The following is a 72,089-nucleotide window of genomic DNA, read 5'->3' on the forward strand; positions in this document are numbered from 1 at the left end:
TTTGGTGGAATAGCTCATCTTTATTGTATAATCTATAATATTAATTTATTAACCGTTTGAGTATTCAGATTTCGAATTTCTTAAGCTCATCGAGAATAACCTGCTATAGTTTATGTGTCTTTGATTATCAGATAATCCCTTATTTAGAGTTCAGTTCCCAAATAATTGACATATAATAAATTCATCCACTTCACCATTTCATTTGTGAAGATTACGATCATCATTGAACATCAACAAAAGTGTAACCTAGTCATTTTTGCAATGTCATACACAAGATGCCCCATGTCGTGCTCCTATGCATACCTGAATACCAAGCCTCTTGTTCATTTCTTAATGAGAGGAGAAGGCTATTTTGGTCCCTGCAAGAGAAGGGTATAGCGTTCGAGCGTATCTTCTGGATAAGGTCCAGGGTCCTTGTTTTATCAGTTTTTAATCTTATACTTTGTCAAAGATATAACTCTAAATTTAAAGAGTTTTTAATTCAATTGATATTCAAAGAATTGCAATTTTGATTCAATGCTCACCATTTGTAAAGAACCATAAGTTCATTTAAATATATTTTCAAAAAAAAAGTTGAGAAAGGAAAAAAAATTCAAACAAGATGCTGCAAATGGAATAAAACCTCATAATGGATGAAATGATTTCTTCCTAATTAGGATGCCCTATTACTCATCAGACATGTGGGTGCTCGACTAGATCTTTAGGGTTGTTATAATCTAATGTCCCACTTACTCATAAAAAATCCATGACCCTAAATGATTAAATTTTATAACTTGTTATTTTTTGCCCTATAATTCTTCGTGGCATGCCCTAAACTTCATATCTATCTCTCAAATCTTCTCTAGGCATGAATGGGGTGGCCTTAATTTACCTTCAATATTTTTATCACAAGATTCTCCACGAGTTACTACCAGTAACTGTGATTGATGCACGTTAAGATGCAATGTATGACGTATATATGTGAATGTAAAGATGCAAAAATACATATACAAATGTGAAAATACAGAAATGGGAATGCAAAATGTGCGATGAAAATGTATGTATGCAAGAGGTGTCATTTCAGAGTGACCATCTTAAAACAAATTTCATTGAACACAAGGGTTTCGGTATGTCAAACAAACTTTACATATAAGCTTTAACTCCTAACTTCTCTATCTCTCTCAAAAGCCAAGTTAACCTCCACTCATATTCGGGTGTTGCATTGTCAATATGTTTCAATTCTCTTGCAAAGCCAACTAAATCAATCGACTTGTGAGCTGTATTGCTTGCTTGGATCATATCTTCTTTCATGTCGTCATTTTTTTATTCCATCTTATGTGCCAATTCTCGGAGATGTAAACAAAGTTGTTCATTTCCTTGTAAGAAAATATTTGTTGTTTTGAAATTCTTGGGCAATATTCCAAAATCATCTAGTCTCATCAATGTCTTATTCTGGCTCTAGTGGCTTCTAGCTCAGCTTCAATCTCATGCTTCTGATGTTGATATGAAGCTTCCATGTTACTGTGGACATATTCGACATTTGATTTTCGTCTGGACATCTTCCTAAATCAATAACAGTTGTATTACCTCTTTTTTCTGTAATATGTAAATCATAAGAGAACTTCTTGGCTCGACCTTCATGTGTCTTGCAATTCTTTTTCCAGTGTTCAACATTATTTTCTGTTTAGTGACCCCTGTTGTGCACTCTTCTAGGGTATTTCCTATACCATCATTTTTAAAGGCTTGACTGATCCTTTGAAAACCATTACGCATGGCTTTCATCTCACTATTCAGTTTATCATTTTCATTCCTCAAATGATGAACTTCAGCCTCATACTTTAGCAAATTTTCTTCCTCATGGATGCCCCCACTGATATCCTTACCTTTGAACACTTTTGGTTCCAACCTAACAGGACAATCAATTACCAAACTAGGTCGACCTTTCATCTTGAACTCCAAGATTCCATGATCCAAAAGATGTTGGACTCGATGCTTGAATGCAGTGCAATTCTCAATGGGATGTCCTTGAGTTCCGACGTGATATTGACAACAAACATTGACATCATACCAATTTGGATACGGAGGTTGCAATGGTTTCACATGATGCGGGGCCACCTCTCGAGCTTTTAAAAGCTTATCATACAACTTCTTATATGATAGAGGGATATGATCAAAATGAGAGCCACCTCTCGGCTTGGATTGAACTAGAGTCTCCAGGTTTATTTCTTCTAGCGTTGTAAGTATACTCTCAAATGCCCTTGAATTTTGATTCCATGACTTATTTTCCTTTTTATGAACTTCTATAGTTGTCATAATTTCCTTGGGGTCTCAAGACAACTTGTTGATATGAATGGTGATTGTGTATGACTTCTCATATTGGCTAGGATTTGCTTGTTCTAAAGTAGTCCTTCGTGTACTTGACACATGATTGTTTCATCGAGATATTCTGTCCTTTGTAGAAGTCTCTTTCCATTGGCCAAAGATGCTATTCTATCAATCATCTTGGACATTTTCTCTCTTATCTCTCTTATCTCCTTTTGCTCTTCGTTAGACACACGATCATTGGGTGTATAACTCTCCACTATTCTCAAAGTTTCCTCAAGATGTCATTCCCTAGCTGTGTTATAGTTTACTTAATCATGAAACCTTTTGTCCATCATGAAAACCTTTTACTATGATGACCACTGACAAATCAACAACTTGATTATGTCATGATCATGCGATGCAAGCAAAAAGAAAAGCAACATAAAAACAAGTTAGTATAAATAAGATAACAAAATGACAAGAATTATTATAGAAGCTAATAAAATAAATAAATTAATAAGCTAATGCAAAACGAGAATGCAAATACAAATACAGAAGGTGTTAATTCCCAAAAGCGACCACCATAAAACAACCTTCATTTAGACAACAAGATTTCATTACACCAGGTAGTCAAAATAAAATTATGATTCTTCACTCTTTATTTTCTTGAGCCGTACTCATCATGAAATCAAGCATTGCACCCAAAGTTTTTGGGGGTACTTTATCACATTTGACAACACCTGATGATCTTAAATTATTTTTGATTATATCGTGAGATCTCCATTTTGTGAAGTTTTCTTCATGCCTTTGTGAAAGGTCTTCTTGTCCTTATTATGAATGTGTTTCCTAAGAAAGAATCTTGGCTTTAGTTCTTCCAAATGAAGTCTTCAACCAGCTTTAAATTCCTTCATTCACCAGATGTCTTTCTTTATGGATCGTTTGAACATCTTCAAATTTCCTGGTTTTGACTACATGGCTAATAATATGAACAATCTCCTTACCTAGTCAATCACTTGCGATCAACACCTTGTTTGGTTACGATATGAAAATACAAATGTAAACATCAAACAGATAAAAATAACAAAAGCAATTGTTAGTACCACTTAAAAAACAGAAAAATATTCACGAAAAAAATATCCTACCCAACATGGTATCTACCCTTACATGCTTTTATAACAGTTCTACCGAGACATGTTTTCTACCCCCATGCTTTGTCTTATGTTTTAGCTCATGTTATGCAAATACAATTATGCAGTGTGTGAGGAAAAGTGAAAAAAAAAAGAAAACAAACCATAACAAAAATACCAAAATCTTGAACATTCATTACTCTGAAAACACAACACAATCAAGTCAGTACAACTATTTAGTGGTTAATCAAATTATAAACATAAAACAAATCAAAACATCCAAGGGATCAAAAACTAAATTAGAACGAACTTGTAATTTTCATTTGCAAAGACAATTAATTAGTCGACTAATGGCCTGACTCTCTAAAAAAATGTCCCCAATGGAGTCACCAAGTTTTCGAAACGGTTTTCTGAAAGGGGAAAATGGGTCTTGCTTTGAAATAATTTTTTGATTATAGGTTAATGATAAAATATGGTTCGAGTAGTCATCACCAATCATTGATTAGGGTGTGATTGGGCACTTAAAAACGTAATTTCCATTTAAATAAAATATTAACTTTAATTAAAACAACAAACTTGCTGTCTATGTTACCAAAATTCTTCGGGAGTCGATTACGTGTGGGGAAGGATTAGCACCCCACAACGCCCTAAATCGGTACCTAGTTGATTGCAATGAAATTTATGAGTTCAAGTCTACTTTAATTTAAGATCCCATACAAATAATATTCTTTGAATTTTTCTTCCCAGTTATTTAGAAATCAAAACCAATTCCTTCATTTTTTTTATTTATGGTTTTGTTCGAAAACCAGAAAAGGTTATTTTGTTACCCCTCGAAAACTAAAAAACACTTTCTATTAATATTCGATTCTAGCAAAAAAAGATTTATTAATACTCGAAAATAAAAAAGAAAGAACAATAACCTTGAGATTGTTTATTGCTTCTGGACGAGTGGAGAACTGAGAGAGTTTTACATGATTTTCGTTCGGGTTTTATACCTGTTTATAGAGAAAAATGAAATGATAACTTTTGTTTTCTTGCTTTATTGTCTCTAAGCTTGCGTGGAGTGCTGGGGGAGTTGAGCAATGGTGTGTCGTGGGTGATTCTGCTGGAATTGGGGCAGAGAATGATGGCCACTAGTTGGGGGGATTGGGAGGCTATCCTAGGGTTAGGGTTAGATCCTGGTCGGGTCTAGTTTTAGGCCTTGGCACGGGTTTATATATGGGTTTTGGGTTTGGTCTTAGTTGGGTTTTATTTTGTGGTTGGTTTGGTTTGGGCTTGAGGCCGAGTTGTAAATGGGGGTAGAAAATGGTGATTACACCATGCATTTGTGTATTTACACAAGTTAGTTCCTACGTGAACTTGCAAAACAATTTGTAAAAAGCTCATGTATATATATTCAAATTAATCGCACTTATTTTCTATTTTTTTTATTATCAAACAGAATTGACGTTTTAAAATCAGTAACCAATGTTACTTTAACGACAATTTCTATTTAAATATTTTTTGAATTTTTGGAAGAACATAGTAGTATTTAATTGTTTCCTATCGAGAAAAATCGATCTCTCATACCTTCAAGCATCGATCTTACTCCAGTCGAAATAAAGAAATATTAAAATTTCATTCTAAAGTTCACTATAAATTCAAAATAACAACACCCAAAATAATTTTAAGAGAGAAAACTATAATATCTAATTATTTCTAATCGAGAATAATGACCTTTCATGCCTTAAAACAGTCAATTATTACCCCAATTAAAATGAAGATATATTACTATTTCATCTTAAAATCTAATATCGATTCGAGTAAAAATGCTAATATCTAATGATTTTCAATTGAGAATAAATTACCTCTCATACCTTGAAGCAATCATTTATGCTCCAATTGAAATGAAGCATATCACTATTTTTCTTAAAAGTCAATATTGATTCGATAGAAAATGGTAATATCGAATTATTTCCAATCGGGAATAAATGACCTCTCATGCCTTGAAGCAGCCATTTATTACTCCAACCGAAATAAAAAATTACTATTTTCAATATCGCTTCGAGTGTTATTATTTGAAAACCCATTGGAAAAATAAACCAAATTAAAAACATATATCGAGCAAGTATAATTAAGTATTTATTTTACCAATATTTAATGAGAATAAGGATGTTTGATTATTTAAATATCTCAAGATGAGACGTTAAAATTCGATCTAGCAGTCTTTCTCGATGAATTTAATTAAAACATAATCTTTTCTCAATCCCCGAATTTTAAAATGGATTTGATTTAATTCGTGTCAATGAGTGGGATAAACTTTCAATTTAAAATTATCGAAAGTAACTTTTATACATTAATACAGTCACTTTACGACAATATTCAAATGAACGAATATTACCCCTTTGACAATTTATTTTGATTCGAGCCGAGAGATTCTTATGAGCGTATCATGCAAATTTAATTAAGGACTAAAATGAACTAACATGCAAGCAACATGCTAAAATTAAAAAATAAAATGAAAGTAGGACTAAATACAAACAATCAACATCATGTCAAAATTAAAATAAAATAAAGTATAAAGTGACTAAAATGAGCATTTTTAATATTGAGTGCCAAAATTACATAGAACAAAATAAATAAAACATGGGGACTAAATTAAAATAAACTAAAATTGTATGACCAAATTAAAATAAATAAAAAGATAGATTCTGGTTCAAAATACAAACATGCAGAAACTACAGGGGGTCTCCTAAATATTCTGTTTTTTTTCAAGCCTAAAATACATCCTAAACAAACGGGAATTACTAAATCAGTCGTAAGCATTTAAAAAAAATTAAAAAGTCATTACACATGACCAAAATACAAAAACACACACATAAATATGAGGGACTAAATAGAAAATATCCTAAAAATATATAACATGCATAAATGTTATAGTTTACTTAATCATGAAACCTTTTGTCCATCATGAAAACCTTTTACTATGATGACCATTGACAAATCAACAACTTGATTATGTCATGATCATGCGATGTAAGCAAAAAGAAAAGCAACATAAAAACAAGTTAGTACAAATAAGATAATAAAATGACAAGAATTATTATAGAAGCTAATAAATAAATAAATTAATAAGCTAATGCAAAACGAGAATGAAAATATAAATACACAAGGTGTTAATACCCAAAAGCGACCCACCATTGAACAACCTTCATTTAGACAACAAGATTCATTACACCAGGTAGTCAAAATAAATTATGATTCTTCACTTCTTTACTTCTTGTCCTTGTTATGATTGTGTTTCCTAAGAAAGAATCTTGGCTTTAGTGATTCAAAGGAAGTCTTCAACCAGCTTCTAATTCCTTCATTCACCAGATGTCTTTATTCATGGATCGTTTGAACATCTTCGAATTTTTTGGTTTTGACTACATGGCTAATAATATGAACAATCTCCTTACCTAGTCACTTGCGATCAACACCTTGGTTGGTTACGATGTAAAAATAAAAATGTAAACATAAAACAAATAAAAATAACAAAAGCAATTGTTAGTACCACTTAAAAAAACAGAAAAATATTCGCGAAAAAATATACTACCGAACATGGTATCTACCTTTACATGCTTTTATAACAATTCTACCGAGATATGTTTTCTACCCCATGCTTTGTCTTATGTTTTAGCTCATGTTATGCAAATGCAGTTGTGCAGTGTGTGAGGAAAAGCGAAAACAAAGCAAACAACCATAACAAAATATCAAAATCTTGAACATTCATTTACTCTGAAAAAACCATCAAGTCAGTACAACTATTTAGTGGTTCAAATTATAAACATAAAACAAATCAAAACATTCAAGGGATCAAAACCTAAATTAGAACGAACTTGTAATTTCCATTTGCAAAGACAATTGATTAGTCGACTAATGGACTGACTCTCTAAAAAATGTCCCTAATGGAGTCGTCAAGCATCCGAAATGGTTTTTTGAAAGGGGAAAAAAGGGATCTTGCTTTGAAATAATTTTTTGATTAGGTTAATGATAAAATGTGGTTCAGGAGTCACCACCAATCATGATTAGGGTGTGATTGGGCACCAAAAACGTATTTGCTATTTAAATAAATATTAATTTCAATTAAAACAACAAACTTGCAGTTTACGTTACCAAAATTCTTCGGAAGTCGGTTACGTGTGGGGAAGGATTAGCACCCCCACAACGCCCTAAATCGGTACCTAGTTGATTAATAAATTGTCTTTGCAATGAAATTATGAGTTCTAGTCTATTTTAATTTAAGATCCCATACAAATAATATTCTTTGAATTTTTGGACGAACATAATAGTATTTACTTATTTCCTATCGAGAAGAATCTATCTCTCACTAATATCGATTCAAGTGAAAACGATAATATGTAATAATTTCCATTCGAGAATAAATGACCTCTCATACCTTAAAGCAATCATTTATTGCTCCAATTGAAATGAAGAGATATCACTATTTTGTCTTAAAATATTGCTCCAATTGAAATGAAGAGATATCACTATTTTGTCTTAAAAATCAATATTGATTCGAGAGAGAACGGTACTATCGAATTATTTCCAATCGAAATAAATGACCTCATGCCTTGAAGCATTCATTTTTACTTCAACCGAAATAAAAAGATATTATTCTCAATATCGATACGAGTGTTATTATTTTTAAAACAAATTGGAAAACACATGCAAAAATCAAACAAAATAAAAACATATCAAGCAAGTATGATTAATTATTATTTTACCAATATTTAATGAGAATAAGGATGTTTGATTATTTAAATATCTCGAGATGAGACCTTAGATCCAATCTAGCATTCTTTCTCGATGAATTTAATTAACAGAACATGATCTTTTTTCCAATCCCCGAATTTCAAAATGAATTGATTTAATTAGTGTAACTGAGTGGGATAAACTTTCATTTAAAATTATCAAAAGTAACTTTCTTATTCCTTAGACAGTCACTTTATGAATATTAAAATGAACGAATATTACCTTAGTCAATTTATTTGATTCGAGTCAAGAGATGCTTATGAGGGTATCATGCAAAATTAATTAAGGACTAAATGAACTGACATGCAAGCAACATGCAAAAAAATTAAAATAAAATAAAATGAAAGTATGACTACTGAGTGCCAAAATTGCCAAAATTACAAGAATAAAAATAAATAAAACACGGGGACTAAATTATAATAAACTAAAATGTATGGCCAAATTAAAATAAAAAAAATAGATTCTAGTTCGAAATATAACATGTAGAAACTACAGGGGCTCATAAATATTCCTCTTTTCCTAGCCTAAAACATACATTTTTAAATAAAAAGGGGAAATTACTAAATCAATCCATAAGCATTTAAAAAAATTAAAAAGGCACTACACATGACCAAAATACAAAAACATGCATAAATATGAGGGACTAAACTGAAAATAATCCTAAAAAATATATAACATTCATAAAAGTGTGTAAATTACAAAAACAATCCTTACATGTGACTAACATGCAAAAACACGATAAAGTTATGCAAATGCAGCAATTAAACCAAAAATATATAACATGCATAAGAAACGTGTAAATTATAAAATCAGTCCAATACAGGTTACCAATTTACAAAAAAACATAACTTAGAGGGACCTAAGTGTAATTTCCCCTAAAGTTTACTATAAATACAACTTTTTTCTTTTTTAATATTCTTCATTTTTGTTTTTTTTAGTTTTAGAGAAAGAAGCTCTCGCTTGGAGATATGCCTTGACCGCCTTGTCTCAGATATGGGGTATGTTCTTCGTGAAGGGGGTTCTATCGTCGTGAAAATGGTCGAGATCTTTTGGCTTTCACGGGCCCCGATCTGCGCCGTCTGTCGTTGGATCGGACCGATTTCAAGGTATGTTGGTCTCCTCACTCTTGCGCTCCTCCTCACCGTTCGGATAATGGGGAAAGCTAGGTTTTCCAAAAACAAGTTCGTTCCTTGTCCTTATCTTACAACAATGCTATCGAAGGTTCTACATAGAGCAACATAAGATATATTAGAAAAAGCAAACGTAACTTTCATTGGTAATAATAATTTGAATTTAGCTTGAGTGTGATGGGGGGATTAATTATCTTAATCTTGGATAGCTTGTCTGTTTTGTTTAATTGTCGTTTTAATAGGTGTTTGTCTGCTTATTCAGTTGTTAAGTTGTTAGTGTTGTTCCCAGTTATGTTGTACTCTTTTTCTTCAAACAAATTTAGGAAGGTTTTAATGACGTACAAAACTTAGGTTTTGGGCTTGTACTCTTATAATCTTAATAAAATCAAATTTGCCAATTAAACAATTGAATTTGAATGTGCTAATACCTAACGCCTTCAATCTAGCCGGGGAAAGGTTGTTTATAAGTACTTGAGATCATGCTGGGGCGTATAATAACAAGAGGAATATCTGCTTTGAATTTTCCTAAAAGCATCTCTCCCATTGCCTATGTAAATACATATGTATTTGGACACCCATTTGATTTGGCCCTTTATCAAAATAAATTATTTTTAAAATATCTATCTTAGTTATGAATCAAGGTGGTAAATATATAGGATGAAACCTTGTGGAGTCAAGTTCCTTCATTGCTCTTGTTATTGTTTCATTCGGGCTACATTGATGTCGTAATTGATCTAATATCTTCCGCACACATAAGTTGGGGACAAAAAACATGTGTTAGATTTTATTTATTAAGCATAAAAATGCTTAACCCTGAATTATGAATCTCGTTAAAAACCTCCTTAGTCTTGTTGGAGGAAAAGAGTACAATACAATCAGGTTATATAGCTACAAATTAAACATTAATAAATTCATATTTGATAGTTACTTGTTCATACGCGAAAAAATATTGAAGTATTCTAGAATGTTGATTGTAATTGTGTAGTTGTGCATGTAGTGAAAGGTTGTTAAGGCAGTTAGTTGGATAGTAGTTGGTTAGTCGGTTACACTAGTATAGAAACTAGTTATTATGAAGTTTTATATAAACCATGTATTCGATCAATGTAAAGCATGAATGAATTTTCTTCAGTCTTTAATGCTTTCTGCATATCTTAAGATGGTATCATTCACCTTTTGATCCTGGAGTCTGCAGTTTCCATGGGTGATTGTGGTAACTTTGCTTTTGAGCTTGGTGAATCTGTTCGCAGTGGCAAGATCTTCACGCATAAAAAGATCAACATCTTGCTTGATGAGGCAAATTTCTTGTTGTGGAAACAACAAGTGTTGCTTACGGTTCGCAGTCATAGGTTGGAAAGACTACTCAATGGAGATCTGTTACCACCACCAGCACAAATTGCTGATGAATCTAGTACACTTGTTGTTAATGACAACTATGAAAGTTTTGTTGCTCAGAGCCTCTTCTTCTTTTCTTTACTTTACTCTTGCATTTCGAAACCGAAAAAATAAAACAAAAAAATAATACCTTGAAGTTGGTTTTTTATTCCTTTCAAAAAACTAAGGGAGGAACCCCTTTTATATTCGGGTTTATATAACCCATATTACAGTTTTTTTCAAAATAAAATAATGATGATGTTACTGCCATGTGGATTTTCTTTTTGCAGGGGTTGGTGTGTCAGGGGACTGGCGTGTAAGGGGGTTGGCGCGTGGTTGGTGGCGACAACGATGGTTGGGGACTGGTGAAAATGAAGGTGGCCTGGGATTGGGCAGCTGGCGGCTGTAGAATGGGGTTAGGGTTTGGAAACCCAAACCTGTTGGGCTCATATACACACGGGCTTCACTCTTGTTGGGCCTACTGATCCCCTGCAATGGTTTGGGTCGACCTTGGATTGTAACATTTGGGACTGTTTTGTATTGAACCGATTGTAATGGGCTACATAATAATAATAATAATAATAATAATAATAATAATAACTTCGGGATGAAAACGGGTGTCGACACAAGAATATTTGTATGTCGTTAGAAGAAGGCTTGTCCCTGAGTTAGGCAAAAGGGGCAATCGACCAGGGGCCCCACTTGCTCAGGGACTAAAATTATAAATTTATATATAATTAAAAAGGATAAATTATTTATTTAGTCATTCACTTATGATTTTATTTCCATTTTGGCATCAAATTATTATTTTTCTTTAAAATCATAATTAACGTTACGTTTTGTTTATTTTTTGTTATTCATCATTAAAAAAATTAACAGCATTTTAAATTATTTTTTAATTTTCACTTAAGTATTCTTTAATATTTTTTAATACTTGTTATTAGGTGTCTAATTTCTATATTCGCCCCAGGCCATTAAAATCTCAGAAACAGGCATGGATAGAAGTTTCCAACTTGTTCCACGATTGACCTCGCAAGAAGGAAAAAAACATTAATCGAAATAAGAATATATGTTTATTTATAATCAATTTCACTTTGATTAAAACAAAGAAATTAATGCGTATATCCATCTCGGATAAAAAAACCGGATCTATTCGTCTATGATATAATATTCGTCTATGATATAAGATTTATCTTAAGATTGTTAGATGTATAACAATTTGAGACGAAAAGAAAATAAAAATAAAAAAATTTATAGATCCATAATTTGCTTCCATGGTGATTCATACAAGTCGCGGTAAAAAAAATTCACTTCCTCAGCAAGATCTTGTCGTAAAATTCGTGTACATGAATCAAGAATAAAACAAACACAAATAATAACATGGAAAATATTTGATTAAATAATCTTAATAGAAAACCATAAATATATGAACAGTAACAAGTTGAGGCATGACTTATGCAGTTTCCTTAAGATAGATTTTTGGCTACTCCATGGTGCTAGAAATCTTTGGTCGTCTGTCTCCCATGATACAATAATGAGCTGATCACCGCACAGTAGCACAACTGCCGAGATCACAAACTATTCATTGTCTTAGCCTATCAATACAAACTAGAGAAAAGAATTCCTTTGAATTGGTTTTTGAGTTGTTTTTTTAATTGTGTTTAACCTAGTATGTTAACATGATATTTATAGGGAGTTCACATTGTGAACAATTGGACATTTTTGACGTAATGAATCATTAATGAGAATTAAACAATTAAGCAATTTCCAAAATTGTTGTTTTGATTAAATGAATCTTTTAATGTTTATCCTTTTAATTCCAAAACAAATTTTGAAAAGATACTCTATTTTGAGGAAAATATCTCACATTTGGGTTAAAATATCTGCAAGCCCACAAAGAGCTAGAGCGGTTCAGACATTCATGTTACTCACATCGTGCACGTCTGCACATTTATGAACCAACAATTGATTCCACATTTTCCTTAAAAACATTTGGATCAAATTCTTATTTAAAACTCCAAAATTATCAAATTTTTTCCAACAATATGTATGTCCCAAATCTCAATGGTTGAAGTTACGAGTTGTTAACCAGTGGAGCTCCCAAATCTCAATGGTAGAAGTTACGAGTTGTTAACCAGTGGAGGTCGATTAGGCGTGGTGCTGCAAGAAGACGGCACTGGCTGCCGCAAGGTATATATAACTTAGTAGGAACAATCGCACAACAATTAATCATATCCAACATGTTTATGAAATTAGGAGACAATAATCTCATAGATGTCTTTTATTTGAGGCTTTTAAATCTTATGTAGCGTTTTTGTGACGGAAATATGTTGTAACTTGATTGTAGTGTGACGTTGTAGGAGGAAATCATTATTATTTTCCTAGGTTTATTATTTAGATAAAGGTTTCACCTTTGTAACTTATAACTGACAATTCCACCAATACAAAGGTGTTTGCCAATAGCGTTTGCAAGGTAAATATTACTGTAATAAAATCATCAATTTTTCTTGAAGCAATGTAAAATTGTTTCTTATTTAATTTTATATTTTAAATAGAGAATTAATAATTAATGTTTACTGTTGGAACAAATGAGTTTTATCGACAGTCGAAGATTTACACCTTTTGATTTGGATTGAGAGTGACAGTTAGTGGTTGCATGGCAATCGATCAGCGATATGGTAATAAAGAGAACGAGAATAGAGATTTTGAATGGATGGATAGAAAGAGCACCTTTCTTAGGGTGCATAGAAGTTTAAACATTGATCATATATGTGTGATAATAGGATCATGATTATTGTTTGTAAGTTGACAAAGTGAATAAATACAACTGTTAATAAATATATTTGAATATTTTAAGATGCTTTGATTTGTAGATTGTCTTGCCGAGAGGTGATAATTGACCAAAGAGTAAAAATAACTTAGGAGGTACAACATTTGTTACCCTTGGTTTAGGAAATGTCATATATTGACAACTTATATGTCGAAACATTTTCTTTATTTATGGTTAAGCTTTGGCAGTTACTTCGGAGGCATCTTTGTACTCATGCACATTTTTCTCTTAAGGGTTCTTGCCCCTTTGAGAGGTCGACATAAGCGGAGGTTTCTCCAAACTTGTGTATTTTATATGTGAAGAATTTGGATCGATGATTGTGTGGTGGAAGACCTCGATGCCTTTTTACCTTTTTTCAAGTCCATATCAGGTATTTTTAAATTTCACAATCTTGTCTCGAAGGTATCTTTGAACTCATGTGTAGTTCCTAGTAATGGGCCTTCAACGCCTTTCGAAATTACTTTTGTGTTCTCAATTGAAGGGGCAAAGTAATAATTATATATTCTTTGCGAGGATGCTTGATGCTTCTAGGATAGTTCAATAAATTTGGGCATAGTTTTCTCTAAGCCTACATGTATTCCTAGTAGATGATTCTCAATGCTCTTGGTATATCTCAATTAATTTGACGAAGTTGTCTCCTGGCCCGCATGTGTTTCATGTAGAGGATTCTCAATGCTTTTGTGGTATCTTAATTTGGTAAAACTGAAGCGGACAAAGCTAGTTCGAGGCTCGTATGTATTCCCTATAAAGGATTCTCAACACTTTTTTTCGGAATCATTTACGTATTCTTTAGAGGTCAAGGGTAATTTTTTTTGGCCTTAGCGAAGACATCTCTATTCCATTTGGCTGGTGCGGTTACATGATTATTTTGGTTTAAAGTATCTTCATATTCTTGACCATGGAGGAGGCAACTTAACACCCTCAGAAAAGTCTAGAAGAGGGAGGCATCTTCGCCTTAGTAGAAGTAGTGGGGAGTTCCTGATTACCCTAGCAAGGGTAAAGGCATATCTATACTTATAATAGCAACAGAGGAATTTATGTCGCTTAGCGGAGGCATCCCGATACTCTTTAAAGGATCCATTGATCTATTATAACTAGAGTGTGAGATAACTCCCCTAATATAATATCACGAGTGTCATAACCTTTTTAAAACGAAAAATCAAATTTAAAACAATTATAACAGCTTGGCGACTCTGCTAGAGACCATTTAGAGAGTCAGGCTTATTCGATTATATGTAGTCCAAGTGGTTGAAATTTTACAAATTTGAAACTTTACTTGAAATATGATCCTTCTAAATTTAATTTTCATAATCATGCATTATTTTTACTCTTGTAAATAGTTGCACTAATGTTTGCTTTCATTATTTTCAAACTTGTTAAAATTTGCAAAAATGAGTCTTTATTTTTATTTTTGTCAAAAGGTTTGTGAGTTCCTCCTCACACACAACACATGCATTTGCATATCATAAGCTTTATACCTGAGCCATGTTCCGCTAAATGGGAGTGAATCACTAGTGCCTTTCGTGAGCAACCCCCTGCACAGACTAGTGAATCACTCCCAGAGTACATGCCCTTACGATCTTTTGCGAGCATACCTTCCTTGTTAGACATAAGGAATGTACTCCCTCGAATTGAACTCCATCAACTTAAGTCTATAATGGATGAGGATTGAGGATTTGGGCATCCCAAGGGGGCACCAACAACAAGAACAATTTGAGTACCTTTTCACCATAGAGCCACAACCATGCATATAGGGAACCCTAGATTGGTCACCCTAGGTGGAGCCATGTCGACACAGAGGAGGAACGACTCTGAACCTTTACCTTTTCTTTAAATTCATAGAATAAATTTCTTTTCAAAGCATACGAACTAGATACCATGCCGCTAAGAGTTGTTTCCTAAAATAAATCATGTCGGGTAGGATTACTATTTTAATAAAAGCATGTTTGGGTAGATACCATGATGGGGTATGTGTAATATTCATCTTTGAATAGTACTTTTATCTTTATCGATGATCTCACTGGTACTAACTCATTTTTTCTCTCATTTTTTGTGTCATTTTTGCATTGCATCATCATCATAGCTTAACATGAAGTAGTCGCATACACAGTCTATTAGAACTAAATCATATTAAATTTGAAAATAACCAGGATCTAATCATACCAAAACATCAAGAATAATAAATACTAGAGTTGCGAAAGCGTACCTAAATTAATTGATAGGCTGAAAATCCTTGAATCTTTCTTTGGTTGTGATCTTCCAAGAAGATAGAGTTCCATTAAGTATAATCTCTCTGATGAGGATAAGAGTAAATACGAGAATGTCATTTTCTTGGGGACCATGGCCCCTTTATATAATTGATTTAAGAATCAGTTATTGTCAATACTTATAACTCTGCCCTCATCGATTTATAAATACAACTTTAATATTATCTACACTTTTATTTCCATGACACTTCTAATATCTTATGAATTTATAACATAATTAGTCACTTAATTTATGTCATATTTTATGATAACAATAAACATTAAAAATATATGTGCCCATAATTATGGATTTTAATCCAACAATCTCCTACTCGGACAACATATGTTTCCTGATAAATGTATTACCTTATGAGCTAATAACTTTTTATCATACAATAAGTATTCTATAACAATCTCGTCCATCAACTATATTCATATAGGATTAAAGCGGCCTTTTCCATATCAATCATGACTAGACCCATCAATGGTCACGTATACAAACACAATCAAATGACATAGATCAATCATGGAGTGTAGCATGGAAATTACATGCAATGTGAACCACACATGTCTATTTCCAAATGGTCCTTCTTAATGAGTTCAAATTTTACCGAAACCAGAGTGGATGAAACAAGATACACTTTATTTCTGCAGAAAATAACCTTAAAATAAATATCCTTAAAGCGAATTAACTGAAATTGTGTTTAAAATAAACAAGAATTAAATAAAAATTCCTACTAAAATCGAATATCCTTAAATAATATTACACCCACATTAGTAGTGTGCTCATGAAAGACCTTGGGTGGCAGTTCCTTAGTAAGCATCCAATTATGAATTTGTACCAATATGCTCTATAAACACACAATCACTCTAAATTTTCTTTAACAACTGGAAACATAATATCTATTTGCCTACATTTAAGATGTTTCTGTTATATATAGAATAAAGGACTGCAACTTAGTTGTCACAAAATAACTCAAGTGGTCTTTCTTATCAATTAATAATTAGCAGTTCATGTGAGAAATTTTTTCATCCATATTTCAATAAATTGGAATCCATAAACCTAATGATCTCTTACTTACTAGACATCCGATATGTGAGCATGTAACATTTTGTTCTTAAATGTATTGTATAAATCAATTTGGTTGCTATCCAATGAGTTATACCCAAATTGCTTAAATATCTGCTTTATATCTTAAAATCACACGCTATGTATGAATACGTATAAACTTGAGTATACATTAAATTCTTTATTTATTTTGAAGAATAAGGAACCTTCATTACATTTTCTTAGTTTCAAAATCAGTCTTAAGGCACAGATCAAGACTAAACTTGTTTCCTTTAGCAAAACTTGACTCGACTAAAAAAATCAATTTTTTCAATTTTGAGTTATTTGAGTTACCTCAAATTATAAATCCAGTTTTTGAGTTCGAGTCGAGTGGAAATTTTGAATTTTCGAGTTTCCCAAAATATCAAAAAATTGACAAAGTATTTTGATAGTTTTATGATTTAGTCCCTGATTTCATTATTTCTTCAATTTCTCCTCCATTTTAAGTCCATTTTTACCAAATTTGAACCACATGCTCCTAAACCATAGTAGAATACATGTGTACTTTCAATTCCTCTTTTTGATAAAAAATTTTATATTTTTCAATTTTGTCTTTCAATTTTTCATAATTTCCTTATTTCTTCAATCGTCATTTATTTTAAGTGTGGTTTTCACCAAATTTGAGCCACATGATCCTAAACCATAGTAGAATACATATTTACTTTCAATTCCTCTTTTTGATATAAAGTTTTTATTTTTCAATTTAGTCCTTCTATTTTTCATAATCTCTTTACACCTTCAATTTGTGATTTATTTTAAGTCTTTTATTTATCAAATTTGAACCACATGCTCATATACCACAAGAGAATACCTATGTAAGTTCAATTGTTAATTTTTTACTAAAGATGTACTCTTATTTTATTTAGCCCCTTAGCATTTTACTCAATTTGGTCTTTTAACTACAATTGTTTGCAAATTCTTTCTTCTCATCAATTCCTTGACTCATTTATACTCTCATTAATATTTTACCCTAAAAATGTTATTTTTTAAATATAATATTACGAATATATTTCATAATTTTAGATTTTATTTGATATATTAAATAAAATTATAATATTAAAGAATGATATATATATATATATATTATGGTTAGATAAAGTCAAAAAATTGGAACAACTCATTGCTATAATACTATAAATAATTATAATAAAATTAGTGTAGAAACTTGAATAACTCAACTTGAATTTATTAAACTCGACTCAACTCGAAAAAATTCAAGTTAAGTTCGAGTTGTAAAATACGACTCGTCAACTCGAATAACTCAAAATTATTTTATTCAACTCTACTCGATCGAATGCTCAACCCTAATTTGGTTTACTCCATTAAACTTATAGTATATACAATTGTCAACCAAATTCATCTCAAAACCAAAAAGATAATCACTTGCTGAAATTTGTTATACAATTAACGGGAATCATACTTAAACTCATAAATTGATTTCCTTAATTTTATATCATTCGATATAATTTTCTAATTGCACTGTATAAACTATCTCATCAATGTTACCCTTAAGAAACATAATTTTGAAATCCAACTTATGTAACTTAAGATCAAATATAAGCAACAAGTATCATGATTATCCTGAAAGAGTCTTTCATTGGAACCAAAGAGAAAGACTCTATAAATTTAATGTCTTCTTCATGAGTATATCTTTTATATACAAGACATGCATTATACCTGTCAACATCACCTTTTGTATTTATTTTAGTTTTAAATACCAATACATTCAACGCTCGCTTGACTCGAGCTCATCTTATCCACGACCCGGCCTTGCACTACATCCATTGTTTCCTCACCAACAATTAATCCGGCCGAAATGACTCGTCTTCCTCCTTGAGTTGATTTGAACTTTTATTTTTATGGTGCACGTCAGCCATCGAGCGGGTGAACTTAGGATTTTGGTTTACTCGAGACTTTGAGATTGTTATTCGGTCCAATCACCCACTTATACTTGGCTCTTATATTACTCATTTAGCCTCTCACATCGCTAATTTTGATGTTACCAGATTTACATATGTTTTTTATAGATGCTTTGGATGAGCGATGCTTGGACTCGATGGGCATACTTGATGCAACCCCGAGCGCACCATACTTTGCTCAACCTAGTCTCCTCACTCCTCGCAGCGAACAAGTTTTTGTTTGTCGTAATGTGCCGCAACTGCCAGCTACAGAACCTCGCCTGGACATGCAATCACAAATGGATGAAGTCCACAACCGTATCCACACCATTGAGATGAACATTACTGAAATTCTTTCATATCTTAGTCCAGCGTTTTCCATCGCGGCCGTGGTCGATAGTAAATCTGAGGAGTACTCTATTCCTTATCTTGTACTTTAATTTTACGTTTTGAGGCAAAACTTTTTAAGTGAGAGGGGGTAGAGTCTATGTTGAATTTCCCTTTGTTTATCTATATGTTTTGATGTTAGTATGTGTTGATTGGATTTACGAAAAATTTCGTTGAATTCCTTTGTCTTTTTGAATATTTTTGGTATGACATGATTGTTTGGAAACACATAATTGTTTAGGTTAGGATGTTATTAATAGCGAATAGTATGAATTGTGATCAATTTTGTACTTTTTTGATATTCCATGATTTTGTTGGTTAAAATGTGCTTAGCTAAATGCGTGAAAATAGTTTGGTGAGATTTGAGCCTTTATGAGCATATCATTTTGCTCTCATTTTGTTTGATTGAGTTGTTGAATTTGACATTGGTATTCTAGAACCTGCATTTTAAATACTGTCAAGATTACACATGAACATGATGCTTAAAAATGATTTGGGCACTTTAGGATTAACCATTCCGTTTTCCCCATTAAAATTGCCTACCCATGCAAATTCTCCTAGTCAACCACTCTTGAGCCTAGTCCCACTTCTTTGTTTTTACCATATTTATAAACCCTAGCCTTTTTATTTTATCCCTCTTTTCTACCCTTTTCAGGGAAAGTGAGCAGTTAATCTGATGTATGCTCCATAAAAAAAAGAGAGAACAAATAATAACAGCAGTTCGAAAAGAAAAGAAAAGTTGTACAAAGAAAAAAAGAAAAGACATGCGAAAAACAAAACAACAACATAAATGTGAAAAAGAAAAAAATCAAATTCATTTCGAAAGGTAAGTTGTTGTTTGATGGTTTGTATTTTTATCTTGTTGTGCTTAATGTTTTGATGGAGTTGAATTTGTTATTTGTTAGTTCCTTGCCTTGAATTCTAGCCATATTATTTAGCCTTTTTCCCACCTTTACCTAAGCCCCATTACAACCAATAAAAGACCTTTTGATTTAAGCATCTTCTTCTTATTAGTAGTGGATATTTGATTTACTTGCAGGCCTATGGTAATATTGTGTTGGTTCTGACATTGAGCTTTTCTATACCCCAAACATGTTTAGTGAATTGAGTGAATCTCTGTAAGGTGTTGAGTTATGGGAATTGAGATTAATGAATGAATGGATGTTACAATTGAATTTAACTTGTTCCAATTGGTGATATTCAACTGATTGATGTCTTAACTTGAATAATTCTTGTGGTCTCTATCTTGCTTCCTTGAATGTGAAACTTGACAAAGAATAGTAAATGGAATTTTTGATTGGTTTAATTATATCATACTTGAGGACAAGCATGAGAAAAGTAAGGGGGAATTTGATGAGTGTTATGAATCGGTTACATTTATTCGTTATTTCTTCGATCTTATGGATTTATTCCTGCTTATTTGGTTTTGTTAAGCTTATTTTCGTGTAGGGTCCCACTTTAAAGAATTAGTAGTAAAATAGATGTATTCTGTATTTTTTTATTATTTGGTCACGGCAGGAGACATGGGCACGACTCTGGGCATGACACGGTCTGACGTGGCAGTTTCTAGAAGGTCCAATCAGTGGCAGTTTTCTAGAAGATCTAGTCAGCGCCTTCTGGAAGATGGACGGCAGAGTTGCATTAGGAGACTTATTTTAAAGTTTGAATTTAGAAAACATTTATCTTCAGGATTATTTTTATTTTAATTTCTTTGTTTATCTCTAGGTTTTTAGAGGCTATAAATACCCTCTTGGGGTAAGCCTAAATTTACAACTCATATTACAATCTTCTTCTCCTTTCTAGTTTTATAAAAGTTCTCTTCTTTATTTTATTTTTCAAGTTTTCAGTTTTTACTTTATTTTTAAGCTTTCTTTTTAAATATGCTAAGTATAACTTTTGTCATGCTTAGCTAATTTTCTCATAAGCTGAGAGTTGAAGTGATGACTCAATTCCAATGGGAGAATTAAAAAAGGCCCTTAATAACTTCAGAATATCTCTCTCAATCTCTGTGCTTATTTTTTCAAAATCAAAATATTTTTCAAAGTCAAAGATTGACTTTGGTCGAGATGTTGTTGCGATTAAATGTATGGGAGGCATGATCGGCTAATTGAAAGTGTTGGGACCGTCGGCGTAACCCACGGCGCAGCAGAAACAAAACTCGATGGTCTCACCAGCGATCCAAGTATGTAAAACCGAAATCGGAGGAATGGATGCGAATACTTACAGCGGGTTCCTTGAAAACAAGGACGGCAACGGCTGATGGTGGTGTCGAACGGTTCAAATCGTAAGCCTCCACGAATCACGTCTCAGCCTCTCCTCAGTTCACCCGATTGAGAGAAATATTTGTTTTCCCCAAAACTGTTTTGAGAAAAAATGGCTGAAGATTACGTGTGTTGTCAAAACGGTTTCTAGACCTAACACATCCTTTTTATATATATTATCCTAACATTTTAGGGTTTTTAAAGTTGTTTCAAATTAATAAATAAAATATTATTTAATTAATTCAACTTAAACATACATTAAAGACTTATAATCAGAATTACAATCTTTAATGTTTATTTAAAAAAACTTATTTAATTATCCCGAATTATATATATCAATTAAAAGAGTTGTAATCTAAATTACATTCTTTTAATGCTTACTTAATATATTTGGGATAATTAAATTCATATGTATATATCACATATACATATCTTAACTTTAGATATATTTTAGTAACGTACAACAAATTGTACATCTTTGCTCATTTCAATCCTAGGGTGTGACCCGATAGGTTCTTGTAACGTTAGCAGTAATTATTAGAACAATTCTAAAATTACATACAATGAGTGACATCTAGTAATATATCATTGTCACCTAAGTTACAAGAAAATATGATTCGACATATCATCTTGGTGATTAACTCTTTTATGTATTACATACTTATGTCCTTTATATCTAGAATAGTCACAAGTCTTGGAATAGTCACACTTGTATAGCCCATCTATTGTTTCTTGATATCTAGAGTAGACTTTAATTAACGAATAGTTTGTGATATCTCATATCAACTTATTCGAGTATGGACATGCGTTTCTAGTCTCACTCAATCAAGTGGTATGTGATATATTTTCTATTATGTAGGAAGGACAAATTCTATCTTAATCATACACACTCACTACATATATTGGGATATATTCAATAATAGTCTTTATAGAGCAACCAGTTATGGAGCTTGTTTAACTGCATCATAACATACAACAATATATGTTGGGATAGTATTGATCTCAAGTCTGAGGATCATACATATAGTTATCACCATGAGCAATGTTATAATTGTCACATAATAATCCAAGACATATGCTCATGGTGGGTCAATCCAATACATTGTTCTCTAACAATGTAATCATGTATCAATTCTGACATCTCTATGTTAATGACAACTCGTTGTCATCAATCAATAACATATTATTCTTAAGTGTATTATTATTGTTCATGCCCATAATAATACTTGACTCAGAATCTTTTAATAATAACAATTATGTCATTATATGGACTTTATTATCTTTTAGTGTATGTTAAACACAGACATATAACTGAAAATAATATTGGCAATGCCTTTATTCAATAAAATCGGTAAATAAATGTATTATTACAATCATCATATGATTGGTCTTTGGGTATACTCTAACAATCTTCCACTAGCACTAAGACCAATCACTCACATATCTAATACCGAGTGACTCAGTGTGAAGATCATGCCTCTGTTGTGTAATAGGTTTCATCAAGGGATCAATAATGTTGTCATTCGTGTGTACGTTGCATATTTCTACCTCTCCTCAATCTATGATCTCTCGAATGATATGAAAGCGCCTAAGAATATATTTAGATCGTTAATGAGATATGGGTTCCTTTGCTTGTGCAATAGCTCCATTATTGTCACAACGGAGTTCTACAGTATCAGATATGCTGGGAACAACCCTTAATTCCAATATGAACTTCTTGATCCAAACAACCTCTTTTGTTGCTTCATTGGTTGCAATGTATTCAACCTCTGTTGTAGAATCAGTTATTGTGTCTTGCTTCGAACTTTTTCAGCTTGCATAACCTTCATTAAGACAAAACACAAAACCTGATTGCGATCATGAGTCATCCTTATCAGTTTGGAAGCTGGCATCAGTATAACCTTTTACCCTAAGCTCTTCTTCCCCTCCATAGACAATAACTTTATCCATAGTTCTTCTTAAGTACTTAAGGATATTTTTAACTGCAAACCAGTGATTTTCACCAGGGTTTGCTTGATACCGACTCGTCATGCTTAAAGCATATGATACATCTAGTCGAGTACATATAATGGAATACATGATAGAACCAATAGCCAAGCATATGGAATTTTATTCTTCCATTCTCTCTCTTGTGGAGTTTGAAGGACACATTTCCTTTGAAAGAGAAATGCCAGGTCTCATAGGCAAAAATCCTTTCTTGGATTCTTCCATACTGAACCTTTTTAGCACTTTGTCTATATATGTACTTTGACTCATACCTAGAAGTCATCATGATCTATTTCTATAGATCTTAACTCCTAAGATATACGATGCCTCACCCAAATCTTTCATAGAAAAACAACTACCTAACCAAGTCTTAACAGACTGTAAAGTAGGTATATAATTTCTTATGATGAGTATGTCGTCTACATACAAGATTAGGAAAAAAAACAATGCTCCCACTAGACTTCTTATAAATACAAGGCTCATCTTCATTTCTGATAAAACCAAACTCTTTGATTGCATTATTGAAACGAAGATTCCAGCTTCGAGAAGCTTGCTTTAGTCCATAAATAGACCTATGTAGCTTACAAACCTTTCCAGCATTTCCTGGAATGGCAAAACCTTCTGGTTGTGTCATATACACATCCTCTTCAAGTTTTCCATTAAGGAAAGCAGTTTTGACGTCCATTTTCCAGATTTCATAATCATGGAATGCAACTATTACGAGCAAGATCCTGATGGACTTAAACATAGCTACAGGGGAGAATGTTTCGTCATAGTCTACACCATGAACTTGTCGAAAACCTTTAGTGACTAATCGCCCCTTGTATATTTGTACATTACCATCCATTTCTTGAAAACCCATTTACGCCATATAGGTTTAACCCCTTCAGGTTTGTTCAACCAAAGTCTATACTTAGTTTACTGACATGGAATCCATCTCAGATCTCATGGTTTCAAGTCATTTCTCAGAGTATGGGCTAGACACTGCCTCTTGATAAGTCATGGGCTCATCTTGATCTATAAGAAGAACATCTCCATGTGCAGTAACAAGAAATCCAAATCTCTCAGGTGCACGGTGTTCTCTTGTGGATCTGCGCAGTGGTTTTGTTTCTAAATCTGTTGAATGCTCTTCAACAACTTGTGAAACATGCTCAACTTTAGGTTCATTGATCTGTTGTTCTTGAACTTCTCCAAGTTCAATATTTCTACCTTTCTCTTTCTTTGAGAGAAATTCTCTTTCGAGAAAAACTTATGTTCGAGCAACAAACACTTTGTTCTCATTAGGGTTGAAGAAATAATGTCATTTAGTTTTTTTAGGATATCCAACAAATATACACTTATGAGATTTAGGTTTGAGCTTTGTAGACATCTGATGTTTTATATATGCTTCACAACCCCAAATCTTCATAAAAGACATAACAAGACGCTTCCCAGTCCATATATCGTATGGTGTCTTTTGAACCTATTTAGATGGAACACGATTTAGTGTGAAAGTGGTTGTTTTAAGTGCATGTCCCCAAAAAGAAGTCGAAAGATAACTATGACTCATCATCGATTGAACCATGTCTAACAGTGTTCGATTCCTTCTTTCAGAAACTCTATTCCATTGTGGTGTACCAGGTAGTGTAAGCTGTAAGACAATCCCACATTCTTTTAGGAGTTTATCAAACTCTATGCTTAAGTATTCTCCACCTCCATCTAATCGAAGTGCCTTAATACTCTTGCCTAGTTGATTTTGTACTTCATTTTTAAATTCCTTAAACTTTTCAAGGGCTTCAGATTTATGGCGCATAAGATAAATATACCCATACCGACTGAAGTCATCGGTGAAAGTAATGAAGTAATGGAATCCACCTCTGGCTTGTATATTCATCGGTCCATATACATCACTATGTATTAACCCCAATAAATCACTTGCTCGCTCACCTTTACTTTTAGAAGGAGCTTTAGTCATTTTTCCCAACAAGCAAGATTCACATACATCATATTGTTTGAAAATAAATAAATCCAAGAATCCATCTTTATAGAGTTTTAATATGCGTTTCTCACTTATATGGCCTAAACGACAATGCCAAAGATAAGTTTGATTCGAGTCATTTGTTTTTTTATCTCTTAGTATTTATGTTATAAATGGTGTTTTCTTGATCCAAAATATAAAGACCATTAACCAATTGTGCCGAACCATAAAAAACATTATCGAGATAAAAAGAACAACAATTATTCTTAATAATAATCTTAAAACCAATCTTGTCCAAACAATAAATAGAAATAATGTTCTTAGTCAAATTAGGCACAAAATAACAATTCTCTAAATTTAAATCAAGTCCACTAGGCAAAGATAAAACATATTTCCCTATAGCTAATGCAGCAACTCTTGCTCCATTTCCCACTCGTATGTCTACGTCTCCTTTAGCCAGATTCCTTCTCTTTTATAGTCCCTGTATGGAAGTACAAATATGAGAGCCACAACCGATATCTAATACCCAAGAAGTAGATGTTGACAATTTAACATCAATAACATAAATACCTGAAACAAACGTTCTGTTTGCTTTTGCCTTCTTGACCTCTTCAAGGTAAACAAGGCAGTTTCTTTTCCAGTGTCTGATCTTATCGTAATGGAAACATTTTCCTTCCTTGGTAACTCCCCCTTTGGTTTTCAATGGATTTTTCCCTTTCAGTTTGGTCTTACCATTGCCCTTAGACTTTGCCACTACCTTTTTCTTTCCCTTTCCTTTGTCCTTGTGGACCATCAGAATGGGCTAGGTCCAACCTTTTTCATGTTATTTTCAGCAGTTCGTAACATGCCAAGTAACTGTGGCAAAGTCTTGTTAATTTCATTCATGTTTAAATTAAGGATAAATTGGCTAAAGCTGTCTGGCAACGATTGCAGGATAACATCGGTAGCCAATTCATCTTTGAGAGGAAATCCCAACTCTTCCAACGTTTGGATGTAGCCCATCATCTTAATGACATGAGCTCCTACAGGAGTTCCTTATGCCATTTTGCATTTAAAAAGATCTTTAGAGGTCTCATATCTCTCTTGACGTGCTTACCCTTCATATATTTCTTTGAGATTTTGAATCATCTTATATGCAACCATGTCCTTATGTTGCTTCTGAAGCTCAGGAGTCCTGGTGGCAAGCATTAGACATCCAACATATAAAATATCATCCATATGTTTTTTGAATTTATCTTTGTCAGCTCTTGAAGCATTATTTGTCGGTTCATCAGGAACATGTTCTTCAATGACATATTCCTTCCTTTCCTATTTGACAACAATTCGCAAATTACGAAACCAGTCAAGGAAGTTTATGCCATTAAGTTTATCCTTCTCAAGGAGTGATCGCAGTGATAAAGTGTTGTTTGCCATTAAATCTACAATAATGGAAATATTAAGTAAGTAAATTTACTGAATTAAAATTTATAAACGGGTTTTTATTTACAAATTACTCTCACTATTTTATTCAAAATTAAAAACCCTCTCTGTTTTAATTTCGGAAAAATTCAACGAAATTTTTTTCCAGTAGGTGAGGATCCATAACACATTAATTTCCTAAATTAGATTTGGCTTTTCTTTTAAGATAGTGATCATTTAGGTAAGTAACACTTTACTAGTTACATCTCATGTAACTCCTCCTTTTGGTGAACAAATCTTGTTCAAGTCATCTCATGACTTATCCAAATATTTAACCTCTAGGTTTCTAATCCTATTAGAATAACCTAGCTAAGTTATTACCAATATCTCGACATTGGAATATCACTTGCTTATTCTTCAGATTTAACCAAGATAGATTTATGTATCAATGCTTTGGCAAAGCCCACACAATATCGATCGAAGCCTTAACGAGGGTAAATATTGGACGGTTAAGTTAACTTAGATTATAAAGAGGGATTTACGCAATTATCTCATCATTGTTAGTTTTAATAGTATGCCCTTGTTGATCTCATCAATATTCATTCTTATTTTATCATTTGATGCATTGCTTACATAACAAATATAGCAATAAATAAGATGCAATGGTTATAGCCCAAAATAATGACTAAGGTGGCCCATCCTAAGCCAATGAGAGAACCAAAAAACCCTAAATCCTAAGACTAATCTCTAGGTATCTTCTCGCCATTCTTCTGCTCCTTGTGAATCTTCATAGTACTTATGTTTTTATAGAAAAACTTCACGATTTTATAACACTTATCAACAGAAAATTTCTTTTGAGATTTTCAATCCCGAAGGTTTTCTGCATCAGAACAACAATTGTTCCACTGCCAAACGCGATCTGTTATCGTACTCCCACGGATCAATATGTCAACGATTGACATATGGATTTCGTAAAATTCTTGCAGCAACAAATCGATTGAAAATAGAATAATAAATTAATATATTAATCGTTGTGGTTATCAATTCGAACAAAGATGTGATACATGTTTATCGAAAATGATAAAACTAGAACATGCATCTCATACATATCACCTCAATGAAGAATTTAACCTGAATTCAGATCGTACAAGTGGCTCTGACACCACTTATGGGACCGTCGGCGCATCCTACAGCACAATGGAAATAAAACTTGACGGTCTCACCAGTGATCCAAGTACGTAAAACCAAAATCGGGAGGAAGGGATGTGAATACTTACAGCGAGTTCCATGAAATCACGTCTCGGCCTCTACTCAGTTTACCCGATTGAGAGCAATATTTGGTTTCCCTAAAACTATTTTGAGAAAAATGGTTAAAGATTATGTGTGTTGTCAAAACGGCTGCTAGACCTAACACATCCTTTTTATATCTATTACCCTAACATCTTAGTGTTTTTAAAGTTGTTTCGAATTAATAAATAAAATATTATTTAATTAATTCAACTTAAATATACATTAAAGACTTATAATTAGAATTACAATATTTAATGTTTATTTAAAAAAACTTATTTAATTATTCTGAATTATATATATCAATTAAAAGAGTTGTAATCTAAATTACATTCTTTTAATTCTTACTTAATATATTCGGGATAATTAAATTCATATGTATATCAAATTTACATATCTTAACTTTAGATATATTTTAGTAACGTACAACAAATTGTACATCTTTGCTCATTTCAATCCTAGGGTGTGACCCTGTAGGTTCTTGTAACGTTAGCAGTAATTATTAGAACAATTATAAAATTACATACAATGAGTGACATCTAGCAATATATCATTGTCACCTAAGTTACAAGAAAATATGATTCGACATATCATCTTGGTGATTAACTCTTTTATGTATTACATCATTATGTCCTTTATATCTATGATAGGCACAAAGCCCATATATTGTTTCTTGATATCTAGAGTAGAATTTAATTAACGAATAGTTTGTGATATCTCATATCAACTTATTCGAGCATTGCCATGCGTTTCTAGTCTCACTCAATCAAGTGGCCTGTGATATATTGCCTATTATGTAGGAAGGACAAATTTTATCTTAATCATACACACCCACTACATATATTGGGATATATTCAATAATATTCTTTATAGAGCAACCATTTACGGAGCTTGTTTAACTGCATCAAAACATACAACAAATATGTTGGGATAGTATTGATCTAAAGTCTGAGGATTATACATATAGTTATCACCATGAACAATGTTATGATTGTCACATAATAATCCAAGACATATGCTCATAGTGGGTCAATTCAATACATCGTTCTCTAACAATGTAATCATGTATAAATTCTGACATCTCTATGTCAATGACAACTCGTTGTCATCAATCAATAACATGTTAGTCTTAAGCGTATTATTATTGTCCATGCCCATAATAATACTTGGCTAGGCATCTTTTAATAATAACAATTATGTCATTATATGGACTTTATTATCTTTCAATGTATGTTAAACACAGACATATAACTGAAAATAATATTGGCAATGCCTTTATTCAATGAAATCGGTAAATAAATGTATTATTACAATCATCATACGATTGGTCTTTGGGCATACTCTAACAGAAAGAACATTCGACTTCTTGGGAACACACTTGGCAAGAGAGTCTTGCGAAGAGGGAATTGAGATCCAAATTAATGGTTATTGAAACAATAATTCGAGTCAGTCGTCACGAACATAAACGGTAATGCAGTTTTTACCACATTCATTTTCAACGTTACATTCCTTAATTTCTTATTTTTATTTTTAATTGCCTTTTATTTAATTTCTTTTTACTATTTAATATATTTTTACTAAAACTTCCCTATTTACTATTTCGCGCCTGGTTTAAATAATTCAAATAGAAATTTAGAATTTTCTATGTCTTTGTGGAATCGACCGTTACTTCTCTTTATTACGTATTTCCTTAATTTATTAATTGAGAAGAAGAAATTTATTTTGGTTTTTTTATTATTTGGTCACGGCTGGAGACATGGGCACGACTCTGGGCATGACACGGTCTGACGTGGCAGTTTCTAGAAGGTCCAGTTAGCTGTAGTTTTCTAGAAGACGTAGTTAGTGCACCTTCTGGAAGATGGACGGGCTGAGTTGCATTAGGAGACTTGTTTTAAAGTTTGAATTTAGAAAAACATTTATCTTTAGGATTATTTTTATTTTAATTTCTTTGTTTATCTCTAGGTTTTTAGAGGCTATAAATACCCTCTTGGGGTAAGCCTAAACTCACAACTCAAAATTTACTCTTCTACTTATTTCTAGTTTTATAAAGTTCTATCTTTTCTTTTCAAGTTTTCATTTTTATTTTAAGTTTTCTTTTTAAACATACTAAGTATGACTTTTGTCATGCTTAGCTAATTTTCTCATAAGCCGAGAGTTGAAGCAATGACTCAATTCAAACGTGAGAATTGAAAAGCACCTTAATAACTTCAAAATATATCTCTCAATCTATGCGCTTATTTTCAAAATCAAAACATCTTTCAAAATCAAATATTGACTTTGGTTAAGATATTGTTGCAATTAAATGTATGGGAGGAAGGATCGACTTATTGAAAGCACATTCGACTTCCTGGGAACACACTTGGCGAGATAGCATTGCCATGAGGGAATTGAGATCGAAATTAATGGTTATTGAAACAATAACCCGAGTCTATCATCACGAACTTAAACGGTAATTGATCTACGACAATTGATGTTTATCATATCAGTTCCTAAAGCTAGAATCAAAGATTGCCTTGGGTATTTAGTATACAAAATAGAGTCACGAGGATTTCCCTTGTAGACAAAGTAACTGACTGAATCCCGAAGGAAAAATCTAATTCAATGATCCGAAGGAAATTAAGTCAAAGCGAGGCTTGAGGCTATTTTACCATATTCATTCTCAACATTACACTCTTCATTTTTACCAAAACCCTCCTTTTTACTACTTATAACCTAGTTTAAACCATTCAAATAGAAATTTGGAATTTTTTAAGCCCTTGAGGATCGACCCTTACTTATCTTTACTATGTTTTTCCTTTATTTATTAATTGAGAAGAAGGAATTTATTTTGACATCAAAACGACAGTTGTCAAATTGACACTGTTGTCGAGGACTTCGCCAAAATTACTAATTTTTGTTTGCTTTTCATTTATGACCAGGACAAATCCAGGCGAATTAGTGGAGTACGACCTGGAAATTGAAGTCATAGCTAGGAGACTTCACACATAGATGCTTCGAGAATGAAGGAAACAAAAATCAAATCCATAATCGAATTCAGAATCAAATTCAGGTGAATCTATTAATATATAACCAGATCCGATGGACGATCCCACAATTAAAGAGTTAGCTGCAGCACCAACTTAAAAAAATCCTTTGTACATTGATTTTCCCCAAGGAGAAACTCCATACTAGTTAAAAATTGGTCTTATTCATCTCCTCCCTACCTTCCGCAGATTACCAAACGAGAATCCACATAAACATCTCACGAAATTTCACATGGTCTCCTCCAGCATGAGACCACAGGGAGTAACTGATGAACAAATCAAACTTAGTGTTTTTCCTTTCTCCTTAGCCAATTCGTCTAAGGAGTGGTTATTTTATCTACCCCCAAATTCTATTACTACATGGGCTCAAATGACTCGTCTTTTTCTTGATAGGTTTTTCCCTGCGGAGGAGGCAACTGAGTTACAAAGGAGAATACTTGGAATCAAGAAACTTGATGGAGAGCACTCTATGACTATTGGGAGAGGTTTAAACAATTATGTACTAGTTGCCCACAACATGGGTTAACTGAACAAACACTCCTTCAATACTTTTATGAAGGATTAACTCCCCTGAAAATGAAGATGATTGATGCTTCCATCGAATGAGATTTGGTGAACATGAATCCTATTGAGACTAGGGATTTAATTTCCATAATGGCTGTAAATTCTCAATAGTTTCGTAGAACTAATGAACCTCCTCGAAGGGTTAATGAGATAAGTTTATCTTCTTTGGAAAGTAAGATAGATAAATTAACTGAAGTAGTTAACTCCCTTGTTGCAGGAAAGACATGACCAAACAAATTATGTGGAATATGTGCATTACATGATCATCCAACAGACAATTGTCCACTGATCTAAGATAACACAACGGTTCAAGTCAATGCAGTCAGGAACTTTGCCAAGACCTTCCTAGAGGGCTTATAATCCCTACGGCAATACTTACAATCTAGGATGGAGGGATCATCCAAATTTCAGTTATGCTCAAAACTCAAGGCCAAATCAAGGTTATCAAGCAAGACAACCTCCACCACCCTCAACAGCCGCAGAAGACATTGTTAGATTCAATTGTTGAAAGATTAGCTCTTTTCCAGGAAAAATTCCAGATTCGTACTGAAGCCCACTTACAAGAGATGGACAAGCAGATGAGCCAACTGGATCAAACCGTAGGGGACGATTGGAATCACAAAGTAAACTTCTATCTCAAACCGAGGTAAATCCAAGGGAAAATGTCAGCGACATCACTCTTTGAAGGAGCCATGTGTGATCTTGGAACCTCTATTAAAGTAATACATCTCTCTGTTTACAATATGATTACTAATGAGCCCTTGAAGGATACAAAAATATCAATTCAGCTTGTCAAAAGATCTCTCATCTACCCAGAAGGACTTTTGGAAAATGTGCTGGTGGAAGTAAACGATTTAATATTTCCCGCTGATTTTTATGTAATTGACATGGAGAATGATTGCATCAGTACTTCTTCCGATATTCTATTGGGGCGTCCCTTTCTAAGTATTGCATACACAAAGATTGACGTAAGAAGCGGGATTTTAACCATGGAGTTTGATGGTGAGGTCATTAAATTTCATGTGTATAAGACAATAAAACACCCAGACAAAGTGGCGAGCATCAATTATATTGATATTATTGATCCTTTAGCAAATGATTTTATAGAAACTAATGTATCTTTTGATCTATGCAAGGAGTTAGAAGACCACAATGAGGAAATCAGGGAGTTGGAAAATTTATTTTCTGTTCATTTTGATTTACGTTTGATTTTTTCTAAGTCTAAAGGTCTCCCTTCTATTTTACAGGAAAGATAGAACTGAAACAAATGTCAAACAACTTAAAGAGTGCCTTATCAGGAGAAAATGCTACTCCACTAGTTATTTCAGGTAAGTTTTCAAAGCTAAAAAAGGTCTGAAGAATAACCTATGAGAATGTCAAATTCTACAAGGAGAAAATAAAAGAATTATACGATCGTAGAATTTCTCATAAGGAAATTCTTAGTTGGAAAAAGTGTATGAAGGGGATAAAGTATTTCTCATAGAACCTATAGTATGAACCAGGTCGTCGAGCTAACGACGTTAAATAAAAGCGCTATATGGGAGGCAACCCATAGTTTTTAATTCCGCTGGATTTTTATTCTTATTTTATTTAATTTCGATTAAATAAGTTTTATTTAATTTTTATTTTTACTTTTTAGGGACCAAATGTTTTTATTCAAGCTTAAACGATGAAGGTTCGCGTAAATTATATTTGAACAGTGAAAAATGGGACCCTAGGAGCAATAAAATCGCGTAAAGCATTGGAAAATTTTGTTCCAAAGTCGTGCGCACCATTTCATTAAGGATGGCGAACGTTAGCATTCCCCTTGATGGTCGGCGCATGTTAGTAGATCCCAAATCACCTTTTCCCCCTTTTGTGAGACATTCTGCCATCGCATATGCCTCTCCCCTTCTTTCTCTCCTTTCACCTGAGTCTCACATTTCTTCCTTATATTTACTTTTTGAATTTAAAACCATTTTTCTTTTCTACACCACTTATCCCTTATTTTAATTACCCAACCAATTTCACTCAAATTAATTATCTTCCCATCCAAAAAACCCATCCATAGTTCTTTACTCTCTGATGTGCTTACTGTCACTAACCTTACCGCGCCATTTCGTTTGTTTCATCACCCTTTACCCGTCTACTGCTGCTCACAATGGTTTGCACAAGGAACCAAAAACACTATGATGCCTCCCCACCGTCCTCGGTGCACCAATTTTTGTTTCCATACCAAGCGATTCAGACACTCTTTCGCTGCCACTTGCTCCTCGCCTGACGCGAGTATGAGGCCACGCACCCAACTCTCGTCTACATTCGATGTTCACACCCACCGCCTCTCTTGACCCCTGACCAAACACTGTTCATCGTCCATCTTTATCGCATTCACCATCTCATCATTCTAATCAATGCCAATTGTGGCCACTTCTTCCAAAAGTTTATCTTTCCCTCATGTCTAATCATTTGGTTTCATCAGATAATACTCCTAGGGTAAACTCCAATCCTATTTTTGTTCAACCATTACTAATGTATTATCTCGTTTATGATTTTACAGGGGATTTAGATGATGGTTTTCAACCTGTCGCACACTTGATGATGGTTTTAGTTCATGACATCAACTCGAGCAGCCCACTTTTCCGTCCTAGCGCCTCCCACTCCCACCGCAGCCGTGGTCGACAGTAAATCCAGGGAGTACTCTATTCTTTCTACTTTAGTTTTCCATTCTGGGGAAAAACGCTTTATGTGAAGGGGAGTAAAGTCTAGGTTGAATCTCCCTTTGCTTATCTCTATGTTTTGATGCTAGTATGTGTTGATTGGATTTGCAGAAAATTTCATTGAATTTCTTTGTCTTGTTGAATATTTTTTTAGAATGGCATGATTGTTTGGGAACACATAATTGTTTAGGTTAAGATATTCTTGATAGCGGATAGCATGAATTATGATCAAGTTAGATTTCTTGTGATATTTCATGATTTTGTTGGTTGAAATGTGCTTAGCTCAATGCATGAAAACAATTTGGTGAGATTTGAGCCTTTACAAGCATATCATTTTGCTCTCATTTTGTTGGATTGAGTGTGTCGAATTTGACATTGGTATTCTAGAACCTGCATTTTAAAAATATCGAGATTATATGAACATGATGTTTAAAATGATTTGGGCACTTTAGGATTAACCATTCCATTTTCCCCATTAAAATTGCCTACCCATGCATTTCCCCGTAGTTAACCACTTTTGAGCCCATTCTCATTTCTTTGTTTTCACCATATTCATAAACTCGAGCCTTTTTATTTTATCACTCTTTTCTACCCTTTTCAGGGCAATTTAACAGTTTAACCGATGTATGCTCCATGAAAAAAGAAGAAGAGAGAAACAACAACAATTCAAAAAAAAGAAAGAAAAAAAAGAAGTTGTTTGAAAAAATAAAAAAGGGAGAAAAGACATAAAAAAAATGGAAAACAAAACAACAACAAAGAGAAAAAATCAAATGCATTTCAAAAAGAAAGTTTTTGTTTGATAGTTTGTCTTTTTATCTTGTTGTGCTTAATGTTTTGATTGAGTTAAACTTGTCATTTGTTAGTTTCTTGCCTTGAATTTTTAGCCAAATATCTAGTATTTTCCCCCACCTTTACCTAAGTCCCGTTACAACTAATCAAAAACCCTTTGATTTATACATGTTGTTCTCATTAGTAGTGGATATTTGATTTACTTGCAGGCTTATGGTAATATTATGTCGGTTCTGACATTGAGCGTTTATATACCCCAAACACATTGAGTGATTTGAGTGAATCCCGGTAAGGTGTTGAGTTTGGGCATTGAGATTAATGAATGAATGGATGTTACAATTGCATTTAACTTGTTCCAATTGGTAATATTCAATTGATTGATGTCTTGACTTGAATAATTCTTGTGGTCTCTACCTTGCTTCCTTGAATGGGGAACTTCATTAAGAACGGTAAATGGAATTTTTGACTGATTTGATTATATCATACTTGAGGACAAGCATGAGATAAGTGAGGGGGAATTTGATGAGTGTTAAGAATCGGTAATTTTTGCTCGTTATTTCTTCGATCTTATGGATTTATTGCTGCTAATTTGGTTGTGTTATGCTTATTTTCGTGTAGGGCCTTACTTTCCAGAATTAGTGGAAAAATAGGCATTCTGCATTTTTTATTATTTGGTCATAGCTGGAGACATGGGCACGACTCTGGGCATGACATGGTCTGACGTGGCAGTTTCTAGAAGGTCCAGTCAGTGGCAGTTTTCTAGAAGATCTAATCAGTGCGCCTTCTGGAAGATGGACGGGTAGAGTTGCATTAGGAGACTTGTTTTAAAGTTTGAATTTAGAAAAACATTTATGTTTAGGATTATTTTTATTTTAATTTCTTTGTTTATCTCTAGGTTTTTAGAGGCTATAAATACCCTATTGGGGTAAGCCTAAACTCACAACTCAGAATTTACTCTTCTTATTATTTCTAGTTTTATAAAGTTCTCTCTTTTCTTTTCTTTTCAAGTTTTCATTTTTATTTTAAGTTTTATTTTTAAACATGCTAAGTATAACTTTTGTCATGCTTAGATAATTTTCTTATAAGCCGAGAGCTGAAGCGATGACTCAATTCCAACGTGAAAATTGAAAAATACTTTAATAACTTCAGAATATCTCTCTCAATCTCTACGCTTATTTTCAAAATCAAAACAGTTTTCAAAATCAAAGACTGACTTTGGTCAAGATGTTGCGATTAAATGTGTGGGAGGAAAGATCGGCTTATTGAAAGCACATTTGAATTCCTAGAAATACACTTGGTGAGATAGCATTGCCAAGAGGGAATTAAGATCGGAATTAATGGTTATTAAAATAACAATCCGAGTCGGTCGTCACAAACTTTATCGATAATTGATTTATGACAATTGATGTTGATCAGATCAGTTTCTGAAGCGGAATCAAAGATTACCTTGGGTAATCCGTATACAAAATAGAGTCATGAGGATTGCCCTTGTAGACAAAGTAACCGACACATACATGCGCTATTAGACACTGGAAGCTTGCAAAAAAATAGGAGGAAGTTTGCTTGAAGAATAAAGCATAAAAACTTATCGATAGAATGACATCCAAGATTTAAGAGTCGATCATTTGATTCGAGCAACGATGTAGTTACAAAACCTTGCCTCCAACTACTCCACCTTTTATCATCAAGATGTAAGGCACAACTCCAATGTTGTAGGCGCATCAAACAAAATGGGTCATATTTTAATGGAGCCTCTACACAAGTCTAAGGTGCTATAGAACACTTGAGGGGTATAGTTTTTAATGATAAGATCCAAGCTGAAGCATCAACCCACTTTACAATCTGGTAAACAAGCCAAAGCATGTTTGTGAAAATGGACTATCTCGATAAAAGCAAAATTTGTCTCTAATGAAACTTGTTCTATGATATTCATCTTTGGGTTCAATAGCTTTTTGCATTAAATTTGTATTTTCATCTTTGTATTTTACATATGCATTACATTTATTTAAGCATTTTCGCATGCATCATTCATGAAAACATGAGATTAATTCTTGAAGGACTCTATGGAAGTGATCCTAATCACGTGAAATATATCAATTATGGGTAAGGGTATCGGTACTGTAAGAACAATATCGATACTATAAGGTTAATATGTAAGGGAAAAGTATGAATACAATGAACAGTATCGATACTATTTGAAGTAGTATCGATATTGAGGTGGAGGTATCGATACCAAGAGTAGGGTATTGATACTGTAATTAAAATCTGAATTCCAGAATGTCAAAATGGTATCAGTACTGAAGAGGGTATCGGTACCATAGAAGAGAAGTATCATTACTGCAGGAAGAGTACTGATACTATTAGGTTTGAAATGTTAAATTAGGTGTTTCATTTTGTTTAAGTAAAGGTTAATTTATTAGATGAGAATTGAACTATTAAATTAGGTGTTTCATTTTGTTTAAGTAAAGGTTAATTTATTAGATGAGAATTGAACTACGATATTCATATTGGTCATGTAATGTGTATATTCGATCGAAAGCAAATGTTGAACGAAGGGACATATAAAGTTGGGGAGTTAAAGTGAAAAAGAGTTGCTTAGGGCTTAAGTGAGGAAAAGGTGAGTGCATTCTTACTTACTTTGTATAAAATTAAAGGATGGCTTGTGATGAGCCAACCTCATATGTTTATTAACCAAATGAATTGTATTATGTGATGATTTTATCTAAACAATATTTTAAAAGTATTGTTTCGATTTTATTGTTATGAATATATTTTTTATGTGAAATATTACAAGTATATGATTTAAGTGAACATATGTCATGAGAACAATTGATGTTTTGAATAATGCTATATGAAGCAATATAAGTATAGGTTCTATGTGAAGAAATGATAAGTTTACTAAGGTTAAATGAAATGTTATAAATAATTGTTCTATGTGAAAAAATAATAAATTCATGCCATGCTACGTGAAATAATATGAGTTTATGTTATAGGTGAAAATGTCATACGTGAAAAGTGTTATACGTGAGAAATGATCTACGTGAATATGATATATGTAAATGTGTTCTATGTGAAAATGTCTATGTTAACATGTAATAAGTAATTGAAGTATATGTGAATAAAAGACATTTGAATAATAATTGTGAAATAATTATATGGTTAAAGCCCAAAGTATATTTTATGAGAATTAGGGGTATATTGGCATGCCAAGAGTCGAGGGTTCTATGTTATCCTTCAGGAAAATTCTATGTGGCACTTCAGTGCAAATTATGTGAGCAGTGGTGGCTGCATTAGTGCACAACCTTAATGTACTCGCATACCTTGAGTTCTCAGCAATATACATTGGGCTAATAAAACAAATTTGATATAATTTGAACAATGAGTAACAATATTATAATGCTAAGGTAGTGTCTATTGGTTTTATAAAAAACGTTTCAAAGGAATGTATAAGCAAGTGTCTAATGCACATAAATTAACCATTGAGCAATAGTATATGTTATAAGTTATAAAGAGTATGGTGTTATAATAATTAATGATTCCTTTGGAAACTTTTACATAATTGTTTTATTATTTTAATATACTCAGTATTGCATCACTAAGTCATAGACTTAGCGTGTGAGTGTTTTCACACGTACGTTCAAAGAGATTCGAGGAGTAAGCCGAGTAAGCAAGGGCAAGACAGCATGACTGAGAACATTATCAGATCATAGAGATTTTAAATTGTATGTGTTTTGTTATTTGAATTGTTGTTGGCATGTACTAAAATGTTTAAATTGTAGATGCTCTGATACGTTACTAAGTTTTCATTTTTCATTGTTAAATAAAAAAATTAAAAGTCAAATTTTATATAGATTTTTGAAGTTTTCAAGTATTAAAAGTTAATGTGACACCTCAGATTCGTATCCGGGTCAGATACAGGTCGGGGTGTTACATTAGGATAGTAAAATCTCCCTTATCACTGACATTTGTTACATTTTGACCATACTTCTTCTCGATAACAACCTGCAAGGATGATAGACTTCCACATCCCTCTTCCTGACCCTCTTAAAGGATGATGCTCAAATGGGGAGAATCATGAACTTTTTCATAGCAAGTTTGTTTCTTGGATGTGAACCACCATTGATGACATTGAAAGTAGGGACTGACAGGATCAATTTCTGGTTACCAGCAAAGTTAGTAATGTGTTTATAAGGAGTAATGTTCTTGACTTTAGCTCCATATTGGTAAACAGTAAGGGAAACTACAAGAATGATATTTACACCAAGCTTTTGTTTACACCAACCCTAGTCATTTTGAGTTCCATCTAGTTGTTGAACCATGATATTGTCAAAAGAAGTTTGTTCGGTTGGGTCATTTCTGATCAACATGGGGCTTATGATTGTGTTAACATTAGCAACAACATTCTTCGACTAATAATGGTTCATCCTCCATCTTGTATCATAATAAGTGAATGTTCTCCTTCTCAACTCTTCTGGAAACTTCATTTAATTTTGAAGAAGTCTCTGTTTTAGATTCAGCTCCTCCCAAATTTTTGTTCTATCCATTTAGAGGTAAGACTTTAGACTTTGGTATTGATTTAACCATTGGATGCGTACCCTTTTAGAATCACATATGTTGAATTTTTCAACACCACGACTGAGAAATTTGTCACTAGTGATATGATGTATCTAATGCTGAAGCTCTAACATTTTCTCAAACATGTTATGCCCTTTGCAGTGAAGTATCATAACACCATTGTTGGGGTCACCCTTTACAGTTTCAGTATAACATTTAAGTGGTGCATTAGTTTTTTCCAGCTCAGTTTTGGGCAGAAAGAAAACTTCATCAAGTGTATAAACAGGGTAGATGTTCTTACTGTAAGCATCAGCCATCATAGTAGCCTTTATGTCCTTTTTCGTTGCTTGTTTCTGCTCAACTTTTGTTTTTGCGGGATCTTGACCATCATAGAGGCTGGATTATTCAATAATGAATGGCTTAACTTCTTTTGCTTGCATTTTGTGACACACCTGAGATACATTACCGCAACCCCTCTGCTTTTGTTTTTGTTCACTCTTTGTACTAGTCAGAATCTGGAAGATCTGCTCAACTGCTCTCTGGGTTGTGTTTATTTTCCTCTCCAAATTAATTATACGAGCATTCTGTGTCTCCCACCATTTTGGAAGAGTTGATTTAGCCATTGTATGCTTTACCATCTTAGTGAGATCGTCAAGCTACCTCTGAATCGCAGAAACATTAATAGTGTCTACCATGCCTTGGTTTTTTGCTTCAAGCTACCAGGAAATGATGGCTCTAAATACCAATTTTTTATGACCCTACTGTGATTAGAGAAGAAAATTAGACGAAGAAGGGAGAAAAGAGATAGACGACGAATAAAGATTAAGAAGAGAAAAGAAGAGGTTCAAAGAAGTTTAGAATTCATTCAATCGAAGCATGGATTTCTCCTCCCCTAGTACATGGTTTTATATAATTGCAATGTACTAAGGCTAACGTTTGCTTGACAGTTAGGGCAGATTCTTCTCTTGGGTTACCAATTTAATTATTGATGGGCCTCCTTTCTCTAGCTTCATCTTATCTGCTAGCATATCAGATGACCCATTTCCTTCTCCCTCAATTTGAGAATTTTTAATCCCTAATTTCCTATTTTTTTCACAATCCTTAATTCATTTTTGAATCCCCAATGCCCTTCGCCTCGAGTTTCTCCTCTTCTCTCCCAACCATGACAATAACATAAAATTATGAAATTCAAGTTAATGACGTAATTATAATTCTTAAGTTCTAATTTTTTACATATATTTTAACAAAATCTAACTAATAATATATAAAATCATTCTTTATAATTATCTCAGTATAGGATGGTACGTTGTCTCTAAATTCCGATTTGATTAATTTAAAAAAATGTGGCTCAATTTTATTTTATTTTTAAATCCTATCAAATCATATAAAAATATGTTGAATAAAAAATATTACCATCCTCAACACTGCTCAAAGTTGTACGTTATTTGGGGAATAGTAATTAGGGGTGAACCAAATTCGACTCGACTCGAAAATTTGATTTTTGACTCGATTCGACTCGTGAAAATTTGGCTCGAATTTACTTTGAATTATAATTTTATAAACTTAACTCGACTCGAAAAAATTAAATTCAAATTGAGTTGTGAAATACAATTCGAGTAACTCAAATTTTTAGTAATTATTGAATTGATTTTCAAGTTTGAGTCGAGTCTCTCGACTCTGTATGATATATGTATATCACATATGTAAACAATTGAAGAAATATATATGTATTGTATATGGTTATAAAAAATCATTTAATTTATAATCAAATAATATCATAATATTATAAATATTTACAATTAAATTTAAATAGAAATTCAAAAATTTAACTCGACTCAAATTTTATAAAATCGACTCGAAAAAATTTCAAGTCAACTCCGAATTGTAATATAAGACTCATCAACTCGAATAACTCTAAATTTTTTTACTCAATTCGACTCGACTCAATGGAATATTCACCCCTAATAATAACTTAGAAAATATGTAAGAGGGCATGAAAAATAAAGCACCAAATAACCTGCAACATAACCAAGACATCATGCTAGATGCTCGTACCTCTAAATTTTTTTGGTTTAAAAGTTTCCACATATTTTCATTAAAAAAGTCCCTAAATTTAAGGGTAAAATATAAATAGTCCCAAACTTTAAGGGCACTTGTATTTTGGTTACCCAACTTTTGAAACTTACAATATAGTCATCAAACTTTTAGTTAGTTTTCATTTTGGTCCCTATCGTTATCTCCTGTTAGTTTTTGCTGACGTGGCACTTAACGCCGATAACTTTTCTGACGAGGTTTTTCTTCTACTTTTTTCTCTTTTGTTTTTTCTTCTTCTTCTTCTTTCTTCTTCTTCAAATCAATCATCTTCAGCTTCAAAACTCGATTCCAAAACTGACCCAACATGCAGGAGGGATGCGAGATAGCAATTACCAAGCTACAAAGACGTCGTAGTTGGGTTTAAAGCAGCAAGGGTGAGATCGTTGAAGGAGGTTAAAGGTGGTACCGGTGGTGGCAACGCAAGGTTGAATCCGCCGTGGCAGGTAGGAAGGTTGGTAGCATTGGTGGAGAAACAGGACACGTGCTTGCATTGGTTATGGCTGTCGTAAGAGCAACTGTCATGGTCAGTGAGGAAAACACCGCAGGTTGCTGTTGTGGGATCCAGGAGCGGTGGAAGGGAGACCGAGGAATTAGAGCTCAGTTCTTGGTAGAGCAGCATGGACGTTTCATTCATGGTGGTTCTCTTGGCTCCTCCTCCGTCATTTTCGGTGCCACACTTCTAAAAAACCCTGGATATCACCCATTATTTCTGCCAATATGTTGGGTTTTCTTATTGTTCACCAGGCAATGCATAGACCTAGTTTTGGGATTTTTGTGACATGTCTACGAATGGAATATCGCTACCACTTTCATGCATTCAAGAACATCGATGTCCTCTAGTGGTGACACTGTTACTTGGGGGACACAAACACTTGGGAAATGAAGCAACCTTTGTTGAAAGCCATGAAAATGGTGGTGACTGCTCTCTCCACTGAAGATGTGTGAAAATATATTGGCAAGTTTAAAAGCCATGAATCGGGTTTTGAAGCTGAAGATGATTGCTTTGGAGAATAAGAAGAAGGAAGAAGGAAGAAGAAGAAAAAGCATAATAAGAGGAAGAAGAAGAAAAAGCCATGTCAGAAAAGTTAACGGGATTAAGTGCCACGTCAGCAAAACTAATGAGAGGTAACGATAGGGACCAAAATGAAAATGAACTAAAAGTTTGATGATTGTGTTGCAAGTTTCAAAAGTTGAGTGACCAAAATGCAAGCGTCCTAAAAGTTTGGGAACTATTTATGTACTTTACCCTAAATTTAAATACTATTTGTCTTCCTTTAGTTTTATACATACTTAATAAAATTTTATAATTTCAAATTTTAGTTCCTCTTAATATTCCATCTTAACTGCATCACCAAAACATAAATATTTCTCTTTCTTTGATGTTGAAGACGTGTCTTTGTGGAGAAATCAGAGACTTCTTTTTTATCTCGACTCCAAAGAAGTGAAAGAGGATGGGGAAAAAAAGACCAAAAATATGAATATGTAGGGTAGAAGTCTTTTAGTGTCCATATCAAAGGAGTGGAAACTCGATATCCTCATTTAATAATGTTGTCATATTATGTTTTTCTTTTAAAAAATAAGAATATATATTCTTTTCTCTGTTCACGCATTTTCCTTTCTTGTGACACAATTCTTATTATTTTTTATTCGTTTTTTGCATACACATCCGATTGTTTTGGTACCCACACAAATAATATCACGAAATTTATTTTTTATTGGTTTATCAATGATCAAGTATTGTAAGATCTTTTTTGGTAAACGGTTGTTTATCGTTATAATCAGAATTATGTAGCGAAACAGCCTACCAGATTGTTTGACTCACTCACAACTTCTTTATCACTTTGTAAAGTGTCTCGTTAAAAAGAAACAACGAGTTTTTGTAAAGGTTACTATTTATTTTGATATTATTTATCATTCTCAATGAAAATTTTCATTTTTTCGTATCTTTGAGTTTAATATTTTTATTTATACGAGTTTTTGGTAATTATCGTTCCCATTTTTCTTTTTATGCTTGAGTACGTTGTAATTCTGATGCATAGTTGTGATTGTTAAAGAAAAACTTCTCTTCCTTATGGTATCCATTATTTCAAGCACATTTACCTACTTTATTATAGGCATAATGATAAAAATATACTCAATGTTTGATTAAGTAGTCATTTTGATTCTTATTTTTTTAGTATTTTAACCTCCAACATTTTTTTTTTTAACAAAAGACCCTCTTCATGGTTAAATCATTAATCAACTAATAATTAATGTCTTGAGATGACGTAACAGTATCAACCATACAAGTAAAATGATACGTCAGCAAAAACTATAATTTTATATATCTTATTTAATAATCTTCATCCAATGAGATATGACGCATGTAACATCTCATTGGGTTTAAATTTAACAAAGCAAAAAATGCTTTTATGGAAACGTGTTAGTGAGAGATAAACCACAACACCAAACCAATAGGCCAACTCCAATTCTTGATTATACCCTGCAAGAAATAATATTTACCATATATGTCTCTCACACATTTTCTCAAAGTATTCAAGAGTAAATAGACAAGGGTTGGCATTTGCGTCCAAAGGGACCTCCATCTTCGACGAAAGGCTGGTTTTGATAGCGCCTTTAGCGGGTGAAAAAAAAGGATTTCCTGCAAAAGAGAATCCGATAAACAGCTGATGAGATCTTCGTTGGGAGAATCGAAAATCGGTGAATACTTGGGTTGCTTTGAAGAGGAGTGAGTGAAAATAAAACTCATGGGATATTCCTTTTGCTTCCCCATACCTCACAAATATAGATCAAGAGTAGAAACAGAATACATTTGTGCAAAGTCAATATTATTGTACTTATGGTACTGTCATCATCGCATTGGACTAAAATTATTAAATAAAATATATAAAATTAATTTTAAAAATATTTTTTGATGATGTGTCACTTTACCACGTCAATATTATTGTATTTATGGTACCGTCATGTTAACATGTGATGTCATGTAGGTATGATACGTCATTTCAAAACGTTGACCATTAATTGACTAACGATTTTCATCTATGTAGAGAGTTTTTTTACTGAAAATTGAAATGTTAGAATTAAAATGTTCCAAAGAAAAAAAATCAAAATCAAAATAATTAAGTATAGTTGGAGGTGTATTTTTTTTTTTTTTTCATTACGCTTTATTATAACCCTACTTTTGAGTAAGGTTATTGTTTCTTACATTTTAGAATGGGTTTGTAGATGAATCAGGCCCTTGGATTCCTAAAAGACCAATGTAAGACGCTCTTAAGTTGTTCAAAGATTCATGGTTACGGATAGGGTCAGACCGATTTTGAGATTTTGGTGGCCCTTAACGAATTAAAAAATTATGTCTCTAATCAGATGTTTAAATTATGGTTTGTATTTGTCTTCGATAACATATTTATCGTTATTGTGAACATAAAATATGATATCATGTCACTACAAGTATCATGGTTGTGGATTTTTAATAACATATACTATTGTGGACAAAACGATTGTTGATATCGCAGTTTTGTACGAGGTCGTTACCATTGTATATCAGTCATTGTTATAGTCACATACCGTCATTTAAGTAATTGTTCATAATAATAAGTGTTGAAAAAAATAAATTTTAAGGATAGCATCATAATAATAAGTATTGAAAAAAAAATGAGTCCATAATAAGAAATATTATAAATAAATAAATTTTAAGAGTATGTTCATAATAACAAATATTAAAAATTAAACTTTCAATAAAAAGTACTAAAAAATTGATTCATAACAACAAATAAATATTAGAAAAAAAATTAAACTTTAGAATTATTCCCCTAATAACAAATATTGAAAAATTTGGACCTCTAATAATAAGTATTAAAAAATTGAACCTTTAATAACAAATGTTAGGGAAAAATTGGCAAAAAATTGAACAATTATACAAATATTAAAAAATAAAAAAAATTATAAAAATAGACTGATAATAATAAATATTAGGGAAAAATTGAAACCGTAATGATAAGTATTTCAAATAATTGGCTCTATAAATCATTATAAAAATGGGCCATGTGCGGGTGCCCCTCCTGGCCAGGTCTAGATACGGTACTGTATAGGGTTCGAGTAATTCTCAGTATGGAAAGGGTTGTTGTCTTTCTTAAAAATTTTGGTATAATAAGATTTCCTAATAATTTATTAATTATACAAGTCTTTTGCATCTCTCAATTTTTTGATTTAAATATCTAATAGTATAGATATTGTAGAAAGTACTACCTTAGTGAAGAAGATTAAGATAATGAAGGTCTCAAGATGAGTGACCCCTTTTAGGGGTGTTTGGTTCACAAAATATAAGATTATCTTTTAGAATAACATTATTTGAATAAAACATTACTATGAAAATGTTGTATTATCTTGTTTAGTTTGTTTAGTAAGAATGTAAAGTTACAATGTTTGATTGGAGAAATAGAAGATTACTTGAATGCATATTTTACTAAATTATACTTTTGATATATGTTTTTTAAAAGTTAAACTTTAATATTAAATTATAAATATTTGAATGCAAATTCATAGAAATATTTTAATCGTTATACTATCTAACTTTTAAGAAAAAAATGCATTTAATATAATTTTAGTATATCAAATTTATATTTTTAAATAATTTTCATAAGTGTCATATTATTTATATAAAATATAATATAATATGAACAAAATAATATTGTGGTATCAAGTGGGAAAATATATTATTTTTTAATATACAAGATCTATTCTTTAATAACTTAAAGTTAGATATTATTTTAAATAATTATATTTTTAAAATAACATTATTTTAACCTCATAAAATTAAAAATAATTAATATATTGAATATTAGAAATATAAAATAATTTTAAATAATTAAATTTATTAATAGTTTACTAAATTAAACTTTTTTATATTTTTGTTATGTTTATAATTTTGAGTAAATTGTAAACAATAACAATTGAGAAGGATCATTATAAAAAGAATTCATTAGTCTACGAGTATTCATGTCCAAAGTGGTGAAAATTGTCTAATACCTAAGCATTTGAAGGTAATGATATTCCCACCATTTTAACAAAACAATACTACTATTAGAAAAAGATTATTCTAAGGTGATTTGGTATGCATAAAAGAAAATTACGAAGGGGAATAATCTTTTCTAGAATAGTATTACCACGTTTGGTTAACAAAAAATATTATTACTATTTGGAAAACTGGTTAAAATAGTAGGAATGTCGTTACCTCCAAATTCTTATGTATTAAACAATTTACAACACTTTGGACAAGTATACCCCTAGATGAATTTTTTTGTAATGATCATTTTCAAATTTTATTTTGTGTACTTTATTCAAAATAAAAATATAATAATAATATACAACGAGTTTAATTTAGTAAAATATTAATAAATTTGAATATTTAAAATTAATTTTATTTTTAATATTCAATTTATTAATTATCTATAATTTTATGAGGTGAAAAATAATATGATTGTGAAAATGTAATTATTTAAAATAATATCTAATTTTAAATTATTAAGAAATAGATTTTATGCATTAAAAATAATATCTTTGTCTACTCGAGATCATAATATTAATTTTTTCATGTTATATTATTTTTTTATATAAATAAATATGATGCTTACGGAAATTATTTAAAAATGTAAGTTTAATATACTAATTATATATTAAATGTATTTTTTCTCAAAAGTTAAGTAACTATTAAAATATTTCTATGAATTTTCATTCAAATATTTATAATTTTAATATTAAAGTTTAACTTTTCTAAAGAAAAACATATATCCCAAGGATAATTTGGTAAAACATATATTCAAGTAATCTTATATTCTCCAAACAAACACTTTAATTTTACATTCCTACTAAATAAATCAAACAAGGTAATACAATATTTTTATAGTAATATTGCATTCCAATAATGTTATTCTCAAATGTGATCTTATATTCTGTGAATCAAACGCCTCCTTAGGGTTTCCATACCCATCATTTATGCCTAGACCTGGCAAATTTGACTCAAACCCGATTACACGAACCAATTTACCCAAATTGAGACCCAAAATAGACCCGAACATGATGACCCAAATTTGACCCGAAGCCCGAAAAAACAAAATCGAACCAAAACTTACCCGAATTTTAGCTAAACCGAAATTAACCCGAACTGAACCGAAAGTAACCCGAACTGAACCGAAAATGGTCCGAATTTAACTAAACCGAAAGTAACCCGAGCTGAGAGCAACCGAAGCGAAAATAGTCTGAACCAAAATTAACCCGAATTTAATTTACCCAAACCCGATCTTTTTAAAAATATATATATTTATAATTCTATATATACTTGATTTGACTTATATCCAACTCAACATGAATGACTTGAAGATCCAAAGTTGACCCAAACAGAAAATAATTGATCGAATATTGACTTGACCTGAAAATCAACTGATATGTTTTGATCTGACCTGAAATCAATCGATTTGATATTGACTCGCACCGATACTCAAACCGACCTAACTTACTATAGACCCAAATAAAACCGAGACCCGAAATGACCTGATCCGACCTGACTTACTATAGATTCGAATAAATCTAAAACCCAAAATAGCCCAATCCGACCAACTTGACTTGAATTAAGTCTAAACTGAAATGACCCGAACCGAATCTGGTCTGAATGACCCATTTGCCACCTCTATATATGCTTCATTTTGGGCTTAGATTTTACTTGAGCTTATACTTACTAATTATTTGGGTTGGTCATAAGTCCCCTAATGTGTGAAGTTGGTTATAAATTGATTAGGTGAAGCTCAAAACAAGCAAAAAGAAAAAAAAAATCATCAAATGAGTAAATTGATTATGTGAAGTTTTGATTATGTGAAGTTTAAAAGACGGCCTAAGAAATTATATCGAGTCACCTGAGCGATTGTCTAATCGAATCTTAAACTTTTATTTGTTAAATATTGAGGATACTTTTTAAAAATTCACAATGAGTATATATAATAAAAACATGGGTATATTACGTATGTAGTATATAAACTATCAGTTTTGATTTGTTTTAGTATCTAAACTTTTCATTTTTTTTAAATTATACCTAATGTTTAGTTTTTATTTCATATTAGTACCACATCATTAAAAATTTAATGAGTTTAGTACATAAACTATCAGTTTTCGTCCGTTTTAGTGCCTAAACTTTCATTTTTTTTTCTCCAAAAATTAACGTTAAATTTTGAACAGGGGTACTAAAATGAAATAAAAACTAAACTTTAGGTATGACTTTAAAAAAAATTGAAAACTTATATACTAAAATGGACTAAAACTGATAGTTTAGGTGATAAACTCTTAATTTACCCTAAAAACATTTATACAAAAACTAAAGTTATGAGTATATCATAATATAAATAAAAATTATCATAACGGTTTTGAGGTGTTCATACTTATTGGAAAAAAAATAAATTTAAAAAAAATAAAGGGGTCCCCACTAATCTATTATATTTAGGTGTGATTGGATCACTTAAAAAAATTGTTATTTTAATAAAATTATAAAGGGTAAATTACAGGATTAGTCAATTTCGTTTAAGTTTTATATACTTTTCCTCACTTGATTCAAAAAATATGATATTGGTCATTTTCATTTTTATTTAACTAAGATGTTGTAATGCTTGTTTTTATTTAATTAAGATGTGTTCACTTACCTTGTCGATTTTTAAATGCTTAGTAAATAAAATTTGATTGTCGTTAGTGAGAAAATTAAATAAAAGTGACCATGTCTTAACTAAATAAAGTTGAAAGTGATAAATTTACATAATTACAAAATAAGTTAAATTATATTAAAACAACTATTTTATTTTTACAAAAACAAATATTACGTTTGGAAGTGATAGATTATTTTCAAGGGATTCGATTTTTGAATATGTATATACATTGAGTTCCCCAATTAATTGTTATTTTCTTGAATAATATGTAACACCTTAATCCGTTTCATCATGAATTCAACTGATTTGAGTGTTACACAAATTTATCAAAGTCACTAACCATATTTAAAAAAAAACATTTACTCAATTTAAATCACCATAATCATCATAATCCCAAAATAAAATCATAAAATTAACGATAGTAAATAATAAGCTTACAAAATGGGAGAGTTTTTTATAATACATCCCAAATACAATACCAAGTATATTAAAATAGATTTATGACTCAAATATATATAAGGTTAATTGATAATATATGTTCACTAATAATATCCAAGACTTGTTATGATATTTCGGTCAACTAGTATCTTGAACTCAGTGATAAACTCATCAATGTCCATCAAAGAATTGCGAGCAGAAATACATTTTGAACGTTGAATTAAATTCAACAATATCAGTATCACATAAATAACTTTATTATACTATATGCATTAATCTATGAGCGTAAACATCCATTTTCACTTGACCTTTAATTTGAGTTTTCATGTTTGATTTTATTCAAATAATATTATTTATTTTTTAATTAATTTTAATGAATTTTTTTAAATATATGATTTAATTTAATAGTTAGATATATTGTAAACTAATATTTTATTTTATTTATTTATTTGCGGGTTTACGTTGATTCAACAAGACCATCCAACCTAATTAGGCATAGGCTCAACTACAAGATCGACCCACTGGGCCAACATTAATGTAAAATAAGAAAATCCTAGTAGAGAGGGTTCCACACGTCTCCTTCTAGAAGCTACCCAAGGAAGATTCCTCCAGCCAGGTACATGTAGGCCTGTAAACAAATCGAACGTTCAATGAATCGTTCGGCAGGAAGTTCGTTTATTTATTAAACGAACGAACATGAACAATATTTTGTGTTCATTTAATTAAATGAACGAATATGAATAGAGGGTTTGTTCGTTCATATATGTTCGTGAACATTCGGTAATATATTCGTTTATGTTCCTTCATTTATATTCATTTATGTTCGTTCATTTTCGTTTGTTTATGTTCGTTTATGTGCGTTTATTTATGTTTAGCCCAATATCTCAAGACCCATTTAAAATATTAAAGCCCAATAAATTTTAATCTAATACCCAGGATTTTAAATTGCATTCGCGGTCGCGTTTTCGGTCGCGTCGCGTTTATCATGGTTGTAGACATAACGGATGTCATTGCGAGTATTGCGGTCGCGAATTTTTTTAAATGTCGCACAACTTACCCTAAAATGACTAAAATAAATATAATTAAAATAAAATTGTAAAATTTAAATTGTATAAATTTAGATTAATGAAATTAAGACTAAATTAAATTAAAATTAAAATTTACATTTTAAACTATTGATTAAATTATAAATTCTAAAAGTGAGAGGGATCTCAATTAATATATCCTTTAAAATTATATTTTAAAAATTATTATAAATAAATAAATCACCCCTTGCCCGACCTTTCTTCCTCCCTTCCCCGATCTTTCTGGTTCTGCCTCCCCCTTCCTCCTCTCCTTCCTCCTCCCCTTCCACCTCCCCTTCCTCCTTCCCCATCATTGTCTGAAACAAAAATGGTTCTGCCTCCTCCCTCCTCCTCCTCCCTTCCTCCTCCCCATCATTTTCTGAAAAAAATGTGTCACGGTTGAATAACGGTTGTTACGTCCCGTTATCGACGCAATCATCCGTTTCCCGTTAAATTGCGGGTGCAATCGACCGAGATTGGTGTGAATCCGTGACCCACAGCAAAAACCATGAAATCGATTTTGGACGGTGACGCGACCGCAATATAACGACCGCTATCACGTTTTCAGAACGCTATTTGATACCCTGCTAATACCCATAAATATTTTTAAATTCAATTAATTTTAAATACAAATAAAAAACTCAAAACAAATTAAATATAATATAATCCTAAAATTGTTAATAAAGAAAATTATATATTTTCATTTATGTTCGTGTACGATCATTTATGTTCATTTATTGTGTTCGTTTACGTTTGTTCATTTGTATTCGTTTACGTTCGTTCATTTGTGTTCGTTTACGTTCGTTTATTGTGCTCGTTTACGTTCGTTTATTGTGTTCGTTTATGTTCGTTCATTCATGAACGAATACGGACAAATTACATTCTTTAACGAACGAACAAGAACAAAAAAAATTTATTCCTTTATGCTCGTGTTCGTTCATTTGTTCGATTAAAGTTAAACAATCGAACATGAACATACTCAATTCGTATTCGTTAGGTTGTTAGAAGGCCTAGGTGCATGGGATGCACATCTCGACAATTCGACTCCCTCATGTGTTGATGGCCTATACTCGCGCCGATCACTCAGTGATTTTTGGAAAGGGTTATTTTGTAAGGTTTTCATTTTGGAAAAAATCTAAAAAATTCAATTTTGTAAGGGATTCGAGTCCCTTTGATTTACCACAAACAAGGGCAAGAAGGATCTCTAAATCATTTTTTTGATTTAATGTTTCAAAAATGGAGAGATTTGTTTTGGGTATAAAAACCCCAACTACAAGACGAACAAGTGAGAAACGATGGGTGAGCAAGAGTGAAAATTGAAGCAAAAAATAATTAAAAGAAAATGGGAGAGACTTCCCTTCGGCTGACGAAGTTTCCCGACGATAGAGGAGCTCATTCGACGATCCAAACGATGAAAATCTCCAACGTAGTGAGGAGAGCAACATACTTTGAACATGAGACGATCCAACGGTGGTTGGCGACAAATTAGAGTGGTGAAAGCCAAACGGTCCACTGACTTTTCCTGAAGTTGGAGGCCGTTTCTCAGGACAAGGAGGCCGGATTCGTGCTCCTGATGTCATGATGAACCTCCCCCATGAAATTTAGGTTTGAACGGCCACGGACGGATGAATGACAGTGATGAGCATCGACGATGGACGAAAAACGGTCACTTGGTTTCTAGAGAGTGACGAGAGCATTTCTCTTATTTTTTTAGGAGAGAACACGAATGACGCGAAAACAAAATTTTCGGCATAAATTGGGGACTTCAAGGGCAAAATTCTCACCACATCCCCTAAGGTTTTAACATAATTTGTTTAAGTACCTTTTACATTTGATGCAGTGAAAACCTACTTTTCCTTCATGCTAAAGCGGTGATATCAGACACGGCTCTTTCGAACTTTAGAAGTACAATAGAAAATAATTGAGTTGATAATGCAAAATATGATGCGTCGACATCTATGATGGAATGCAACGCTACGATAACGAAATATAGTGACAATAATGATGAAATGCTGAACTTAGGGACAAAACCAGCTTTACGTATAGGTAATAGTGCATGTTTTTTCCAGTACTATCAAACCCCTAGAATTGAACTTTTACTTATCCTCAAGTAAACAGAATAATGCAGTCATTCTGTCACAAAAATAAAATTTTAAGAAAACTAAAGGACGTTCAAATTCTTGCTATCTGAATCGAACAAGTTATCAACAAACAAATTATAGAAACCAACCCAATAAATGTGTCGACAATTCATATAAGTAGATATCACATTATGTATTTCATAAATCTTAGCATCATACTCCAAATTTAAGTTTCTGTTACCAAGCACAAATGTCTATTTTAATATATATATTAGAGTGTAGCATAAGCATGAGACAAACAAGAGAAACCTACAATCAGAATACCTTTAGTCCTAAGAAGTAACGACGGGGTACGACTAACCCCCAGGAGGAACTCCTTTTTAGTGTTGTTTCTTTATTTATAGATATAAAAAAATTATTATTATTATTATTTTCACCTTTATTTTTAATGCGTCAACCAAAGCCGACTTGTATATATATGTGTGTGACAAAGTACTTCAAACCTAGCATTTTACTAATCAATTACTGCTATTGCATTCTCCTAGATTCACTAAGAAATTGTCAACACCAAAGTTATTTTTACCGCTAACTTGTTTGACTAAGTTCTTATCCAATTCATGTTTTATGCGTCGAATTTCATTAACTTATCAGCTTTCACTTCATCAAATTGCACTATTCGTTCTAAACTTAAGACAAGAGTTGATATGGTCACACCTACCCCAGATCCGGAAGTCATTCCACAAGGTCCCATTACTAGGTCAAGGGCCAAACAATTCAGGAAAGTTCTCCTAACTAAGTGTCTTGAAGCTTTTGATTCATTTGATAACTTAACACCCTCCTATGTTATGTTATATAATGTTTTAATAGTTAAAGAATAACTTAGTATGAACACAACATGCACATTGATATTTAAGCATATTAGGATAGTTTTATAATCATATTAAACACGATTACCTTATATACATCAAAGCAACATCATTATAATTCGTTTTATTAGATCATATGCATTCATATTAGCTCTTAAGCTTCATGCATTATCTTACACATATTATGAGATGATATATTTAGCTCGTGACCTTCAATCATAGCTCACATTACCTTATTCTTAATGGCAGCAAGTTATTTAGCTCATAACAACTCAATACCATGGACTTACCTTGTTTCCTTGCACATATAAGTACATTGGAGTGTGATGCACGATGAGGTAGCTTGGTGGATGACTTGGACGTCATATGCAGCTCACAAACAGCTCACAAGGTACAAGGCAGCTCATGGAACACTAAGGAAAGCTCAATTCAGCTGGAGGAGCTCAAGGCTAGCTAAACTCATCTAGTTGGACTATTTGGAGCGGAATTGCCAAAAGTGATATCAATGGTAGCTGAATGTAGCTGAACATATTGTTATGGAGCTCACAAAGACTCGACTAAGAAGCTTATTCACAAAACAGCCCATGCTTGCTAGCTAGCTCCACACTCAAGCTAGCTTGAACGAATCACATGCACGCCCAAGAAGGAACACATGACCAGCCATCATCCCATGCACAAGGCTACACCACAAGGTTCCCTAGAATTCCCATGTGCCTTGCATATGACCAGCCCCCATGTGCCTTGCATGTGGGTTCATTTAGGCGCCAAGATGAAGAGCCATTTAACCATTCGGCCAAGCATCATCTCCTTTCCCATTTGGCGCCAATTTGAAGGGATACAAGTGTTATTCGGCCAAGGATCATTTCCCTCCATCAAGGGCCGAACCATCATCTCTTTTAGCATTTAAATTATGTCTTTATAGGAAGATACATGGGCTGGCCGAACCATTATGTCTCTATTCGGCCATGTCCCTCCATTTACTATAAATAGGAAAGCATATCTCAATTGTACTCAGACCATTTTGATTAATATAAGTGAGATTATTCTCTTCCTTAAGTCCTGGTGACTTTTATCGACTTATCAAGTATTTTATACTTGTGGCGTCAACCCCTTTCTTTTCACCTTGATACTTCTGGTTCCTAGTTCATATAACTAGTGGGTCAAAGTACTTAGCACCACCCCTTGAAGAAGCAATATAAAGTCTGGGTCTTTGCTCTCTATAGCATTGGTTCTTCTTTGAGTCTTCTTCAAGATACTATCCTCACTTCCATCCCTTTGTTTCATCGCCATAACCATAGCCATATCAATCATCTTCCGCTTCCATCTCTCATTTTAAACAGCCCACCTATTCACCCATACGTTTACCATCTTTAACCCTTTCTTTTTTGAGCCATTCACTTGTGTAGGTTGTTTTGCTTCCTTCCTAGATCCACAATCAATTGTTAAGGTACAAGTGCCTTACATCAAGAGTAGGACAAGATGGGGTTTAAAATTTCCTTCTATTTACAAGCTATCCCCATAATTAAAGCTTGTATTGTCCCAATACAACGAAATACAATGCATTGACAACACCATACACATACATAACGCAGAATGAGCTGACAATTTAACACAAGCATAATGCAATGACATAAAAATGCAATGACAAAACTAAATGTAACAAAAATGAATGAATGCTAAAAGTAAATTCATGGAAAGAAACACAAACTCGGTTATCTACTGTAGCTGATGTGGCTACCTTTAAACACTTCCTCTCCCTCATTCGCTCTATTCGTTCTTTCTTTCTTTTTGCTCCTCCTAGGTCAGGTCTTTTGTTTTCTTCCTCTTCTTTTTCTTTTTCTCACTGTCCTCAACAACAGGCTTAGCGGACTCTGGAATAGTTCATGACTCCTTAGCAGCTGGATTAGTGACAACTGGTTCTATGGTCAGTGGCACATATTCGATCACCATTGGCTCGCCAATATTCGATCACCATTGGCTCGTCGATTCCTGGAACAGGTGGTTCCTTAGCTAGGTCAGTGGCGGTAGGTTTGGTGATGATTGGCTCGGTGGTTATCGATCTAACTCTGGTTCAACTTGCTAATCAGTGGAGTCCTTTTGCTGAGTGATTGGGGCATTCTCCTCAGGCATAAATTCTTGCGGCCCCTCGGTGGTCTTCATTTGTGCAGTGGCTGAATTAGTTGTGGACTGATGCAGTCACATTCACCTCTGGCATGGATTCTTTCTCAATCCGCTCTGCAACTGGGTCATGTGCACTGGGGACTTCCCCAACCCTAAGGCTTGACTATTTGAAGTGGCCCTTAGAATACAATCATGGCCAAGGGGTTTAAGTCTAGGATCTGGTCCACTTGTTCGGTCTGTAGCATACCCTCTTCTCTAGTCTCAATACTCACTTCTTCACTGAAATTCAAATATCGATCCACTTCAAATGTGTCGACACTAACTTGCGCAGTGGACTCTTTGGTTGCGCTGATAGTGGCCTCAATGGTTCTATGACGACATTCTTCAAATTGAAAACCTAAACATTTTTAGGATCAACATCCTCCTCTTCCAAAATAACGATGTTAACCTCATCCTCATCATCATCATCTTTCCTCAAGTGCTCCTTTATATCCTGGGAGAAAACAATTAATACATGTCTTCCCTCCATATAACATTATTTCTTGAGCTTTTTTTTTGAAGTTTTAGGTTATCTCCTTAAAATCCATAGTGATAGGGTTAAACTTTCTCATTTAATCAACCCAAAACATCATGTCATTGTCTCCCATATGTAAAACTCTGAAATCATACTCAAACCGATGGTCTTACATTTTTCAACCCATCTGCTTAGTTTTTTGTATTGTGTAATTTCTGCCCATTGGCAATTGTTATAGTCAAGGGATTCGTGGCAACCAGCTCTACCCCTTTCTTTAGCCCAACTAGTTATTACAAAGATATATGTGCTTTCATTGTCTACTAAAATATTCAATGATTTGCCTTTTATTGACCCTTGGATCCCAAGGTTATTGTGTCCAATGTTTTCATTCAAATAATTTATTGAAAAATAGCCTGTTTCATTTTTCTATAACTATATCAATTGTTTGTTCACACGTATCTTTAGTATTCTCTTGAGGTTCCTCTGCCATTACATTCAATTGCTTAATCTTACATTGATGCCTTAGGGTGAATTTATCTCGACGCTTGAAACAGAGATTGTTAGCTCTTCTAAAGTCCATGAATGATTGTTTGTTGTTAGTGTCGTTCGGTTGGGCCCGGAATTGGGCTTCGATTTTGAATGAAACGTGTTAGAGTCGCCACCAATCATTTTTATGAAAAATTGGTTGATCGGATACCATCTTACCTGATTTGCGTTTTACCAGAAATATGTCGGGTTCGGAAGTCGGTTACAGTCAAGGAAGGATTAGCACCCTTGTACTACCCTTTCGGTACCAATTAATTTGTCGGTTGTCTTAATTGCAAAAATTTAAGTTTAAATTAAAACTTAAAATTCAATTCGAATTAATTACCTTTGATCGATTGAAAATATCTCTAAAAAGTTAAAAATATTATTAGATTGTAAAATAAAAATAAATATGAAAAAGAATAAAAAATATTAGTATAATAATAATAAAATAAATGAAATAGATAAATAAAGATAAATAAGATTGAGTAAAAAAATATAAAAAAATATAAAAAAATAAAACAAGCAAATATAAAAGTTGTTACCCAATTCCATGGCCACCACTTCATTTCTACTGTACGTGTTGCTCCCAATGTAAAAGTTCTTTTGCCTCACATTTTTCACTTCTTTCTTAGCTGGTTCTCACCATTTTCAGTTCTGGGTTTAAAGCTTAATCAAGAGAGAAACGGGCAGGTTTTAGAAATGGAAACGATGAAGCTCTGTTGGTTACTTCGATCCAAGAGATTTTTGGACCTCATTTTCGAAACAATATGTCATTGCCATTCCCTATAAGTTGCATCCCCAACCACTTTACTCCACTTTTGCTTCATGTGTTTCTCCCAAAAATGGTCGCTCGTACAACGATCCCTAAACAAGGAGCAAACGCTGGCCATGGCGCATAGATCGGCAGGTGAAAGGCGGTCCAGAATGCACTCGTCAGCTCGGGCAAGTCCAGTAATGACAATGAAGACGTCGTATTGTGGTCTTCGTTTTGATCCTCCAACGACCCAAGCTTCATCTTCTTCAACGGGGTGATTCGAAGGAGACTGAAGATTCCAAGCTTGCCTTTTTGGAACAGTGGCGGAAGCAATCTCCATTTGCAGTGAATCCTTTGATGAGTCTTTGAAGACAAAGACTTTGATAGAAGAATGATTCCATTGTAATGATGGACCCCAACTTTACAAAGCATTACGTAGTATTCAATCTCAGATTCTTTCAGTGGGGGACCATCGTTTGAAATGATAATCAGCCCCCTTTTATAATTTCCATGAATTGTCTCTGTTGTGGAGTTTCAATCGGTTACCGGAAATGTGGGAGTAGTGGAATAGTGGGTCGGTAATGTGGTTGAGATAATGGTGGGGTACGTGCAAAATAATATATAAATTAATAATAATAATAATAATAATATAATGTTTTCGTAGACCCGACAAAAATGGGTGTCTACAGTTGCCCCTCTTTGCACATTTTTGTGTTAACAAGAATAGGACAAAGATGAAAAAGACAACGAGTTTTTTGTCCGATTCTCTTTGATTTTAGACTTGATAGTGTTTGTTGTGACTAAGTCGATCCATTAGGCACGATATCCTTCGTCGTGAAGTTGAAATCGTGAATGGCTCCTTCGTTGTGAAGTTGAGCTTTGAATAGGATATCCTTCATCGTGAAGTTGAAATCCAAGGGTTGCATTGCTGCTTAAGGGCACGATATCATTCGTCGTGAAGATGAAATCGTGGATGGCTCATTCGTTGTGAAGTTGAGCTTTGAATTGGATATCATTCGTCATGAAGTTGAAATCCAAGGGTTGCATTTTTGTTTGTGGGCACGATATCCTTCATCGTGAAGTTGAAATCGTGGATGGCTCCTTCGTTGTGAAGTTAACCTTTGAATTGGATATCCTTCGTCGTGAAGTTGAAATCCAAGGGTTGCATTGCTTCTTGTGGGCACAATATCCTTCGTCGTGAATTTGAAATCGTGGATGGCTCATTCGTTGTGAAGTTGAGCTTTGAATTGGATATCCTTCTTCTGAAGATGAAATCCAAGGGTTACATTGCTTCGAGTCCAATATCCTTCGTTGTGAAGTTGAAATTGACTCTGAATGAAACTGGAAAGTTGTTTGTTGAGTCCAATATCCTTAGTTGAAATTGACTCTGAATGAAACTGAAAAGTTGTTGTTGAGTCCAATATCATTCGCTGTGAAGTTGAAATTGACTCTGAATGAAACTGGAAAGTTGTTTGTTGAGTCCAATAACCTTCGCTAGGAAGTTGAAATTAACTCTGAATGAAACTGAAAAGTTGTTTGTTGAGTCCAATATCCTTCGCTGTGAAGTTGAAATTGACTCTGAATGAAACTGGAAAGTCGTTTGTTGAGTTCAATATCCTTCGCTGTGAAGTTGAAATTGACTCTGAATGAAACTGGAAAGTTGTTTGTTGAGTCCAATATCTTCGTTGTGAAGTTGAAATTAAAAAAGCTACAAAAAAATTATGTACTAAAAAAAAGATGAATGTGATGCTCTTAAGTATGTCTAAGATACATGCAATATGAATTAGCTCTTGTTTTATCTCCTGGGTGGGTCTCGTGCATTGTCTGCCGATCTAGTCATCGGAATCGATCGTGCCCCACTTTTTTTCTCGAGTTTCAGCTTCAAGGACATTTCATATTTGAAACTGCCTGTTTGAAAATATTTTTCTCATTTCTCTTATTTTAGGAGGGAAAAGGATTTGAGAATATAAAAGTTTTGTAAAACATTGTCCCTTAATTCAAGCTCGCAATCAAATCAAATCATAAACATGAGTTCAAAGAATAGTTCTTTACCACTTTCAGAGTTATAGCTCTTTAACAAATTGATGAGTTGGTTTTAGATTGACTTTATATTTTCTAAGGTTTCAGCCACCAAAATGTCATTTTTCATCTGTTCTTTTAGACATCGCAACAAGCCCCCATTTCTTGGCTTGGTATTTTAACCGTATGCGGACAAAATGACACAACAAGCATAATCAATTACTATACCTTCTATTTCGGTCCTCTAAAATATTCCATTTGTTCAAGCTTTGTAAATTCTTCTAACAAAGGTAGTGCAAAAATATCGGTCTAAAAATGAAATTCCTGAGTGCTCATGTGAAATTGACTATAACAGGTGTTCCTTAACTCCCTTAGTCCATCATTACCAAAAATTTCTTGCTTAGATAAGTTTGATTTAATTTGCCATTGTCTGGTTAGACGAATCCATAAAGCCGGGTCGTTTAACCAATTGCTTTAGAGGGACAGCTTAACATTATAATCACTTTTATCAGGTTAACTTAAGGGTTCATCTCATCACAAAGTCTTTAGCCTGACAATAGCAGTGGAGCAAACACCGAGTTGCCAAGTGTCCGAGCAATGTCATGGTTTGAACGCAATCTATTCATAAAGTCAGGGCTTTCGAGTTTCCTCTATAACCAATTTCCTTAGTGGAATATCTCAGCTTTACGGATTTAATTTCTTAAGATTGTCAAGAAGAACCTGTTATAGTCTAGGTTTTTGTTGAAAGTCAAAAATTTCATCTTTAGAGCTCAATTTCCAAGCAAATGGCCTAAACTAGATTCACCTACTCGACTATTCCCTCTGTAAAGATTATGAACATCATTGAACGGCTTAAACAAAAAGTGTAATGTCATATGCAAAATATGCCCCATGTTATCCGTACCTATGCACATCTAAATACCAAGCCTTTTTTTCCTTCTCTTATGAGAGGAAAAAGCTATATCGGTTATTTGCGATAGAAGGGTACGGTGTTTGAGCATATCTTTTTGGGTAAGGTCAAAGTCCTCTTTTACCACTTTTAAATCATGTTACTTTGTCAAAGATCTGTAACTCCGAATCTTTTACATAGTTTTTTAATTCAATTGATATTTAAAGAATTTCAAGTTTGCAAATTGGACTCATTGCTTGCCATATTTAAAGTAACATAAATTTATAAATATCCTTACAAAAACTTGAGAAAAGATGAAAAAAAACAAATTCAAACAAAATACCTCAAATGATGAAATGATCTTCCTCACATGGATGCCCCCAAGTTGTCGAGGTCGATCCGGTTCTTCTCACGCATCATTTGCACGATTCTCTTGAATGCGTAGTAGTTCTAGATAGTGTGCCCTGCGACACCGCTATGATATTCGCAATGAGCGTTCTCATCATATTACCTCGGGTATGGGGGCTTAATGGGTTTCATCGGGTATGGTGACACTATGTGAATGTCACAAGTTGTTTGTAAATTTCCTTGTAAGTCATGGGAATAGGATCAAAATGTTCCCATTTTTTATGAAACATGTGAAGGTAATGAAAAAGAGAAAAATAATGTGAAATATGTCAGAATGCATGATGCCTGAAATGTTCGAGGCATTGATCCAAAAATGTGTCTGTTATTATAAATAATCCTTATTGAGGACAAAAGTGTTATGTCTTAAGAGACAAAAAACATTTTAAAGGTATAGACCCCGAACAGCTTCTGACAGGTTGAGTTGAATACCCTGTCGAACCGCTCCAGCTTCTCTGGCTAAACTGTGTAGGTGACGATCTGCTTTTTATACTTGTCCCAAGGAGTCTCGAATTGTTGCATCTCCAGTTTTCACTCTCTGTTGAGTCTGTTCCCTAACGGAAACACCATTGAAGCCCTCCATCGTTAAGAACTATCTGAAGTTCATTTGCTTGTTTCTTGGATTTGTCAACAATGGCTTGTTGTCTTTGAAGAAACTCTCCAGGTTAATAACCTTTTTCTCGTCTTGCCCCTGCAACCTTTGCCAGCTCGAAAAAAGTTGACTTTTGGTGTGCACATTGTAAATCCCGGTCCATTCTGATTCTGACCATAGTTGGACTTCTGGTGTATTATAACCCCTCTTAATGGTTTAACAAACAAGTTGCAACACCTCTTTTGAATGATGCAAATGATGAAAATAAAATGAAAGAGAACAAACATGAAGAACGTTAGTGACGTAAGGATAATAATCAGAATAATAATGAAAATAAAAGTCCTACCCCACATGATATCTACCCCACATGCTTATTATTCCTACCGGACATGATCTCTATCCCGCAAGTTGATTTTGAACAAGTCCTAACCGCATAAATTTCTAGTTCACATGCTTTGAACAGAAAATAAAGCAGGAACTAATCTCAAAGCAACCTAGGGTTTGAAATAAGGTTTTGGGGTGGGCTCTAATTCCCTGTAGCCTCCCGGTTTAGGTTCTAAAAAGGTACCCGAGTTCTCCTTGCTGGTTGGTGCCTCTTAGGCTTGCTAGACCCTTTGTCCTAAGCTCATTACAAGCTTGTGTGGACTAAGTTAAACTCGAGAGGATACATTCCCTTATGTCTGTGCGGTGAATAAATTCACACGAATACATAAGGTATATGAATCCCGAATGCTACTTGCTAGGCCTGTGCGGAGAATAAATTCTCACAAAGGCGTCGCTTTCACCCCCACTTAAAAAGGTTTCGGAGCTCGGGTATCGAGCCAGAGATAGAAACTTTTCAAAAATCTGAAATCATTGAAAAAAATGTCAGTTCAACTATTTATTTGGAAAATAATCAAAGGTAAATAATTAGAATCGAATAAATAAATTAAAATTTAAACTTGTAATTTTCGCTCAAAAAGACAACCGGAAAATAATTTCGGCCTTACTCACTTACCTGTCCCCAGTGGAATCGCCAGACTGCCACGACCGTCTTTCGGTTGGGCATGAAATTAAGCTTTGACTTTGAATGAAACGTGTTAGAGTTGTCACCGATAATTTTTATAAAAAATTGGTTGATCGGATATTATCTTACCTGATCTGCGTTTTACCATAAATGTGTTGGGTTAAGGAGCCGGTTACAGTCAAGGAAGGATTAGCACACTTGTTCTGCCCTTTCAGTACCAATTAATTTATCGATTGTCTTAATTGCGAAAATTAAAATTAAAACTTAAAATTCAATTCGAATTAATTACCTTTAATAGATTGAAAATATCTCTAAAAAATAAAAAATATTGTTAGATTGTAAAATAAAAATAAAAATGAAAAAGAATAAAAAATATTAATATAATAATAATAATAAAATAAATGAAATAGATAAATAAAAATAAATAAGATTGAGTAAAAAAACCAAAAACAAATAAAAAAACAAATAAAAAAGGAAATAAAATAAAACAAGCAAATGTAAAAGTTTGTTACCCAATTCCATGGCCACCACTTCATTTCTACTGTACGTGTTGCTCCCATTGTAGAAGTTTTTTTGTCTCGCATTTTTTACTTCTTTCTTAGTTGGTTCTCACCATTTTCAGTTCTGGGTTTAAAGCTTAACCGAGAGAGAAACGGGCAGGTTTTAGAAATGGAAACGATGAAGCTCTGTTAGTTACTTCGATCCAAGAGATTTTTTGACCTCATTTTCGAAACAATATGCCATTGCTATTCCTTATAAGCTGCATCCCCGACCACTTTACTCCACTTTCGCTTCATGTGTTTCTCCCAAAAATGGTCGCTCGTATAATGATCCCTGAACGAGGAGCAAACGCCGACCATGGCGCATAGACCGGCAGGTGAAAGGCGGTCTAGAATGCATTCGAAGGTCAGCTCGGGCAAGTCCAGTAACGACGATAAAGACGTCGTATTGTGGTCTTCATTTTGATCCTCCAATGACCCAAGCTTCATCTTCTTCAACGGGGTGATTCGAAGGAAACTGAAGATTCCAAGCTTGCCCTTTTGGAACAGTGGCGGAAGCAATCTCCATTTGCAGTGAATCCTTTTATGAGTCTTTGAAGACAGACTTTGATAGAAGAATGATTCCATTGTAATGATGGACCCCAACTTTACAAAGCACTGCGTAGTATTCAATCTCAGATTCTCTCAGCGGGGGACCATCGTTTGAAATAATAATCAGCCCTCCTTTTATAATTTCCTTGAATTGTCTCTGTTGTGGAGTTTCAATGGGTTACTGGAAAGGGGGGAGTAGTGGAATAGTGGGTAGGTAATGTGGTTGAGATAATGGTGGGGTGTCTGTAAAATAATATATAAATTAATAATAATAATTATAATAATAATATAATATAATGTAATATTTTCATAAACTCAGACAAAAGCGGGTGTCTACAATTAGTATTATGAAGAATTCAAGTATTTTTGTAGATGATGACATAGTATAGGGTTTTGGGGGTATTGATTTGCAACTCTTAAGGATAGAGATGTACTTCTTTACTTTAATTATCATTTCTAGACCTTTGTGTGTCTCATCAAATTCAGAATCAAACATACTAAACATCATGGAAATGATTGAATGTGTTAGAGATAATATCGGTGCATATCCGTATGAGAAAGGAATTGAGAAATAGACAATTTGTTTGTGCCATCGTACATATGAGTAGTTGTTAAGGGGATAATTTGAAAATTAACATTTTGTTGGGTAAACAACTCAAATGACCATTTTAATTATAGGGTTAATGTCGATTTGATTACCATACATGCAATTTTAATAATATGACTACAACTATTTAAATTGTTTTAATGTAGCCATATGTCGTTACAAAGCAAACGACATACTGATGTAATTGCTATTGACTAACGAGTAGTCATAGTTCCACATCAGCTAAACCATTTTCTAACGATATATGATTACATTAAAATCACTTAAATAATTATGTGTTCATATTGTTAAAATTAAAAGTATTGTAGTCGACATCAATCTCATAGTTAAATAATCATTTGAGTAGTTTACCAAAAATAAGAAATTACTAAGCTTCAGGGATCTGGCCACATGACAACTTTATAGCCAACATTTCAAAGATTGGTACCTTAATTGAGTATTGTGTAAAAGAGTGCAACTATTTCCATTGCAAGGCACACTCAGACGTAAAGGGCCCTGGAGTCTAGGCAGAGGGCAAAGGCTCGCGACTTATGTAGGCGAGGCTCATTTTTATACTAAAAACCCTATAAATTAATTATATAAGCTAATTTATACTCAAAACAACATGATAATCATATAATAGATGTTTAAATATAAATATTCAATATAATTACACTAATAGGACATTAACATAACAGAACATAAATCAATATAAGAAAGCATAGTTCGGATACTTAAACACTAATAGTGTAAACAACCATAGTTCAACATCATGACCCTAAATCTATTTTTTAAACAAATTTAAAATTTAAAATAATATAAACAAAATTCAATTAATATGTTTAAACATGATATAAAACATATACAAATATAATGTTTAAATACATTATAAAAAGTTAATATGGTATACTTTTCAAATTTAATTTAAAAAAAGTATTATATATTACATTAAATTTAATTTAAGTCATTTTTCTATGAAGAAAACAAAAGTCATTTGAATTATTATTTAAAAATTAATTAATAATATTATATGAATAACCCCAAATAATAAATGTAAGCATAAATTACCATTTCTAATGAAAACAAATCCCCTATAAATGTATTGCTGCACATTCATTATTTATTAATTAAAAGAAATTAGAACTAAAAATGTTAAATGTAGTTGAAAAGTTTTCCTTTAAATTCTTGAAAATTTAAAAGTAATCTCTATCATTGTTAATTAAAAATAATCTCAATAAATTATTTTAATTTAAAATTTCAATTTCCGAGGTTATCCGTTTTTCATATAATCCATTCAGCTTTTAAGGTAACTATTTTTCTCTTCCTTTTTTAATCAATTTTTACCTTCCTCTTTAAAAGAAACCCTAAAAAAAACTCTTCACATCCCATAACTTGGCCGCCATCAGTTCCAGCGCCTTTTCCCTGGTTCGTTCTGACGTCCTTTCTCCGGTAGGAGAACAGAGATGGAAGCACATCGCATAGGCGTAAGAAGAACAGCGCCTATGCCCACATGAAAAAGAGCCGGAAGCGCGCGCAACCGTTCACCGCCAGAGGCAATTTTTCCTGTGCCCACTTGCGCCTGGGCGCGCTTTTTAAAACTAAGATCGCATGCCAAAAATAATAACAATGATGAAATTCTCTTAATAATAGACATCATTTTAATGTATTTAATACTCGGTAAATCAAATAAAACCCTGCCTATAAATTGGGGATAGCAAAACTTAAAAATGGTTTTCATCACTTCCATCAGTTAAATTGAGTTTTGGTTGAATCACAATGATAAAAATGTTAGCATTAAGGTTGTAGACATCCATTTTCGTCCGAGACTTATTTAGTATATATAAAAATATAGTATAGTTTTAAAAAATATTTTTGAAAAACATATAATATATAGTTTTTAGAAAACGGTTTTTAAAAGCAATATAATATATAGTTTTTAAAAAAATCGATTTTTAAAAATATATATAATATAATTTTGAAAACATATTTTTGGAAAACATATATAATATATAGTTTTTTTAAAAATATGTTTTGGAAAACATATAATATATAGTTTCGAAAACAAATTTTTGAAAACATATAATATAATTTTAAAATATTTTTGAAAATGTATATAATATAGTTTTTGAAAACGTATTTTTAAAAACATATAATATATAGTTTTTCTAAATATTTTTGAAAACATATAGTATATATATTTTTTAAAATGGTTTTTGAAAACATATAACAATTTTTTTAATTTTTTTGGAAAACATATTTTTGAAATATATACATATTATTATTTTATTTTCATTTTATTTTATTTTATTTTATTTATTATTTATTTTATTCTTATTTTTCAGTTCCAATATAAAAGCAAGAGTCACAGTCCAACAGAGGAAAACCCGTTTAAGCATGCAAGTCTAACCCAACCCACAAGTTCATTAGGGTTTCACATGTTGCAAGAGCGCCGCACGGTCAAGATATCAAGAGTCAAGTATGGCGTGTGAGGACCACGCACCGGCAAGGGAGCAATACGCACCCAAAACAGAAAATCACTGTGAACTCAGAGATCAAATCGAAACAAAATCCGAACAGATCGGAGGGGAAAACCTCCCCCATTTTTCAGCAACTACATGCCGAGAGAATTGACCACACCCAAAATCCCGTCAAATTCGGGATTACAACACCCAATTCAAGGAAAATAACCCTTCTTCGAAGGCTATAAAAAAGAGGGGGCCTCACCGGAGCATAAGGCAACCATAATAAGAAAACCCGAAAGCACAACACTAAAAGAAAACAATCGAAACAACCAAAAACGCAAAAATATTTGAGGCAACAAATCCCAAAGAGAAAAAGCATTCATAAATCGAAGGCAAAAAAAATCAAGGCCAAGGATTTTATTTCGAAGAATGACACTAGGAGCGCATTAGGGGATCTCATCGTGAAAGGAAAGCCACCGGGAATTCGAAAAGACATCGGATTAAAAGTAAAAATTGAATCTTTGGTTTTAGATCTCCGCCGGTGAGGAGCCTTTTAGGAAAATCGGGTCTCGATTTTAAGGTTATGGGGATGAGAGGAATATTTTGGTTTTTTTTAATTTTTTAGCCACCAGAGGCGGTGGCTGGAGTGACGATCGACGGCGGGGGGCTTCATCGAAGGTTGGCCGGTATTCGACCGACTAAGGGAAATGAGAGAATATTTGAGGGGGAGGGGTTTAATATTTGAGAGGAAGGGTGAAAATGAATGTTTTTTATGATTTTTTGGCTATTTATAGGGAGGGTCACATTGTAATTATGAAACAATTTAATTATTTATGCAATCCCTCTAACTTTGATGTGTAATTCATCTAGGTTACCTGTTATAAATTGGCTCTTGAATTTTGAATTATTTTGATTTAATCCTTGATATATTTCTTATATTTTGCAATTTAGTCCCCTTAACCTTTTATTTTTCTCTTGCAGCACATTTTTAGCATCTATTTGATCCATAAATTTCAAATTGTTTCAATTTGATCCTTTAAATTGTTATTTATTTATCTTTTTATTTATTTTTTTCTTTTAATTTTAACATTTTTTTTATTTTTAAACAGTTTTATATTTTTTATTTTATTATTACTTTTAAAATTTAACATTTTCTTCCTTTTATTTTTTTAGTTATCTCTTAACAATTTTTGTACTTTTTTTTGTTATTTTCTCAACTTAATCTTTTTTCCTCTTTGATTTATTTAATGTTTACTTTTTTTCAATCTAACATTTTTGACTTTTTAGGGGCAATTTTAATCGATCAAAGGTAAGTAATTCGGATCAAATCTTTAAATTTCAATTTAACTTTTAATTTTTCGTAATTAAGACAACCGAAAAATTAAATGGTACCGAAAGGGCAATACAAAGGTGTTAATCCTTCATTGATTGTAACCGACTCCTGAATCAGACATATTTCTAATAAAACGCATATCAGGTAAGATTGTAAATTAAGGTGTCCAATTAACCTAATTTTTTTATTTTAAAAAAATAACCAGTGGAGGCTCTAACGTGCTTTATTTAAGTCAAAACCCAAATTATTGCAAAGTTATCTGGCCTAAATCAAGCAAGTGCACCTGGGGTAGGGACATCTGAAGGGGTAACTATGCCACCTACCCCGCAAGTGGTTGTTTCACTTGGAATCTTACCAGGACTTCAAGGGGACTCATCCGTTGCAAAGGCCTCGTCTGCTATAAAAGTACAAATTTCTGTATCTAACCTTGAGAATAATCCGGGTGATTGCCATATACCGAATTTTGATGAAGAGGACAAGGCAAATAAAATGAAAGAGAAAATCAAGCAGTTGGAGGACCAAATGAAAATGGTTAGAGGAGACCATGATTACTATGGAGTCGATGCCGTGGAACTAAGCTTAGTCCCAGATTTGGTTCTTCCTCCGAAATTCAAATCCCCTGAGTTTGAGAAGTTCAATTGGAACAGCTGTCCGTCAGCCCACATTACCATGTTCTGTCGAAATATGACAAGATACGTAGGAAACAACCAACTCCTAATTCACTGCTTCCAGGAGAGTCTGTCTGGTTCAGCCATCCGGTGGTACAAACAGTTGAACCGGTCTCATATCAAGACTTAAAAGGATCTAGCCAAGTCATTCTTGGAACAATACAAACATGTGAACGATATGAGACCAGATCGAGTTATGCTGTAAAGTATGGAGAAAAAATATAACGAAAGTTTCAAACAATATGTACAGAGATGGAGGGATTTAGCTGTGCAAGTTCATCCACATTTCGATGAGAAGGAAACCAGGAAGCTCTTCGTGCAAACACTGAAGGCTCTTTACTTCGAGCACCTGGTTGTAATCACATCGGGAAATTTTTCTAACTTGGTTATGGTCGGGAGATGATAGAAATGACCATAAAGCAATGCAAGAATGAGGGATGGAAGGCCAGTAAGAAACCTCCTATGAATAAGAGGGATGGAGAGGCCAATAACATCAACACCTACAACAACAAAGGTGTTACAATCTCCAACCCAAAATCAACTGCAGCTGTACCATCAGGTACTTCTAGACAAGATTCAATGGAACCCATAAAGGAAAGAGAAATGAACATTTTAATCATATTCCCATGACTTACAAAGAACTTTACCATCAACTCTTCGACACTCATATAGTGTTACCATATCCAGTGGAACCTATGAAACCCTCATACCCCAGGTGGTATGATGAGAACGCACATTGCGAATATCATGGCGATGTTCCAGGGCACACTATCGAGAACTGCCTAGCATTCAAGAAGATCGTGCAGAGAATACAAAACAAGAATTAGATCCACTTCAATAACTCAAGGGCACCGAATGTTACGCAGAACCCCTTGCCTAACCACCAAGAAAGCGGGGCTAATGCAATTGTTGAGGAAATAAACAAGAGAATCAAACAAATGTGGCTGAAATAACATCTCCCCTATCTTGGGTATGGAGACAAATGGTCAAAGCAGTATTTCTTGCACCACGTCCTGATATATCGAAATGTGAAGAGGGTAACAACTGTTGTTACGGCAATGAAGAGGGACATGACGTGTAAGATTGTTCGAAGTTTAAAGCGTTGATCAAACTCATTATGGATAGGAAAAAGCTGAAATTCTACAAAGAAGTCCAAGACACTCGAGAAGCTGATATTTGTGCGACTGAAGATTCATCTGAAAGAAGATACGGCATGGGTCGTCCTTTATTAATCGCCCCTAAGATGCAACCGATAGAAAAGGCACCAACAAAGATGGTGATCACAGCACCCAAACATTTTCCCTACAAGGACAACAAACAAGTGCCTTGGAAGTACGGATGTCAAGTAAGCACTTTGAAGGAATATGACAATGAAATGGGGCATACCGTGGGGAAATACTACTCCCAAGAGGCTAAGTCACCCCACAGACCACTCGAACCATTCAAAGGGGACGTACCGGCAATAAATGAGCCAATAAAGGAAAAAGAAGCTATAGAGTTCCTGAAAATTCTAAAACATAGTGAGTACAGTATCGTGGAACAATTACATAGTCTGTCAACACGTATTTCAATGTTGGTACTGCTGCTAAATTCAGAGGCACACAAGGAGGCACTTCTGAAGGTCTTAAATCAGACATTTGTGCCACAAAACACACTAGTCAGCAAGATGAATCGACTGGTTAACAACATTCAATCTTATAATCTCATCTCATTTTCTGATGATGAGATTCCGTTTGAAGGAAGAAGTCGAGCTAAGACATTACACATCACCACTCATTGCAAGGGGCACGCCTTACCTAGTGTGTTAATCGACAATGACTCTGCCCCTAATGTGATGCCTTTGGTTACTTTGAAAAGGATACCAGTAGATACTTCCCACATAAGATCATGCGAGAGTATGGTCTGAGCATTTGACGGGACTAAGAGGGAGGTAATAGAAAAGATTGAGGTACCCCTAACCATTGGACCTACCACTTACAACATTGAATTCTTGGTGATGGACATTATACCTTCATACAACTGTCTCTTATGGAGGCCTTGGATCTACACTGCACCAGAAAGTCAAGTTTGTCATTGATGAGGCTCTTGTAATAATTAATGATAAAGAAGATATAGTGGCGAGTGTGACCACTGATGCCCCTTACATAGAAGTGAATGGTGAAGTTGTAGAGTGTTTGTTCCACTCTCTAGAGTTCGTGAATGCCACATTCGTGGCTGAAAGAGAAAAGATTTCCAAACCCAGGCTCTCTGAATGCACCAAAATAGAAATCAAACAGATGTTGGGAAGAGGTACCAAGGTAAGAAGAGGATTTGTAAGTCTTTTACAAGGAATGATTGACCCTATTTTTCCTGTAACAAAATTAGACCAAATTCGGGTTTGGTTTTCAGCCCAATCACCAACAGAAGATGAAGGAAATTCAGAAGTGCCGAGAAAGAAGGTTGGCAAGATTAACCGAGAATTAATTTCAATGGGAACCAATGGTTTTCCCACCTTTTTATGATACATTTAAATCTAGTGGCTATGTGTTTGAGACCACCTTACCAGATCTAGAGTTTGCTTTGAAAGATTGAGTATCAATGCCATAATTATGGAGAATATCGAAAATGTTGATAGATCTGGAATCCGCCCATTTCCATCTGGGTTTGTTCTTAACAACTGGACAATTGAAGAACTACCTGTGGTTTTCAAATGTATTTCAGAGTAATACTCAAACTCTCCATATTCTCCTCTACTCGGGGTAATAAGTGATCTTTTGTAAGGGTGAAAAATTGGTTTATATTATCATTCAATAAAAGATGTAGTTCCTTTCCCGACAAACATTTCTTCCTACTTCATTTCATTTCCTTTTAAATTTAATTTTATTTCGTTCTATACTTTATTTCATTTCCTTTTAAATTTAATTTTCCTTCATTTTGTACTTCATTTCATTTCCCTTTGAATTTAATTTTCTTTCATTCCGTGTAGGATATTTACCTCTCACATATATATATTTCTTTTCTCCTTCCCCTTTTAGATCCCAGTATATTAATAATGCGGGCATTGATGATCCTGTCTCGAAGGTAATTAACAGTTCAGTTGTCTTGGGGAAATTGATGAATGTGACAATGAAGAAGAGTGCAACTTACGTTCTGAATTATTAAGGATGATAGAAAGAGAGGATAAACAAATATTGCCACACGAATAGGAAATTAAAGTTTTGAATTTGGGTACAGAAGGGAAAAGGA

The sequence above is a fragment of the Hibiscus syriacus genome, unplaced genomic scaffold, assembly GCF_006381635.1.
Source record: "Hibiscus syriacus cultivar Baekdansim isolate YM2019G1 unplaced genomic scaffold, ASM638163v2 tig00001731_pilon, whole genome shotgun sequence".
Lineage (NCBI taxonomy): Eukaryota > Viridiplantae > Streptophyta > Magnoliopsida > Malvales > Malvaceae > Hibiscus > Hibiscus syriacus.